Raw genomic sequence first — 69,285 nt, 5'->3', positions numbered from 1 at the left:
AATGGGGAGGTTTTAATGGGGGTGCAGGGTTAGTTGGTATAGTGGGGAGGTTTTAATGGGTGCAGGGTTAGTTGGTATAGTGGGGAGGTTTTAATGGGTGCAGGGTTAGTTGGTATAGTGGGGAGGTTTTAATGGGTGCAGGGTTAGTTGGTATAGTGGGGAGGTTTTAATGGGTGCAGGGTTAGTTGGTATAGTGGGGAGGTTTTAATGGGTGCAGGGTTAGTTGGTATAGTGGGGAGGTTTTAATGGGTGCAGGGTTAGTTGGTATAGTGAAACCCGGTTAGTTGGTAGAGTGGGGAGGTTTTAATGGGTGCAGGGTTAGTTGGTATAGTGGGGAGGTTTTAATGGGTGCAGGGTTAGTTGGTATAGTGGGGAGGTTTTAATGGGTGCAAGTGTAACCAATGTGAAATGGCTAGCTAGTTAGCGGTGGTGCGCGCTAATAGCGTTTCAATCGGTGACGTCACGCGCTCTGAGACCTTGAAGTAGTGGTTCCCCTTGCTCTGCAAGGGCTGCGGCTTTTGGCGATGAGAAAAACTAAGCGCAAGGATGAACCTTATCGTCAGACTGAAGCGCTGGGATAGAATGGCTCCCACGCCTACAACCTCGACAATGAATTGTCTAGTGACGTCAGGAGTAACGAGGATAGGAGCGGACGTAAAACGTTCTTTTAGAAGCGATGGGTAATGGGTAACGATGCTTCGAGGGTGACGGTTGATGTGTGCAGAGGGTCCCTGGTTCGAGCCCAGGTTGGGGCGAGGAGAGGGACGGACTAAAGTTATACTGTTACACAAGGTTAGTTGGTATAGTGGGGAGGTTTTAATGGGTGCAGGGTTAGTTGGTATAGTGGGGAGGTTTTAATGGGTGCAGTGTTAGTTGGTATAGTGGTCAGGTTTTAGTGGGTGCAGGGTTAGTTGGTATTGTGGGGAGGTTTTAATGGGTGCAGGGTTAGTTGGTATAGTGGGGAGGTTTTAGTGGGTGCAGGGTTAGTTGGTATAGTGGGGAAGTTTTAATGGGTGCAGGGTTAGTTGGTATAGTGGGGAGGTTTTAGTGGGTGCAGGGTTAGTTGGTATAGTGGGGAGGTTTTAATGGGTGCAGGGTTAGTTGGTATAGTGGTGAGGTTTTAATGGGTGCAGGGTTAGTTGGTATAGTGGTGAGGTTTTAATGGGTGCAGGGTTAGTTGGTATAGTGGTGAGGTTTTAATGGGTGCAGGGTTAGTTGGTATAGTGGGGAGGTTTTAATGGGTGCAGGGTTAGTTGGCACGTGCTCCGTTGTTTCCATTTTGGTGAAAGGTTACGTCCTGCCTACTGTAGCAGAGGCGAAGAGAGAGAGAGAGAGAGAGAGAGAGAGATGTCTGTATTCTCCAGCAGGCGGTGTCACTCACCAAGCAAGGAGTTGTTGTATGGAGGTGAATGTAAGTGTCAAATTTGGTTAACAAAAACGGTATGGCTTATTTGATCGAATAGAAGTTTCGTAATGCTTAGGGTGTTCACACGCGTACAGCTCTCATTGGCTAGAATGGCCCAACTTGATCTTGCCTCCTCATTGACTGCCTTCCATTTTTGAAGACATTTATTGTTCATTGTTAAGAGTGGCCACTACAGTATCTGGTTAATATAATGGAAAATCTGTGCCTGTATTGTGTGTGTGTGTGTGTGTGTGTGTGTGTGTGTGTGTGTGTGTGTGTGTGTGTGTGTGTGTGTGTGTGTGTGTGTGTGTGTGTGTGTGTGTGTGTGTGTGTGTGTGTGTGTGTGTGTGTGTGTGTGTGTGTGTGTGTGTGAACAAGTATAAAACCAAGGTAGTTAATTTACTGTCACCTGCAGTTATGGAACGTTTCCTCAAGCGCAAAACACCACAGAAGCGGGCGGGCAGAGAGGATGGGAGTGGTAAAACCCCTACAGCTTGAACATCGTTGCGATTCTAGCTTGGCTGGTGGTGCATTTGGTAGCTGACAAGATTTGATAAATAACTGGTACTTCAAATGAACGAATCCCTGTCAGTTATGTGTAGTATCTGCATACTAATACCATCAGTATTAAGCTTTTGTTGAAAAGAATAAAACAAATATATAAACACATATATATATATATATATATATATACAATTTTTAAAATATGGTTGCTTAGCAACTTGGGGAATAATATATACAGTTTTGTACACCCTCAAAAAAAGTCTAACTTTTCAACAGCTTACATTGAAATAAATTGTAAATTTTCACCTCCCTCTCTCTCTTTCAACATTGCCAACTACACCTCCGATGATAGTTCTGGCTTTTGCTTTCACTGTATGCTAGCAGGATAGTCCATATCTCCAATCTGCTTTGCTGGTAAATAGAGAAACGCTCTACTCGAGCAACTTTCTACCTGAGCGCAGCAGCAAGGCCGACAGAGCGTTAGCTGCCCACCCACCGGCTGCAGTTGGGTCATTATCATTCAAAACAATGTATTCTAAAATAAATTGGTATTAGTATGCAGATACTACACATAACTGACAGGGATTCGTTCATTTGAAGTACCAGTTATTTATCAAATCTTGTCAGCTACCAAATGCCACAATATACTGTTGCTAGCCACAATTCTGACGTGTGCTCTGACATCTGCTTCGCTGCTTTCTGCTCTCGTAATATCCTGGGTGTACTGCACGTTAACGTGTGGGTTCACAGCTCCAATACAGATGTTTTGGTCATTACTGAGACGTGGTTAAGGAAGAGTGTTTTGAATACTGATGTTAACCTTTCTGGTTATGACCTTTTTCGGCAAGACAGATATTCCAAAGGTGGTGGAGTGGCAATCTTTACCAAGGAACACCTTCAGGGCTCGGTTGTCTCCACCAAATCTGTCCCCAAACAATTTGATTAGCTGGTTTTAAGCATTAAACTTTCAAATAGCTCTTCGTTGACTGTTGTTGGGTGATATTGTCCTTCATCAGCACCGGCCTGTACCCTGCCCACCCTAATCTCTCTCCTGGCCCCTTACACTAAGTCTGAATTTGTCCTGTTAGGTGACCTAAACTGGGACATGATTAAACCATCTGACCAAGTACTAAAGACTTGCTAAATCTTTCTCAGAGTATTACCAATCCCACAGGGTATGACTCCAAACATCCAGAAAAGGCTACTCTCCTCAACGTTATCCTCACAAATAATCCTGATAGGTACCAGTCTGGTGTTTCCTGTAATGACCTTGGTAGTGGTATTGTTAACGAACACGCCCCCATAAAGAAAAGTATAATTAAAAACCGGTTCAGCCCCTGGTTTGACTGTAATCTTGCAGTTACTCCACCTTAAGAATTGCATTTGGTGAAAGGCTCTGCACACACATACTCAGGCTGACTGGCTCTCGTTCAGGCAAATGAGAAATAAGTGCACTCAGGCTGTCCGGAAGGCTAAAGTTAGTTACTTTAAGGAGCAGTTCTCTCTCTGTGGGTCTAACCCCAAGAAGTTCTGGAAAACGGTGAAATACCTGGATAATAAACTCTCCTCCTCACAGCTGCCCATGTCCCTTAATGTTGATGATGTGGTTGTTACTGACAATCTTTAATCACCACTTCATTAAGTCAGGATTCCTATTTGACTCAGCCATGCCTCCTTGCCCGTCCAACATTTCCTCATCTCCCACCCCTTCTAATGCAACTATCCCAGATGCTTCTCTCTCTTTTTCCCCTGCCCCGCTACAAAGTTTCTCCCTGCAGGCAGTCACAGAGTCCGAGGTGCTAAAGGAGCTCCTTAAACTTGACCTCATAAAAACATCTGGGTCATATGGTTTAAGATCCTCGTGTCATCTTAAGGGTCAAAAATGACCCGCCACTATGTTTAACAGCAGAGAAAACCTCCTAAATGATATTTTTTCAACTTGAAATTGGTTGACTTTTCCTAGAGTGACCCCAACATTATAAAAAGTGAAACATCGCCTTTGTTCCTATTAACATTAAGGTTGTACACCACCAGGGGACAAAGGTTGTCTTAAGGGTAATTTTTGACTCGGCAGTTATACAATAATTTACACACCACATAAACCACAAAGACACACACACACGCAATGAGAAATGTAGATTATGTATGCTACTGATTGAACTCAGCCAGCAGCTCCTGAACAGGAAGATCACCATGGTCGGCACAGTTAGAAAGAACACGCTTGACTTCCCCTGCACTTCTCGCAACAAGGCGAAGAGAGGCCTTCTCATCAATGTTTGCCTTCACCCCCACCACCACTCTAGTTTCTTACCTCTTCTGAGCACACTGCACAAAACGCCTGAGACCAGTGATCGTGAGGACAGGAAGCCAGCCATCATCCTGGTCTACAACCACAACAAAGAAGGGAGAGCCTCCCCCGTAAAGCAGCCTCTGCAGCGCTTGTGAAAGCTGTTCAAGGGGCTGAATCTTGTCCTGAGCCACCTGAGGCTGCAGCTGGGGCAGGCAAGAGGAGGAGATGCTAATTCTGCCCCCCAAAGAAGGACTGTAAAACAAATACTATGTGCTGCACATGCGAGAAATACATCTGCAAAGTCCATGCACACACACTTGCATACTGTCCTTCATGTGCTAATTAGAGTTGATTGATTTATGTTCTTCACATTTTTGTTTTGTATCTGTTATCTTATTTTGTTATTATGTATTGATGTTGTTTATGCACCTTGTTGGTGGGGGCAATGGTTTTAAAAAAATGGGAGAAGACTAGTATTTTGTAGGTAAATTCCTAATTGAACAGTATATAAGAATATATCACTATGTTGACAAAAAAGTTCAATACTGTTATTGTTTCCCTTCATTCAAATACATTCAAACTACTTTCTGCACATTTATTCTACTTTCTTAGGCTACACAAGTGCTATCTCTTGTTTAAAAAATTATGTAATACTTTTTGCAATAATAATAACAATCCTATACTTGATGACAGGTGTATGTAATAAGAACGAGTGGTGACCACTGATTTAAATGCAGTCTTTCTGCATTGTGAGGGAAAACCCAGATATTCACAAAGTTTGTGATGAATGACAGGTTGTTTCTTCATGCAAAATAGATTTGTGGTTTAAAATTTAATTAAGATGCTTTATTGTAGGGGTTTAATGAAGGCGGGTCATTTTTTACTCTTAGGACGAGTATACAGAATGTTAAGACTGCACAAGGGTTAAGGTTGCTGCCCCTATCATCACCAAGCCTATCTCCAACTTTTTTAACATGTTTTACCTGTCTCTCCTTTCTGGAGAGGTTCCCATTGCTTGGAAGGCAGCCACTGTTAGTCCTTTATTGAAAGAGGGAGATCAAGCTGATCCTAACTGTTATAGGCCTATTTCTATTTTGCCCTGTTTATCAAAAGTGTTGGAAAAACTTGTCGCTAGTCAACTGACTGGCTTTCTTGGTGTTTATAATATTTTCTCGGGTATGCATTCTCGTTTCTGCTCAGGTTATGGATGTGTCACTGCAACCTTAAAGGTCCTCAATGATGTCACCTTTGCCCTTGATCCTAAGCAATATTGTGCTGCTATTTTTATTGACTTGGCCAAAGCTTTTGATACTGTAGACCATTCCATTTTTGTGAGCAGGATAAGGAGTATTGGTGTCTCTGAGGGGTCTTTTGGCTGGTTTGCTAACTACCTCGCTCAAAGTGTTGTGTATAAAGTCAGAAAATCTTCTGTCTCAGCCACTGCCTGTCACCAAGGGAGTAACCCAAGGCTCAATCCTAGGCCCCATGCTTTTCTCAATTTACATCAAAAACACTTCACATGTTGCATTGATATTTTAGTTCAGCTCATGAAACATGGGACTAACACTTCACATGTTGCATTGATATTTTAGTTCAGCTCATGAAACATGGGACTAACACTTCACATGTTGCATTGATATTTTAGTTCAGCTCATGAAACATGGGACTAACATTTCACATGTTGCATTTATATTTTTGTTCAGTTGTCTTTTTAACAAACCCATTTGTCCAATGTTCCTAGGTTTCAGCAGTCTGATTCAATAATTCATATTATTGATGGTTTCTTGTTTAATGTCCTCTGGACATAACAAGGCCACTACAGTTATCTATAACATTTGAGAAAAAAAAACACTTATGAATGAGGGCTTTCACACTAACGGGGGCTCATGTAACCTACGAACATGAACCATGACTTGAAAAAAGACCCTGTTCTGCTGCTGATAGCATATCAGTGCTCTACATGGCAGCTGACCGTGCTTAACCCACCCTGGGGTTAAAAAAAAAAAAAACATGACTTTGCCTACACAATCCTGGCCCTGGATTGCATCATCTTTAAAACTTTTTCTACACAATGTTTTGTGTGTGTCTTTTTAAAACGACGGTTATAGATGCATATCTAGTATGTGTTATCATCTTTTTTTGTCTGCTTTAGTGTTTGGCTGTCTTTCTTGTTCCTCTCTTTCCCTCCTCACCTGCTTAGTTTATGGAAAGAGGAAGAGGGAGGAATTCATGATTTCTCAAAATTCCCCTTTTTTTTAAAAACCCGCTCACTGTTGTGTTCACAACAAACCACAGTGCATCAGCAACCTTTTCTTTCTTAATGTATAACATCCCCTTCTGTGTTGTGGAGCCTATATGGCTAAGTCACAAACTGTTTCTTCACGTAATTACCAAAAATATATATTTGTTTTATGTAAATGAGGTACTGGCTTTTCATCAATGAATAAAGTCATTGGGCCAATGTGTGCGTGCCAAATGGCACCCTATTCCCTATATAGTGCTCTACTTTTGACCAGGTCAACCTGTAAGTAGTGCACTATATAGGGAATAGGGTGCCATTCTGGTCAAAAGTAGTGCACTATATAGGGAACAGGGTGCCATTCTGGTCAAAAGTAGTGCACTATATATGGAATAGGGTGCCATTCTGGTCAAAAGTAGTGCACTATATAGGGAATAGGGTGCCATTTGGCACGCACACATTGGCCCAATGACTTTATTCATTGATGAAAAGCCAGTACCTCATTTACATAAAACAAATATATATTTTTGGTAATTATGTGAAGAAACAGTTTTATTGTAATTTTTTCTCAGTTCAGTGCTGTTTTGTATTAGCTAAACGGAGCCGTTGTGCAGAACATCCCACGGGGTGACGGGTGAATGCTACTGCTGCAGATGTATGTAGGAGTCTTCCCCAGGCGTATGGGTGGGACTGTGATAAGGACTTCTGTTCTGGGAAAGTGACAGTTTACTGTTGGGTGACTAAGCTGATACTGTTTGCAGGAAAAAGGCGGGATAAAAATAATGCGTGAGAGAACGAGAAAAGTGAGGCAGTCTTATGAGAGGCCGAAGAGAAGAATGTCAACACGTGAGGTTCTTTTGAAGCTACAGGGGGGTGTAAATGTCCTATCGAAAGCAATTATTTAATGTACATGCATGTCAACAAAGGTACACAGTGCAGTGCATTGTCGCACAAACTCCAACTCAGTACTGTGTTGGACCCCTGGATGGGCTGCTAATCTGCCTGCTCAGTAACATAACATCTTCCAGAAAAATCCCTTAAAAAAAAAAAACTGTTACATTCAGAATGTGTTGCGAAGTGTTTTGTACAGAGCATGACAAGGGGAGACCTCATGGTTTTGCTATGCCTGTGCACCGGCGTTAACTTGCATGTACAATGATGAAATTGTTTAGTAAAACTTCCAAACCCCATGTGCAGTTATAATAGTGGGGGAAAGACACCTAGTGAGAGGTCGTGTGGTGAGGTTGTGGTTTCTCTCCAACATGGCAACCTGTTCTATTGAAAAACAAACCACAGAATCTCTTTCCACTTGTTTCTGAAACAGCTGTGGGCAACTGTCTGGCCAGACCCTCCTCCCAGACTGTCTGGCCAGACCCTTCTCCCAGACTGTATGGCTAGGCCCTCCTTCCAGGTGGATTGTGGTGGACTTTGTCTGTGTCAGCACCAGCAAGGCTTTGGACCCGTGCTTCCTGCCGGGAGAAACATGAGCCAAAGACCACATCCAGAGCAGCAGGAGAGGCCCATGGCAGACTTAACCAAGGTTAACCAAGTGGAGAGAACATCAGCAGCCATTATGAATCATACTGGGAACACCTGGGCTGAGTTTCCCAAATGCAAACTATCGTCTTTAGCTCGAAGATCATTTTAAGTCCATTGATCTTAATGCTGAAGAGGATCTGGATGTGTTTGGGGAAATTCACCCCTGGGAAGATTGAGGTGTTTCATTAAGATAAATGTAGAGCTGGTAAACTGTGTTGGAAATTTCAGGTGTTTCGCAGCTCTAGTTGCAATGTATTGATGTAGTTTCATGTCTTGCATCTTTTTATTTTTCTGGTGGTGGTGGGGGGGGGGGCATTGGTGGAGTCATTTTCAGATGAAGAGGTCAAAGAGCTTTGAACAACTACTTTACTGTGTAAAACAAAGAAGAGTTTAAAAAAACATTTTTTTTTTTAGCTAGGCGAGTCAGTTAAGAAGAAATTCTTATTTACAATGACGGCCTACATCAGCCAAACCCGGACGACCAATCCTGCGCCGCTCTATGGGATTCCCAATTACATCTGGTTGTGATACAGCCTGTATTTGAACCAGGGTGTCTGTAGTTTCATCTCTAGCACTGATAAAAAAAAGTGCTTTAGACCGCTGCGCCACTCGGGAGCCCAACCTGAGGTTTTCAGGTTTCTAAATAAGTCAAATGTACCACCAATGACTATTAGTGTAATCATTGGTTACAGTGCATGGAAAATGTATTGTGTATGTCATTAATGGTGCAGGTGTTTGTTGCTGTACTCGTTTCACTTCCTCAAAGGAAAATTAAGAATTTACTGTTTTGGCTTAGAGAAGATTTAACAAAGGCACAGCCTAAAAATTAACCCTACGCATAAATCTGACAGTTGGAAGCTCTGGCAATTCCATTTCATTTGCAGAAGAATGTACCATCAAACGGGAAGAACAACATCTGTATAGTTTCTGGATTAGAGCCTGGACTTGAATGACAATTTTACTAAATTGATAACCACATTTCATCACTAGTTTGGACTTGATGAATTTACACCCATGCAAAAACAGACACATATAGTATTGGTTTTCCCATGAAGAAGATCAGGACTTCTGAGACATCATTTGAGCAGAAGAGTCGTTGCCAATTAAAGATTAGTGGGGTCTCCCTCGGAAACAAAGGGAATTGATGTTTACGTTCATGTAATGGGGAGTCAAGAAACTACATTTGCTCTGTGATTACCGGTAGTCAGGCACGGAGTCATGGGAATCCTCTGTGCCCATCTGGTGAGAAACATTCAATGTCCCTCGCTCTCTCTCTCTCTCTCTCTCTCTCTCTCTCACGCACGCACGCACGCACGCACGCACGCACGCACGCACGCACGCACGCACGCACGCACGCACACACACACACACACACACACACACACACACACACACACACACACACACACACACACACACACACACACACACACACACACACACACACACACACACACACACACACACACACACACAGTTCCTAGCCTGGCTTTAATGGATGTGTTTATGGGATCTGGATCTGTGGGTGGTGTCTTTGCAGGTGGGGCCCAGGTGGTGTGTATGGACTGCATATTGGTCAAACACCATCATTCCTCCCCAACCTTTCCTAGGAACTTCACATATTAAGGTAAAGTTACTAGGAAAGGTTTGGAAGGAAGGGGGGCGCTTCACTAGTGCAGGGTTGAGACTTGACTAGCAGAGGGGTTCCTAATATGTATTCCGTAGGGTGGGCTTATGCTACATTTCACTGAAATCCTGTGAGGAAAAGAAATAAAGGGATTTTATTATCCCTCCTGTTCTTGAGCATTTAAATAAAAGGAATCTTCCATTGCAGTCATTGTAGGGTACGAGCAGCCTTCCAGTCTGCTAGACTGACCCTGTGTGTGTGTGTGTGTGTGTGTGTGTGTGTGTGTGTGTGTGTGTGTGTGTGTGTGTGTGTGTGTGTGTGTGTGTGTGTGTGTGTGTGTGTGTGTGTGTGTGTGTGTGTGTGTGTGTGTGTGTGTGTGTGTGTGTGTGTGTGTGTGTTTGTGCCCAGATAAAGACCGAAATTGGTTAGCTTTCACAAGATAATTTCTTAGGAAAATATATTTATTTAGGAATATTCTCTTTAACCAAGGCAACCATCCCACATTGTGAGTAGGTGTTTGGTGAATTGCTCTCTTTCAACACCTTTGCCCCTGAGTTAACAACTCAACAAGGTCATTACACATTGCTCGACAGGTTTGACATTATCCGGTGAACACAACAACTAATGATTACACATATAAAAAGAAAGAAACAATGAAGCTTGGCTTGCTAACAGTTGCTGTGGGAGCTTTGCATTCTTGGCCTGAGATACCTAGCAACTACAACAGTGATTTACCCAGAATTAATTCCATCACACTTTCAAAACTCTAAATCCATGTTTATGAGGCCCTGTAGAGAAGTAATGTAAATAACAGTCCCATTATGTAAACTGGTTTGTTACAGCAAGATACATTGTAACTTCCTCTTAGCTTATTAGAGGACAATAACATGCACCTACACTCATTTCGGTTCCAGGTAGAACCTTTTTGGTTCCAGGTACAACCTTTTTGGGTCCCGGTAGAACTCTTTTGGGTTCCATGTAGAATCCGCTGTCGAAAGGGTTCTACATGGAACTCAAAATGGTTCTTCGGCTGTCCCCATAGAATAACCCTTTTTGGTTCCAGGTAGAACCCTTTCCACAGAGGGTTCTACATGGAACCCAAAATAGTTCTACCTGGAACCAAAAAGCTTCTACCTGGAGCCAAAAAGGGTTCTCCTATGGGGAAACCCCGAAGAACCCTTTTGGAACCCTTTTTCTTCTAAAGGTGTACAGTATGAGTTCCCAAGACAAGTCCTGAGACATGCTTTATTCCCTGCGATCTGCCCTTTCTGGAACTGTGAGGAATAGCGGTGTAACCTACGTAGCGACCATGACAAAGACCAAAGCTAAAGGGAGTACCGTTGAGGACAGTGGTAAAGGATCATTTAAATGAATACAAATATTTCTATAAGCAGTTGTTACAACAACAAGAAAATAGCTTCAAGTGTTTTGTCCAACTACTGGTGGAGTCAACTAATAAAAGAATGTATGACCTGACCAGAGAGGTCCAGGACCTGAAGAACAGTTTGCAGTTCTCCCAGGGTCAGCTCGATGAGTTTAAACAGGACAACGGCAAGATGGCAGCAATCTGTAAGTCAGTGAGAGAGGACATCAGTTCTGTATGTGAATCAGTGATAACAACAACGGAGAAATCAGATTATCTCGAGGGACAATCAAGGTGGAACAACGTGGTTGTGGACGGAATTGCGGAATCTCCACGAGACCTGAACGGAGTCTGAGGACACAGTGAGGGAAATGGTCTCGGAAGATCACAGGAAGATTAGCTGTTCTGGAAAGAGCCAAGATCTTGAGAGGAATGTATATCTTCTCTATGAGGACTATCCTGAAGATGTGCACCAGAAGAGGAAAGAACTGATCCCAGCCATGAAAGCTGCCAGAAAGCATGGGGACATTGCTTACATCCACTATGACAGGCTAATTTTACACCCTCCCTCCCAAAAGCCTGGAAGGGATGAGAGAGCCAAGCATATGGGTTCTTGGCCCCGCAGCACACACACACACACACACACACACACACACACACACACACACACACACACACACACACACACACACACACACACACACACACACACACACACACACACACACACACACACACACACACACACACACACACACCAACTGATTTAATGGACTGAATGTATATATTTTTTTATTTTGCTTTGTTTGCTCTTTTCCATATTATATCTACAGTTGAAGTCGGAAGTTAACATACACTTAGATTGGAGTCATTAAAACTTGTTTTTCAACCACTCCACAAATGTCTTGTTAACAAACTATAGTTTTGGCAAGTCGGTTAGGACATCTACTTTGTGCATGACACAAGTAATTCTTTCAACAATTGTCTACAGACAGATTATTTCACTTATAATTCACTGTATCACAATTCCAGTGGGTCATAAATTTACATACACTAAGTTGACTGTGCCTTTAAACAGCTTGGAAAATTACAGAAAATTATGTAATGGCTTAAGAAGCTTTAAGAAGCTTCTGATAGGCTAATTGACATAATTTGAGTCAATTGGAGGTGTACCTATGGATGTATTTCAAGGCCTACCTTCAAACTCAGTGCCTCTTTGCTTGACATCATGGGAAAATACAAGAAATCAACCAAGACCTCAGAAAAAAAATTGTAGACCTCACCAGAAATGCCACCAGGGGTCTTTTCACAGTCCCCAAATCCAGAACAAATTCAAGAAAGCATACAGTATTATGTAGAGCTATTATTGCATGGAACTTCCTTCCATCTCATATTGCAGGGCGGCAGGGTTAGAGCGTTGGACTAGTAACCGGAAGGTTGCAAGTTCAAATCCCTGAGCTGACAAGGTACAAATCGGTCGTTCTGCCCCTGAACAGGCAGTTAAACCCACTGTTCCTAGGCTGTCATTGAAAATAAGAATTTGTTCTTAAACTGGCTTGCTTAGTTAAATAAATGTCAAATAAAATATTGCTCAAATGAACAGCAAACCTGGTTTCAAAAAACAGATAAAGCAACACCTCACGGCACAACGCCTCTCCCCTATTGGGCCTAGATAGTTTGTGTGTCTGTATTGATATGTAGGATACATGTGGCTTTCATTTTTTTAAATGTAGTTCTGTCCTTGAGCTGTTCTTGTCTATTAATGTTCTGTATTTTGTCATATTTCATGTTTTGTGTGGACCCCCAGGAAGAATAGCTGCTGCTTTCGCAACAACTAATGGGGATCCTAATAAAATACCAAATACCCCAACAACAAATATTCACATTGTAGGCCTCAACAGCAGGTATACTCTGCCTAAATATAAAGAGTTGAATCCAAAACGCTATATCCACAAATGTTTCACATTTCTGTTTTTTTTTCATCAGAAATGATTGCTTATGGGTACGTTCATGTATGTGTAAAATATGACTGTTTTTATTATTATTACACATTTTAGATGTGTATATGGTCCTTCTGTAGCTCAGTTGGTAGAGCATGGTGCTTGTAACGCCAGGGTAGTGGGTTCGATTCCCAGGACCACCCATACGTAGAATGTATGCACACATGACTGTAAGTCGCTTTGGATAAAAGCGTCTGCTAAATGGCATATATTATTGCATGAAAATGTTAGTTTTTTTGCTAAATGCTATATATCCATTGTTTAGCTGGAATGGAATGTTTGCATTCTGTATATTTGACTGTGATACGTGGCTGTCTCACCTAGCTATCTTAAGATGAATGCACTAACTGTAAGTCTCTGGATAAGAGCGTCTGCTAAATGACTTAAATGTAAATGTAAATAAGAGCATCTGCTAAATGACTAAAATGTCAAAGTTTTACATACACATCTCATATTAATGTATTGAATTATTATTTTAAACCATTTTTAAATATTGATGTCACAAATGTATAATTTGTACATTTCTTTATATAAAAAATAAGCAGGCCAAGCTTATTGTCAAGAAGTGGTGGCAGGGCCCTTTTGCATTTCACCTGAATCCCTGTGCTGTGATACTTTGAGACACCAGGGCTGATAATCCTCCCCCTTTTAATCACTGTCCACAGTGTACAAAATGAATACGTGACTCACAATACTTGTAGTGGCCAGGATTGGTGCGGAAACTATTTTTTACAATGTCGATGAGAAAGGCAAGCGAATAGTTTTACCTGATGAGACCACCCAAGGAGGGTTGTTTAATTGAAGAGTTGAGCTCTGATATTCCATACACAAAAGAACAACCACAAAATCCTGATTTACCCCTCTTTACACTTTTGGAGGTGATAGATTAACCTACTGACAGTTTAGAATTACATTGAATAACCTTTTTCACTCAGGATATAGAAGCTTATTAAAACATCTCTTTCCAGCGGCCCAAAACAATTCTTTAAACATCTTTAGCTACTAGCTTTGTTTTTAAATAAAAAAGGAACCTTGCATTCTTTCTCATTTGAAACATTCTGTATCAAAACATTCTGTATCAAATGACATTTTATCATATTTTAATGTTGAAAATGTCTCGTCATGGGTCTGCAGACTCAGCATTTCTAAGATTAGGCTAAATCACGCCCTTCTGCCTTCTGGCCTACAATTACAACAAGACCCTGTCTAGCAGATAATATTTCCACAGCTGTAGCAGAAAAATGAGTGTTGCAAAGAAAACTGACTTTTGTTCCCATGAAGTCTGATTTTCCTATTCATGTGTAACTGTAGGCCTGCGTCCGACTGGTTTGGTAGTTTTGGCATAATCTCATGCAGAATTCCGGTCTGTCAAACTGTTTGGCGTAATTACTGTTTAATAAACCATTTTGAATACAGAGAGGTCCTTATTCCTGACCAGTCGGATGAAACAAACTACTTAAAAAATTTTTTGGACACCCTGCAAAATGTGTCACAGTTATGGTTTCATCAGGCATGTATAGTGCGTAAAATCATGTCTGCTGTGTAAACGTTTTTAAAAAATATGTATGTATATATATATATATATACATATATATAGAAATATGTTTTTTTTACAATAATTGTCTGAGACACAAGAAATCTACCCTACCTACAAGTAAAGCCCTTATATCTGACTTAGGCCTACCCTAAACGTTGATTTGGCTATTGCATAGGCAAAAGGCGCCTCGCCTGTACTATATCACTGAAATAGCCTAAAGCCGAATTACATTGATGTCATCTCACGTCTGCGCAAATTGAGTTATCCAAATTATATTTGGACAAAAATCGTTACAAGAACACCCTTCATTTTTATTTTGAGCAACCTGCATATAGTCACATCGCATTCAAACCAATTCATATTTAGGGTAAATCCTATATGTTCAGAGATTACATGTTTATTGACGGAATGGTATATGAAAATGTTGCAATGAATTGTTGGTTGTTCATGGTGTGCAGCCTAGACTATGATGCCGCCAGCCAGTCGTTCACTGGCAAACTCCTGCGCAAAGCGTGAAAGTCGTCACACTGAAAAGCGAAGATACACTTGATTTAGCACGCTAAACAGGCAGTTTTCTCTTTTGGAACCATCCACTAATGCGAAGTGAAGTCCACGGAGCGCGCCGGGTGAGCAAAATCAACTGCGACCACGATTCTACATGTCTGTGTACATGTCAAAATATTTAACCCTCACTAATGTTATGCAAACACCCTATGTCATGTGAATGTGTCAAATTAAATGGTCAAAACACATAGGCCTAGAAACCATTGCCGACGTTGCTTTCTCAAGAGCGCACACCTTCTAGAAGTTCTATACTAGAACACATGGCAAGGCCAGCGCTCCTCGGCTAAGAGGAGACGTGCGACAGGAAGTGACGTTTTCATCTATTAGAACTCGATTTTTTTTTCTATCCATAAAGAGCATGCTCAAGGTTGCTTGTGCCAGTGAAGGAACACAATATAGTGAACGTTGAAAGAAACCTCGGGTCGAGGGAGCATACAATTACCAGACGATTGGCACAATCGAAGAGCGGTAAGGGTGTGATTAGAATCGTATCATAATAAATGCAGCTTTTAAAAAGCCGAAATAGTCTAACAATACAATGGATTGACTAACATGAATGGCCATGATGACAGTAATGTTAACGTAAAGCGTCATATTATTGGCGTCCTTGATTTTAGAGAGCATATGGATATATTAGGCTATATATAACCAATTATGTTTTACTGCCAGCATGTCATAATGACTATTTTTGCCTATCGTTTTATGTAGGCTAGTTGGCAGGTGTCAATGGTTGATTGGATCATGATTGTAGCTCTGTGTGTTATTGAAATCTAGGCTACAATGTAGCCCTTGACCACGACTCTCATCAGTTAATTCCTTTACATTACACAATGTTAAATCATTGGATGAAGGCGTCTTCTGTACGGGGGGGTATGGAAATGCTCAGTCTGAATATTAAACATCGCTTGCAGTATGGGTTTGGAAACCGTATCCTTCATATTAGCTAGAATATTAAACATCGCTTGCAGTATGGGTTTGGAAACCGTATCCTTCATATTAGCTAGAATATTAAACATCGCTTGTAGTATGGGTTTGGAAACCGTATCCTTCATATTAGCTAGATTAGAATATTAAACATCGCTTGCAGTATGGGTTTGGAAACCGTATCCTTCATATTAGCTAGATTAGAATATTAAACATCGCTTGCAGTATGGGTTTGGAAACCGTATCCTTCATATTAGCTAGAATATTAAACATCGCTTGCAGTATGGGTTTGGAAACCGTATCCTTCATATTAGCTAGAATATTAAACATCGCTTGCAGTATGGGTTTGGAACCCGTATCCTTCATATTAGCTAGAAATAATTTTCAAAAAACAAAAGGTTAAATTGATATACACTTTTTATAGGGTTGGTGTTCCCACATCTTTCAAATTTACAGCACACCGGGTGTATTTACGGAAGACCGTGACCACCTGTGCTAATTATTAAACGTGCTTTGAACACCTGTGTGAAACGGAAGTCCGCCCAGAAACGTGTTGTCACTGAAAAATACTATCGGCTGCAACTGTGATACACCCGTTTTAAAACGGGGTACATTAAGTGTATATATATATTTTTTTTGCATTTTGTGGAATTATGTTAACCTGATATGAAAGTAAAGGGCTTTGTTTCTATATCCGTATATGACTTAAATGTAAATGTATAGCTTCACGTTTTTAGATGGAGTATGTTGGTTGTTTTGGCTGCCACAGCAAGTCTACCTCAGAAAATAACAGTCATTTGGACTATAAGGAGAACTCGTAGGCTCTTTAAGAGTACACTTCTGTATGGGAGGTTTGTCATGTTCGGTTGAGCCGAGCGGGCTGTAGTTACTCTCAGCACATGGTGAGTAGCCTATTTTCACGAGGTATGTACACACTTGGTTGACCTGGACTCATCGCTACCTAGAGATAATCGTAGTAAAATTAACCTCGAGTAGGGTTCTTAAATGGGATTGAAGTTAGTAACGTTAGCATTTAAAAAAAACAAATAATAATCTCGTCATGATATTTCATCTGCATGGGTAAACCTTCGCGCCCCACAGTCTAATATCTCATTCTCTATCAGCAAGACCGTGTGAAACAGACATTGTGTTTATATAATCGATTTCTTGCTGGTCATAGAAGCTAAAAGGCCCCGTTAAGCTATAGCCAGGTACAGTAGACTATCTAAACAAATCCAGTTTTTCAACGCTGGTGTGCGTGTAGAAGTCCAACAAAATTCTTTATCTCAACGCAAATCATGTCGAGCAATTATTTTGCATTGAAATAGGCTATGAATGAACTAACCTCGGTTTGCAAATAAATACACAATGCCAATGTGTGCAGAACATTTGACTCAGAATGCTACATTTCTATTTAAAACCATAACGTAGGCTACATTGAAGCCGAAACTGCACCAGGGGAACTTGACAAGCTCAAGTAGCCTACTGCGCATGCCTGCCCTTGACAAGTCCCAGTCACTCCCTGGCGTCCCTATCCTATAATGACCTTGGTGATTACTTGAATGTCTAAACAAAGGTATTGTTATTCACAACCTTTGACACACATGGCTTTGCAACTTAACTATGCACGGCACACATGTTATCATCTCTATGCTGTGTGTGTCAAGTCAATTATATTCTAGAAGTCTCTACTTTGTAAGTAATATCCTTATTCATCCAGGTCGTTGATCTCCGTGTATGAAAATCTCCACAATATTCTAATTGACAACAGACCCCCCAGTGTGTTTGATGTTCACCTCACGGCTGTGGTTGAATGGGTGGCAGGTAGGTAGGTAGACTAGTGTTTAAGGACGTTGGGCCAGTAACAGATTGGTTTCTGTGTTGAATATCTAGGTGAAAAAATATGTTGCTGTGCCCTTGAGCAAGGTGCTTAACCATAATTGCTCCTGTAAGTTGCTCTGGATAAGAACATCTGCTAATTGACGTAAATGTCATGAAGATTCTGTTTTTTGTGGTGACAATATTGGTTAGCCTTTTCATATTCAACACAGTAATCTCAGACTGAATGTGTATGGAGATGCCTCTGTATGGCTCTGTAGCCTGTTCTCCTGGCTGCCCCTCTTTCTCATGAACAACTGGGAACTTTTCCCAATGTGACTCTCACATGATCGGCTACTGCACAATGAAGCAGAAGATATGACTCCCCCCACACCCCCCCCACCTCCTTTCTCACTCCTTATAACAAGGATTAGTGGGCAACAATCCAGATGTCAGCAGCTTATAGAATCAGGATTGGCCATGTTCGGTTTGATGAATGAAGCTTTCATGTAATTGTTGTGTGGGTTTGCGCTAGAATTCTGGACTCTGGCCTCTTTGGCGCTCCAGGCTTGCTCTTTTTGTGTTCATAGCAGGTCTGTTTCTTGGGGCAAAAGTTTGAGTTAAAAACACTAGTCTATACTTGGTAGGATCTGGTTGAATGAATGACATCTGTCATCAGTGAAAAATATTTGAATTTCCCTGAACCTACCAAAGTTTGCAGTTGTCACACCTTTTACATTCGGAAAACCTGAGTTTTTAATTACATTTTTTATTTAATTCCTTTTCAGAACTGAAATAGTTTCAGGAATCTTTTCTTGCTCCTCTTCACTTTAATACGTGCTGTCCATTCTGACTAAAAGTTTCCTATATAACCATTGTGACGAGTCGAAGAACCTTTGTTATACGTCTTCCTATGTGAGTGGTCGAAGAGCTTTAGCCAAGGGCAATGATATAGGCTAGGATCTGTTTCTTTGGTTAGGCTACATATTCAACCAGAAAGCTTAAGCCTCACACTGTGGCATGTAAGCGTCTAATCCTGTTGTGTTCATTCACAACATGTTGCCAGTTCTTGAGACTAAAATAACATCCCATGGCTGTTTGCAGTCAACTCGCAGCTTACGGAGTCAGTCCCCTATATCTGCATTTGTCATGATATTATTGAAGAAATGAATGGTTATGACATACGTTATAGCGTGTTTACAACACTGTAACATCGTCAGCTTTATGGATAAATGCTGTTCCATAGAAATGCATTGTGGTCAACCCGTGGGCTAGTTACAGTAGAAGGCCTTAACTCAGTCACGCTCGTAAAGCTGGGATAAATGGCTGTGTTTCTGACTTAAGGTTACCCGGGTTCTTCTGGGAGACGTGTTGGACAGCACTACCGTGAGTGTCTGCTTGACAATGGGAAAAGAGAAGAGCTATTAGGCTGTTAGAAAAAGCGGGTGAAGATGTGTCTGTTTTTCAAGGAATAACTTGATACGCAAGGCATATTGCTTTAGCCTTGAATTGATGTAACCATGCCCCCCCCCCGGGCCCAGCAGTTTGTCTGGGAACCAAGGGTGAATTCACAGTTCCCATGGTGATAGCACATGCTTTATCTGTCTTGCACACTTTGAAGGCTTCGCAGGTAGAGGCCTACACTCTAGAACAGGGATGGGGCGGTGGGAACTCCAGTCCTCAGGGGCTCGAGAGGTTTCGCACTTTGTCTTCATCCCTAGCAAACACAGCTGATTTTAAACTAATTGCTCCCGAGCTGTGCAGCGGTCTAAGGCACTGCGTCTCTGTGCATGAGGCTTCACTACAGACATCCTGGTTCGATATCCAGGCTGTATCACAACCGGGCAGGTGATTGGGAGTCATATTTGGCCCAGTGTCGTCCAGATTTGGCCAGTGTAGATTTGGCCAGGCTGGGTATGTTTGGCATGTAGGATAAAAGCTTTGATGGCTTACCTTTCAGACGGTGTGATTTTAATGAGAGAACCACTTAACCAACAGTCTTTTCTCAACATATTCCACTGCAAGCAGAGGGGTTGAAGTTACAGCCTACATTATGATATGCCAGCAAGAGGTTACAGCCTACATTATGATATACCAGCAAGAGGTTACAGCCTACATTATGATATACCAGCAAGAGGTTACAGCCTACATTATGATATGCCAGCAAGAGGTTACAGCCTACATTATGATATGTGGATATGAAGTTTACAAAAGGACCGGCCATCATAAAATTAATAATAATAAGTTGAATTTATAATGCATTTTTGTTTGGAAAACAATCTCAGTACTACAGTTAAGTGTATTAAAATAGATGTTAAAACGATACTTAGAGAAAGGATACAGCTAGACAGGGCAACTGCCACGAAGTACACAGCGGACGCTACCAAGGAACACAAGGAATAGTGCTACAGTATCTCCTCCACTGTGACCTTTACTGTAGTCTTGCTAAGTCAGCCTTTACTAGCCGTAGCCCAAAAATATGCAGAGGAAGACACGACTAGTCCATGCCGGACAGACTTAGCCTAACTGAAATTAGCCTATATCTGCTAACCTAATGTAGTGTTAAGATCATAGGCCTATATTTTATTTTATTATTTAGTTAGGCTAGGATTGGAGGTTGCTAAGTAGGGCAGGCCTGTCTCCTGGCATTTGCCCACGGTTCCGCTGTCACGCCATGTCCTTTCTGGAATCTCACCCCATTGGGGCTGAACATGTCGCAAGAGGTCATTCGGGGCTCATTGTCCAGACAGTCGCCACTGTTCTGCCCTGTTAGCGTTACTACAGTAATCATTGTGGCAACTTTCTACTGAGGTGACTTTACAAAAACAAGGACTGACTATCTGCTGATTCATTCAGTTTCTAACACAATCCTAGGATTGATTAGTCTTCTTTTTACACTAGATTGGTCATAAGAGAGCTGTTTAGGTGGTTGAAATACTGGGAGAAAAGGTTGCCGAGCAGTTATTTAGAGTAGCCGTGTTCAGTCTGATCGTGTCCTGCGTGGCTCAGTTGGTAGGAGCGTGGTGATTGCAACGCCAGGTGTGTGGGTACGATTCCCATTGGGGAACAGTGTGAAAAAGACTGTAAATCTATGTGCTCACTTAACTGTAAGGCGCTGTGGATAAATGAGTGAAATGTAAATGAGGGCTCTGCTCACTTGCCTCCAATATTTTTGTGATTGGTTCAGGAGCATTGAGATAATATTGATGCTTGGTGTGATGGGGAAAAGAGGTGAATGAGGTTCATTTAGGTGGGTTCATGCTGATTGGGAACACATTTAGCTAGGCATTTGGTAAGACCTGAACAACATGTGGATTGTTCAGAAAGATTGGGCATGGTTTGAAAGGTTTTTTTGTTTTAGTATCTAGGCCTAGATCCTCCCTTGTCAGAGATGCATTGTTTTGAATGGTAATAAGTGAAACATTGGTTGTGAATTACTGCTTGTCTTTCTCAGTAAAGGAGAAGTGTTATGAGGAATTGCTATCATGACTGCGGTAACTCTGTAGACGAAACAGATGTTAGGAGGGTTCGATAAACTTGACTTAGCATGTTGGCTGGATGCTCTGTTTCCTTTCCTGAATGTGGTTTACTTACTTAACATGTCAAAACACAACTTACCGTAAATAGGCAGTTCTCTGCACTTTGTTCTTTATTCAGTGCGCTAACTTAGTCAGGCTGCCCTATTGTCAAATATAGAGGAGGTGGTTGTTTTCATAGGTATTAAAAAATATATAGATGCGATGGGGATCGTGATTTATCATTTTTAACTGAATAATGAATGGCTCATCTAGTGGCCTCAAGTTGATAACCTCTCAGTGATGTAGGCCATCACAGCTGTGGCAATGATTAGAAGAGCTTTCGATTTCTTTGCCCATTATTTTCAATGACTCTTATATATACATACAATGAATGTATTTACATTTGGATTCAATTCCGATATTAATTTGAGCCATTAGGCCTAGTTGTAGATCACCCTAAGCAAAGCAATTCTTGTGGGACTTTGTCGCCACCTACTGCTCTAAACTGAATACTATTTGTTAACTTCAATGGGACAAAATAATGGATTATTTTATGAATTAATTTAGGCTAATTACAACAATTTACAATTAGGCCAGCATTACATTAATGTTACCAGTAGTGTACAGTAAAAGATCACTTATAGTCTGTCCAGTCAAATAAGCAATGGGGTCTGAAATGACTTAATAACACAGCACATTATCGAAAATGTTTAAAACGGCCTATTCCTTATTCAGAACAATTGTTCATGGGTGCTACTTGACAGCCAGGAAATTATATGGTAGTCTTGTGTTTCTGGTCTCAGGACTCTATTCACACAGAGACATTGCTTTCTTTGGCGAATCCATAAAATCACGTGGGAAGTTTTGTGTTTTTGTAATTATGTTATTTTCCTTCCCCCTTGACTTCACGTGGAGCCAGTGTGATTGTGGCCGGTTCACGCCCTCAACAGTGCTCCTTAGTGCCTGGGAACAGGGCAACACCGTAGGAAGCCTGGTGGATGTTCAGAGAAGTTGTGGGACTTTTCTTCTTTGGTTTCTCCCCACTAGCCAGAAAGAAACTGTTAATGAATACACAAATAAGAAGTGAAAACCTGGGGCTTTGGGACGTGTAGTATTTTCTTTCCCCAAAACTCCGTATTTCTATTCTAGCATGGATCCTGTTCCACACTCATTGTTTTTTTGTTCCCTCTAGACTTCTGAGAAGCGACCATGGACCACGCAAGGTCGACAATATCCAAAATTGTAAGTACTAGGCCTAGACTTTAAAGAAATTACCCTACTAAATGATTGTTTCATTATCCTGTCTAAAAATGGTTGCAAATCAAAACCATTCCTCTTTTGAATGTATTTTTAAATGGTTGCTTTTAGTTTCAGTTGACTGATACCTGCACAACAATTTTCTAAAATGTTAGTGAAATGAGTACATATCGACACTTGCAAATTGGTCTCTTCACTCTAAACTTTAGAGTCTAAAGTGATTCCCGAAGCAAAGGTATAGTGCTGCTACCTCTCATTCCAACCAAGGTGCATGAATAAAGGAGCCAACTGGAAATGTGAAGAATGGTGCTAATCTATTGGAGGTCAATTGATATTTTTTATATATATTTTTTTACTAGGCAAGTCAGTTAAGAACAGATTCTTATTTACAATGACTGCCTAGGAACAGTGGGTTAACTGCCTGTTCAGGGGCAGAACGACAGATTTGTACCTTGTCAGCTCGGGGATATGAACTTGCAACCTTTCGGTTACTAGTCCAACACGCTAACCACTAGGCTACCCTGATGAAGGCTTCAAGCCTAAAAAGCATTGATTTTTATTAAGGCAATGAAACATATATATATATATCTTTTTGTTGACAGAATATCAGAATTAGGCTGCCTGAGTAAACCGTAAACACAGCCAATGTGTTCAAGTGGCACACATTATGCAAATGAGTTGACACATACGTACCATATTACTGCACTATAGTATAACGTGACATAGTACCAGCCTAGTAAGACTATACATTAGGGCTGGGGACTGGACGATACTGATATTATCACGATACTTAGTGCCGAGTCGATATGTATTGCGATTTGATACTGTGATATCACGATACTTAGGGCCGAGTCGATATGTATTGCGATTCGATTTTCCCAAACACATTGCTCACGATATCGCTGCAGAGGGATCAGTCATGGAAATAAAAGTGCTGAAAATAAATTGGCTCACTATTTAAAAAGAAGACGGGGAAGGAAAAATACTAGAGTTTGTTGCAGGTACAGATGACGAAGTAAAATAATATTGCCATATATCGGCAAATAATAATATCCCGAGTTTTAGGGCTGTCAAACAATTTAAAATAATCAATCGCATTACATTCTGTAGTTAATCTCGATTGAATCACTTTTTATTTGGTGCCAAATAAAGATGGTTCCATTAAATAATATATATCTGTATATAGGCATGTAAGGAGTGAAACCCAAGGTAATCTGTATAAGAATGTTCAAAATGTCTTCATTTTGGCTGAATAAAACACACACTAAATCACATGGCATGTGAGGATTTTAACAGCTCTCCTTCCTTCATCAATCTCTGTCTCCACACAGTTCAATGGAGAGCCTCGCTCATACACACGCTTCAACCTGACGCAGAACATGGAGGGTGAGAACAGCCAGGTGGAGATGAAGCTGTCGTCCGACATGGACGAGGAGGTGGGCGGTAATGGCGTGGGGGAGGACCACAACCATGCCAAGGAACCCTATGTGGTACACAGGCCGGCCGGGCGCACGCCCAAGAGCGTCTGCTTCATGGTGGCCACCGTACTCCTCATCTTCATCATCAGTAAGAACAGACATTTAAAAAATTGACAATTGCATGCTGGTGCCTCAGTCACTGTTAGTCACGTATTGGTCATATGCTGTATCAGTAAAAGTCACAAGCTCTGTATTAAAGTACACGTTGAAGGATGGTTGGTTTCTTCACTCTCCAAGTAGTCTATTGGACAGGAGAAACTCTAATTCATTTTTCGGGTTTCTTTAAAAGCCACTATGAAATTATGCTAACTTTAGCCACAGATAGCTAAAACTCAGTGCAAGTTGCCACTGTCGTATGATTTATGGCTGAAACGCTGTTCAGATAAACTGATGACCAGATTAATTAAGGGCCCGTTTTCCAGACAAAGATTAAGCCTTGTCTTGGACAAAAAATATAAGAATTCTCCATCGAGAGCTTTAAAAAAATATATATAATTTTTGTCTGGGGTAAACCGTCTCTTGGTCTGGTTTCTGCCCGGGTGGTTGTGTCTAGCTGCAGCTGACAGTGGTTTCAGCGGTTATTTTACAATTTACTCTCTTCCCCTTTTTTCTGTTTCTCTCTCAGGCTATCTGATTGGCTACCTGTCCCATCGGAAGAAAGAGTTGGCTCCTCCCAGCTGCTCTAGGTCCACCTTTGAAGAATCCATTACCCAGGGTTCCGTTAAGATGGAGGCGGACCTTCCCATGGACTGGAATGACGTGAAGAGACTGCTGGATGAGAAGATGAGTGCCTCCAGCTTCGAGAGCGCCTTCAGGTGACCACTAGTAGCCCAGTGGGGTAAACATTAAAGGGATACTTCAGGATTTTTGCAATGAATCTCTTTATCTACCTCCCCAGAGTCGGATGACTGGATACCATTTAAAAAAAAATATCCATAAGCTCATCACTCTGGGGAAGTAGATAAAGAGATTCATTGCAAAAATCCCAAAGTATCCCTTTTAAGCTTGTCTGCTCTCATTTTTCAACTTTATATTGGAAATAGCACTACAATGTTATACTACTACCAATTATGTTGTGACAGTATGGCAGCTGCATATGAAGCCTGAACAGTTTCTACCCCCAAGCCGTAAGACTGTTATCCAATGGCTATCCCGACTATTTAGCTTTCTGCGTTGACCCTTATTGCACTTTACTCTTGACTCGTATAAGCTGCCATTACTGTTTATCTATCCTGTTGCCTGGTCACTTCATCCCTTTCCTATATGTACATGCAGTATCTACCTCGATTACCTTGTACCCCTGCACATCCACTCTGTACTGGTACCCAGTGTCTATAGCCAAGTTATCGTTACTCATTGTGTATTCTTTGTTATTATTTTTCTGTCTACATTGTTGGGAAGGGCCCGTAAATAACCGTTTCACTGTTAGTTTACATCTGTGAACAAAGCATGTGGCCAATAACATTTGAAGTCTTAATAATTGTCTGCATAATGTTTGGCACATCATTGGGATAAAGGAAGTATATTTATATTTCTCTCCTCTTTCTCTCTCCATCACCCCCCCACCCCCTCTTTCTGTCTGTCACTCTCACAGTGAGTTTGCTAGTGAAAGCCATCAGGCAGGCTCATCTGGAGACACTGTGCTGGCCAAGAAGGTGCTGGGAAGGTTCAAAGAGTACGGCATGTATACGTGGACTGACGAGCACTATGTCAAGCTTGTGGATCCCCCTGCATCTGGCTCCAACAAGGTGACCTTCAAAGGGTCTGATCTTGGAGCACTGAGGGGATATCTGGCCTACAGCAAAACTGGAACAGCAAAGGTAATCATTGAAGAAAAAACAAATCCAGTGTTTTTGTTTCATTTTTATTTTATTTTACATTGAAATTAACAAATTTGGAGCATTTCAGTTGATTTCAAGGTTGACAATAGAGCTGATACTCTGATTGTAATAAAATAATTGACATATTGTATACTATAAAATACTACATGAGTTATCACATTAGTCATTCAGTTTATTGTCAAGCACTTAGCAATTGTGCTAAGTACACCTTGCATACATACCCCTAGTATTCTTCCATAATAGTACCTCCATATTTATGAATTAATTGTTGCAGAGTAATTTGAGCTCAAGACCGGTCTCAATTTCTATTTTTGTTTTTCACAGGGCGCAGTACTTCACGGCAACTACGGTCAGATGGACGACCTGAGGAAACTGCAGGATAAGAACATTGCCTTGGATGGGAGGGTCCTTCTGGTCAGATCTGGGAAAATAAGCTTTGCTGAGAAGGTGTGGGAATTTGCACAAGAAGAAACAAAAACATACTTCCTTGAGATATTTTATAAGCATACGGCTGAATTTTTAATAAGGTCATTGATCGCTCTTCATTTGGAGGTTTAGTGTCAGAGTGATGAGTCTAGTTTGTATTGGTAAATCTATTGGAGCCTATATGAGCATGGCGCTTGTAACGCCAGGGTAGTGGGTTCGATCCCCAGGACCACCCATACGTAGAATGTATGCACACATGACTGTAAGTCGCTTTGGATAAAAGCGTCTGCTAAATGGCATTTATTATTATTTATTATTATTATATAGACTTGATTGAATAGCACAAGGTGATGTGTCATTGCTAAGCGTAAAAGGGTTCTGTTCTCGTGCTTTTTCATTCCATGCTCCCTCCTTTCTTCCTTGCGTAGGTGGCCAACGCAGCCAAGCTGAATGCCTCTGCTGTTCTCATCTACCCTGCTGACGACAGAAGGATCGGAGGGTCCACTCAGCTCTTTGGCCATGTGAGTGAGGCGGACATTTTCCTCTATGAAATGTACATGTAGACAGACTTATATTATTTGCATTCCCAGCCATGACTGAAGTTCACTGGATACACACATTGTTGGGTATATCTGCACTATCTACTACTTATGGGCTCCCGAGTGGCGCAGCGGTCTAAGGTGCACTGCATCTCAGTGCTTGAGGCGTCACTACAGAGACCCTGGTTCAAATACAGGCTGTATCACAACCGGCTGTGATTTGGAGTCACATAAGGGCGGCCCACAATTGGCCCAGCGTTGTCCGGGTTTGGCCGGTGTAGGCCGTCATTGTAAATAAGAATTTGTTCTTAACTGACTTGCCTAGTTAAATAAAATAAAAAAAATACATTTAAGGTTCCATTTAAAGATACAGTAGTGTATTGTGTACCTCTTGTTGCCTCATCTTATTCTGTTCCACTTTGTACCCTGATGACACCCTCACTATATTCTAGCCAGGGCAGTGCACCTTCTTGTTCTAGCCGTGGACTAAAACACCTGGGGTGTATTCACTAGGAACCAAAATGGAAAGGAACCGATTTGAATTTTTTTCAACAGAAACTAGGTTTTTTTGGACTAATGATTACACCCCAGATTGAACTTGTCAAGGGTTTGGCAAGTTGAATTGGATATGTTAGTGCAGGGCCAAATCAAAACACAAAGGTCAGGGCTTACCCTGTCATGTGTCTCTGTTTCTCCATATCCAGGTCCATCTTGGCTCTGGTGACCCTTACACCCCCGGGTTCCCCTCCTTCAACCATACCCAGTTTCCCCCTGTCCAGTCCTCAGGCCTCCCCAGCATCCTGGCCCAGACCATCACAGTCCGCATGGCCACCACTATCATGAGGTAGGTTTCCATCAACTGGTCGTAGTGTAGTAGAAGTTGGGCCTTACACACAGATCTAGGAACATCATACCATTCCTATCCTAACCATGACCATTTTTAAGGGTTAAAACCTTGAAACTGACCTTAGATCAGTGCCTAACATTTTCCCACCAAATCTTTGTCTGGAAACTCAGGGAAATGGAAGGGAAAAGCGCCCCTACAGGTTGGGAAGGGGTAGGAAAACTGGGAGATTATGCCGATATGGTCACGGTGGAGGTCAACAACGTCCTGGCTGAGAAGTTGATCGTCAACGTGTTTGGAGTCATCAAAGGCTTTGTGGACCCAGGTATGGTTGACCTAAGGCCCTGTGGAAAGAAACAGGAGTCCCTAGTATTGTGTAGTTCTTAGGTCATTTTACGGTAGCTTTGGGGTCAGTTACATTTCAACTGTAGGCAAGTCAGTAGATTTAATTTAAATTCAATGTGTGAATTGATGCATAGTCCAGATCTGAAAGAATGAACCATTTTCATTTAATGTACATTTCCTTTAAGATAAATTAAATGGGATTTACCCTAATTTGAGAGGCTAACTGCTATCTAATAGATCAACTGTCTTAATCCTTTACACAATTTAAATATGCTATGTCTCTGCCTTCCTTGCTGTAGATCGTTTTGTGGTTATGGGTGCTCAGAGGGATGCCTGGGGTCCAGGCTTCGCCAGCTCCACAGTGGGCACCAGTGTGTTGGTGGAGTTGGCCCGCACCATCTCAGACATGGTGAAAAATGGTGGGTGATGATAGATGACAAGCCAGACCATAAATGCCATAGAATAGACAGAATGGTCTCTATTCTACTGTACTGCTGTGGGTTTTCAATCGGCAGGTAGCCTAGCGCTTTAGAGCGTTGGACTAGTAACCAAAAGGTCACTGGTTTGAATCCCCACAGTGACGAGATGAAATTGTTCCCTTGAGCCAAGAACTTAACCCGACTTGCTCCTTTTAAGTCGCTCTGGATAAAAGCGTCTGCTAAATGACTCAAATGTACATTTATAGACCAAATTTTTATTTACCAAGTACATTTACATGTACCAGGAATTTGACCTGGTGAAGTGGTCCTGACATAGTCTTACAATAAATACACACACACACACACACACACACACACACACACACACACACACACACACACACACACACACACACACACACACACACACACACACACACACACAGTGCCTTCAGAAAGCATTCAGACCCCTAGACTTTTCCCCCACATTTTGTTACAACCTTATTCTAAAATGGATTAGATACAAATAAAAATCCTCAGCAGTCGACACGCAATACCCCATAATGACATCGCAATACCCCATAATGACATCGCAATACCCCATAATGACATCGCAATACCCCATAATGACATCGCAATACCCCATAATGACATCGCAATACCCCATAATGACAAAGTGAAAACGGGTTGTTAGAAATGTTTGCTAATTTATAATAAATTAAAAACATACTGATTTACATAAGTATTCAGACCCTTTGCTATGAGACTTGACATTGAGCTCATGTGCATCCTTTTTCCATTGACCATCCTTGAGATGTTTCTTCAACTTGATTGGAGTCCACCTGTGGTAAACTCAATTGATTGGACATGATTTGGAAAGTCACACACACACCTGTCTATGTAAGTTCCCACAGTCGAAGGAATTGTCCGTAAAGCTCCAAGAAAGGATTGTGTCGAGGCACAGATATGGGGAATGGTACCAACAAATGTCTGCAGCATTTGAAGGTCCCCAAGAACACAGTGGCCTCCATCATTCTTAAATGGAAGAAGTTTGGATACCCTAAGACTCTTCCTAGGCTGGGCATGCAGCTCTAACTGAGCAATCATGGGAGAGGGGCCTTGGTCAGGGAGGTGACCAAGAATCCGAGGGTCACTCTGACAGCTCTAGAGTTGCTCGGTGGAAATGGGAGAACCTTCCAAAAGGACAACCATTTCTGTAGCACTCCACCAATCAGGCCTTTATGGTAGAGTGGCCAGAAGGAAGCTACTCCTCAGTAAAATACACATGACAACACGCTTGGAGTTTGACAAAAAGCACCTAAAAGACTCTCAGACCATGAGAAACATTCTCTGGTCTGATGAAACCAAGATTCAACTCTTTGTCCTGAATGCCAAGGATCACGTCTGGCAGAAACCTGGCACCATCCCTACGGTGAAGCATGGTGGTGGTAGCAATATGCTGTGGGGGTGTTTTTCAGTGGGACTGGGAGACTAGTCAGGATCGAGGCAAAGATGAACGGAGCAAAGTACAGAGATCCTTGATAAAAACCTGCTCAGGACCTCAGACTGGGGCGACGATTCACCTTCCACCAGGACAACGATCCCTAAGCATACAGCCAAGACAACACAGGAGTGGTTTCAGGACAAGTCTCTGAATGTCAATTAATGGCCCAGCCAGAGCCCGGACTTGAACCTGATCTAACATCTCTGGAGAGACCTGAAAATGGCTGTGTAGCAACACTCCCAATCCAACCTGACGACGCTTGAGAGGATCTGCAGAGAAATGGGGAAACTCCCCAACTATAGGTGTGCCAAGCTCGTAGCGTCATACCCAAGAAGACTCGAGGCTGTAATTTCTGCAAAAGGTGCTTCAACAAAGTACTGAGCAAAGGGTCTGAATACTTATGCAAATGTGATTATTATAATTGTGTTTTAAAATAAGTAAGCAAAATAAATGTAGCATGTTTTTACTTTTGTCATTATGGGGTATTGTGTGTAGATTGATTAAATAGTTTTTCCCCCTTATCAATTTTAGAATAAGGCTGTAACGTATCAAAATGTGGAAAAAAGTCAAGGGGTCTGAATACTTTCCAAATGCACTGTATTCTACATGCATGACTTACAGTACAGAAATAGTGGAGGGGACAATGGAACAATTACACAATACAAAAGAAATATCCCCATAGCCTGTAGCCTGTAAGGAGGCAACCAACTGTGAATGATGGCGATAATGATGTTCATCCTCATGGTTCCTGTCTCTCTCCCCCCCCTGACAGATGGCTTCAAGCCCAGGAGGAGCATCGTTTTTGCCAGCTGGAGTGCTGGAGAGTATGGGAGTGTTGGCGCCACCGAGTGGTTGGAGGTAAGAACTGCACTTGATACCAATTCAAACCTTAGCACAGTTGTTTTTTACTTGAGTATGTGTCTCAACCAATGATTTATATACAGTGCCTTTTAAATAGTATTTACTTTTCCCACATTGTGTTGTGTTACAGCCTGAATTTAAAATGTATTACATTTATATTTGTCTCAGGCCTACACACAATACTCCATAATGTCAAAGTGGAATTAGGTTTTTAGATAATTATTATTTTATTTTTTTACAAATTAATAAAAAGTTTAAATGTTATTTATCCAATCCCTTTATGGCAAGCCTAAAGTTCAGGAGTTTTACAAGGCACATAATAAGTTACAATAATAGAGTTTAACATGATTTCTTTTAATGACTGCCTCATCTCTTTAACCCACACATACGATCTGTAAGGTCCCTCAGTCTAGCAGTTAATTTCAAACACAGGAAAGGAAGCCTGTACATAATAAACATATTAATTATTTTTGCAACAAGGCAGTAAAGTAGTACTGCAAAATATTTTTGTCCTGAATACAAAGTGTTATGTTTGGAGCAAATACAACACATTACTGAGTACCACTCTTCATATTTTCATGCATGGTGGTGGCTGCATCATGCTATGGTTATGCTTGTAATTGTTAAGGACTGGGGAGTTTTTCAGGATAATAAAGAAAAATGGAATGGCACTTAACACAGGCAAAATCCTAGAGGAAAATCTGGTTGTCTGCTTTCCACCTGACACTGAGAGATGAATTCACCTTTCAGCAGGACAATAGCCTAAAACACAAGACCAAATCTACACTGGAGTTGCTTACTGTGAAGACAGTGAATGTTCCTGAGTGGCTTAGTTACAGTTTTGACTTAAATCAACTTGAAAATCTATGGCAAGACTTAAATGGTTGTCTAGCAAAGATCAACAACCAATTTGACAGAGCTTGAAGAAATTTAAAAAGAATAACTGGCAAATATTGTACAATCCAGGTGTACAAAGCTCTTAGACTTATCCAGAAAGACTCACAGCTGTAATCACTGCCAAAGGGGATTATAACATGTATTGCCTCAGGGGTGCGTCTACTTATGTAAATAAGATATATATATATAACACACACACACACACCTCAGCAAAGAAACATCCTCTCACTGTCAACTGCGTTTATTTTCAGCAAGCTTAATGTGTAAATATTTTTCTCACCCATCTACACACATCCCATAATGACAATATGAAAATGGGAAGGAAAAAAACAGTAAAAAAAAAAATCGGACCTGTTTCAGGACCCTGTCTTTCAAAGATAATTTGTAGAAATCCAAACAACTTCACAGCTCTTCATTGTAAAGGGTTTAAACACTGTTTCCCATGCTTGTTCAATGAACCATAAACCATTAATGAAAATGCACCTATGGAATGGTCATTAAGACACTAACAGCTTAGATGGTAGGCAATTAAGGTCACAGTTATGAAAACTTAGGACACTAAAAAGGCCTTTCTACTGACTCAAAAACACCGAAAGAAAGATGCCCAGGGTCCCTGCTCATCTGCGTTAGCATGCCTTATGAATGCTGCAAGGAGGCATGAGGACTGCAGATGTGGCCAGGGAAATAAATTGTACTGTGAGACGCCTGAGACAGGATGGACAGCCGATCGTCCTCGCAGTAGCAGACCACGTGTAACACCTACACAGGATCGGTACATCTGAACATCACACCTGCGGGACAGGTACAGGATGGCAGCAACCACTGCCAGAGTTACACCAGGAAAGCACAATCCCTCCATCAGTGCTCAGACTGTCCGCAATAGGCTGAGAGAGGCAGGACTGACGGCTTGTAGAACTGTTGTAAGGCAGGTCCTCACCAGACATCACCGGCAACAACGTCACCTATGGACACAAACCCACCGTCGCTGGACCAGACTGGACTGGTGAAAAGTGGTCTTCACTGACGAGTCGCGGTTTTGTCTCACCAGGGGTGATGTTCGGATTTGCGTTTATCCTCAAAGGAATGAGCATTACACCGAGGCCTGTACTTTAGAGTGGGGTCGATTTTTGAGGTGGAGGGTCTGTCTTGGTCTGGGGCGGTGCGTCATCGAACTGAGCTTGTCATTGCAGGCAATCTCAACGCTGTGTGTTACAGGGAAGACATCCTCTCATGTGGTACCCTTCCTGCAGGCTCATCCTGACATGACCTGACAATGCCACCAGCCATACTGCTCATCTGTGCGTGATTTCCTGCAAGACAGGAATGTCAGTGTTCTGCCATGGCCATCAAAGAGCCCGGATCTCAATCCCATTGAGCACCTCTGGGACCTATTGGATCGGAGGGTGAGGGCTAGGGCCCTTCCCCCCCAGAAATGTCCAGGAACTTGCAGGTGCCTTGGTGGAAGAGTGGAGTAACATCTCACAGCAAGAACTGGCAAACCTGGTGCTGTCCATGAGAAGGAGATGCACTGCAGTACTTAATGCAGCTGGTGGCCACACGAGATACTGACTGTTACTTTTGATTTTGACACCCCCCTTTGTTCAGGGACACATTCAATTTCTGTGGAACTTGTTCAGCTTATGTCTTAGTTGTTGAATCTTATGTTCATACAAATATCGAAAAAAATATTAAATATTCATAAGGTATTAAATATTTTAAGCAGGCTATAACACCTGCTTATTGACAACGTGCCTCACACCTACAATACAATTTACGGAATCCTAGTATTTAAAAAAACTATATGTATCTGAGGAGAAGTGGGTAAAGACATATACTCGTTGACGCCAAATACAACACAACTTAAATTATTAATATTTTTTTTTACTGTTGCTATCACTCATTACTGGAGCCTATGCTATTTAAACTGTAGTATCAATCCACAATGGACTAGGACAAGAATATTCTGAGCCCCCAGCTGAATTGCACTTGATAATGCAGACTGACATTAACCTACTGAACTGAAGACCAACAAATTGTAGTATTAAGCCATGGAACGCCTTGATTGGTCAGGTAGTGACCAGACACTCGTCGCACCGAGTGTCATTAAAACCCAGCCCTTTCGCGCCACCGCTAGCTATTTGCGCTCATAATAACGGCTGTGAAAATAATCACTAAAATATTTTGGATTCACTTAATAGCGCTACCGTCAGCGCCTAGATTGACCATTTGCGTTAGTTAAAATAGAGCCCGTAATGTTAATGTCCATCCTACAACAACAAAAATACTTTAAATTAATGCCATTTTTTTCCCCCTAAGAAACATTTTAATTGAAATGCTGTAGAATTCCATTTATTCCCATGGAAACTGGTCTTCTCGGAAATGCCAATATGGCCGACTGGTGGTTTCAAAGCCTCTCATTGGCCAATACATGGCATCAGTAATCCAGGGTTTATATACCTAATTGGTCTCAACTCGTTTCTGTTTTCAGGGTTATTTGTCTTCTCTGAACATGAAAGCCTTCTCTTACATCAACCTGGATGGAGTTGTAACAGGCATGTATAGTGTATTTGATTTCTGTACACAGAATGCATTGTTTGGGTTTGTGACAGTTTACAGTTGCAAAGGTTATACATTGAAAACCTAAAGTAATAAGGTGAAATAGTTTCCTCTTGAATTGTACAATGTCTCTCTCCCCAGGTTTCCCAACATTCAAAGCCTCGGCCAGCCCTTTAATGAACACGCTCATCCAGAGAACGCTACGGGAGGTTAGTTTCACGTAGCAGCAGATCATCTGACAGGATTTCTCTTTTCATTATTAAGCAGTGTCCTCTGTTTTGAAACCTGTGCTGCTCTTCTCTACAGGTGAACACTCCCAGTGACTCCGGTACACTCTACTCTGCAGTCCCCGGGCTCAACTGGGAGGCAGCAGTGTAAGTGGGACTTTGGGAAGATCATAACAGTGTGTGTGGCTCAACGTGTCAAATGTTTTATTCTAAAGCAGATCCCACATTGAAGTTAATTGAATCGCTTATAGAATTGGGGAACATTTTTTTTCACCACCATATTTGTATGATTGTGTAGTCATGTATTTTGTGTTATTTATGTTTTAACAGCATGGAGCCTCTGAGGCTAAATGATCCCGCTTATCCCTTCATCACCTTCTCCGGCATCCCATCCGTCTCATTCCGTTTCACCACAGAGGTCAGTTTGTGAAAAGTGCCTTTACAAGGCCTACATAATGGTCTCAGCAGTACATCACGATACACATAGAAATAGTCATTTTAGAACCCTTATACTCAACTGGCAGACCGCAGTACGGAACCGGACCCACAACAGGGTCAATATGGGCCGGGACCCTGGTATCATAAGCGGACAAATGTGTTGAATTGCAGGTCATTTAACTTTAAAACGGCAACATTTTCAGTCTCAGGAACAGGGGTGTGAACAGTTTACATGGGTTGCAAGGTGGGTGGGTGGGGTTTGTTACTACTCTGATGAATGACAATATCCAGCCGGACCTTTCGGCATCTAGGAAATTAGTGTAACCAGACCTTCTCAAATAGTACTTGCGCACCCCTGTTATCGAAGGTCCTCCTCAGACCTGGAGAATCAGGTCCTGTCAGGGAAGCTTTCCAAAACCTCTGATCCAAGATGGCCCCTGGGAACCATAACAATTAGGTCCTTGATCCCATTCCTGTCAGATTCCACTGTTTGTTCCATCAGGCTTTGCATTTTAAAATATCTTGTGTAATATGACCGATAACTCTCTCTTTCTATGACAATATAACAAATGTTTTTGCTACTACCTCTCGTTTATTTTATGAACCCATTTTTCCCTCCACATTTTGAGTAATACCAGTCATTGTTTAGCATTCGGTTTCTACCTGTAATTTTTGACATTCTTTCTCCTTTAACCACCATGTGTCTCAGGGTGAGGAATACCCATTCCTCGGGACACTGGATGATACACGCGACAAGCTGTATGGTGCCACGTCCAACCAGGTAGCCAAGCTGGCGGTGTCCGCAGGGCAGTTCGCCGGGAGAATAGCCCTGCGGCTGGTCCACGACCACCTGCTGCGCCTGGATGTGGAGAAATACACCCGCCAGATCCGCACCCACGTGTTCGCCATTAACTCCAAGATCAAAGCCGTGCAGAGTGTAAGTCGAGTGGGGAAAAGGACATGTTCACTGTCTGGTAATGTGAACTTGATGGCAGAATTATAATTTTAAGTTTAGTTTTCATGTCTTGTTTTCCTTTCTCCATGTCTTGTGCGTTGTTTAATCTGTCTCAAATTGACCTCTATTTGATCCCGGTGCTTGTTTTGTCTATGTTCTCATATCTCCTTTGATCTTAATTTTGTTATCTCCAGATGCAGCCCCAGCTGTTGCCTAAGTCGCTGTCTGTCCAGTGGCTGATGTCTGCGACGGGCTCCTACAGCCGAGCCGCCAGTAGCCTGGCCACTGAAATCGATAATAGTAACCTGGAGGACGCAGAGCTGTGCCGGAACATCAACGACCGCATCATGAGTGTGCGTGCTTTTAAGTGTTGCCGTTTGAGATTATTTTGTTGTTGGAATTGGACTGCGTACGGCTAGGTTACGGTGCCTTCATTGGGTGTGAACACTTTCTGACTTTTTTCCCACATCTTGTTACAAAGTGGGATTAATTATTATTTTTTTTTGAGCAGCAGTACAGAAGCATCGCTAGCCCGGCACATTAGACTGCACATTCCTCACTCTCCAGATGCGCAACTAAATTAGTTTGTTTTCTTCTAATAATATAATAATAATAATAATAATAATATATGCTATTTAGCAGACGCTTTTATCCAAAGCGACTTACAGTCATGTGTGCATACATTCTATGTATGGGTGGTCCCGGGGGATCGAACCCACTACCCTGGCGTTACAAGCGCCATGCTCTACCAACTGAGCTACAGAAGGACTTAGTATTCTGTGATTTAAGCATTTGAAATGGACTCAGAACATCAAATTTAGTAGTTTCTCTTTTGAACAACTTGAAATTTTGAAAAAAATTAAAACATTATTTGGGAAAATATAAAATTGAATTTTGGGAGGGCCCACCTTAGTGCACTACTGTATCGTGTAAGGACATGGGGAAGAATTTGAGAGGAGAAAAACTCAAAGAAAAGTGTTTCAATTTTATTTTAAAGTCTCTCTAGAAAAGGTTTAGACCCCTGCTGTAACACAACAAATGTGGGGGGGGGGGGGGGGGGGATCAAGGGGTGTGAATACTTTCTGAAGGCACGGTGGATGTCGTGTACATCGGGATTGGGGTCCATTTTAAATTCCAGTCAATTCAGAGGGTAAACCTGATTCCACTGAAGAATATGTCAATTGAAATGTGTGTACTTCCTGAATTGCCTGGAACTGAAATGGAATTGACCAATCCTGATGTACACATGTTCCTTTTGAAAGTATTTTGAATAATGATGACACCAATAGGGAGACTGGAATACAGCCTAATTACATTTAATTGCCTCCACACATGGTTCATCCAAAAAGTTTTGGGACACTAAAGTCCCAGCTGCCCACTGCACTGAGAATAGGAAACACTGAGAAATCAACGATAATCAAATTTCAATAAGAATGTATCTACGGCTGCCCATGCTTTCCACCTGGCTTCCAGCTCTGCAGCAACTGGCCCAAGCCCCCCCCACCCCCCTCGCTTCTCCTTCCCCCAAATCCAGACAGCTGATGTTCTGAAAGAGATGCAAGATCTGGATTTCCTACAAATCAGCTGGGGTAGACAATCTGGACCCTCTCTTCCTAAAATTATCCGCCGCCATTGTTGCAACTCCTATTACTAGCCTGTTCAACCTCTTTCGTATAGTCTAAGATTCCTAAAGATTGTAAAGCTGCTGCGGTCATCGCCCTCTCCGAAGGGGGAGACACTCTAGACCCAAACTGTTATAGACCTATATCTGTCCTGCCCTGCCTTTCTAAAGTCTTTGAAAGCCAAGTGAACAAACAGATCACTGACCATTTTGAATCCCACCGTACCTTCTCAGTGTGTCAAATCGGAGGGCCTGTTGTCCGGACCTCTGGCAGTCTCTAATGGGGGTGCTAGAGGGTTCAATTCTCGGGCCAACTATGTCGCTCTTTCTGCGGGTGATTCTTTGATCCACCTCTATGCAGACGACACCATTCTGTATACATCTGGCCCTTGGACACTGTTAACAAACCTCCAAATGAGCGTCAACTCCATACAACACTCCTTCCGTGGCCTCCAACTGCTCTTAAATGCATGCTCTTCAACCGATTGCTGCCCGCCCGACTGGCATCACTGCTCTGGACGGTTCTGATTTAGAATATTCTGACAACTCTAAATACCTAGGTGTCTGGTTAGACTGTAAACTCTCCTTCCAGACTCGCATTAAGCATCTCCAATCAAAGTTAAACCTAGAATCGAGCTTCCTATTTCGCAACAGTCTCCTTCACTCATGCTGCCAAACATACCCTCGTAAAATGGACTATCCTACCGATCCTTGACTTCGGCAATGTAATTTACAAAATAGCCTCCAACACTCTACTCAGCAAACTGGATGTAGTCTATCACAGTGCCATATGTTTTGTTACCAAAGCCCAATGTACTACCTTCCACTGCGACCTGTATGCTCTCGTTGGCTGGTTCTCACTACATATTCGTCGCCAAACCCAATCGCGCCAGGTCATCTATAAGTCTTTGCTAGCTAAAGCTCCGCCTTATCTCAGCTCACTGGTCTCTATAGCAACACCCACCCGTAGCACGCACTCCAGCAGGTATATTTCACTGGTCATCCCTAAAGCCAACACCTACTTTGGCTGCCTTTCCTTCCAGTTCTCTGCTGCCAATGACTGGAACTAATTGCAAAAACCACTGAAGTTGGAGACTTATCTCTCTCACTAACTTGAAGCGTCAGCTGTCAGAGCAGCTTACCGATCGCTGCAGCTGTACTCAGCCCATCTGTAAATAGCCCATCCAACTACCTACCTCATCCCCATATTTGTTTTAGTTTTTCTGCTCTTCTGCACACCAGTATTTCTACTTGCACATCCTCATCTGTACATATATCACTCGTGTAAATTGTAGTTTGCCTATTTATTGCCTTACCTCCTTACTTCATTTGCATACACTGTATACAGATTTTTTTTGTTACTGACAGTATGTTTGTTTATCCCATGTGTAACTCTTTTTGTGTAACTGTTTTTGTTGCACTGATTTGCTTTATCTTGAACAGGTCGCAGTTTGTGAGAACTTGTGTTCTCAACTGGCCTACCTGGTTAAATAAAGTTGAAATAATACATTTAATTTAAAAAAATAGTGTAACCTAGGACGATACTGACACATTTGAAACACTTATGTTTTATTTACCTTAATTTCCTCTTCCTCCTGTAGGTGGAGAGGGACTTCCTGTCCCCATACGTGTCTCCCAGAGAGACTCCGTTCCGCCACATCCTGGTGGGTTCCGGCTCCCACACCCTGAAGGCTCTGTCGGACCACCTGGACACCCTGCAGATTGACCACTCAGAGGCCAACGCTGATCTGTTCCGGATTCAGTTTGCTTTGGCAACCTGGACCATCCAGGGCTGCGCCAACTCACTGGCGGGGGAAGTCTGGTCCACAGACAACATGATCTAAGCCGGTCTCGACATGTCCTATTAAACAAAACACCCAATATAGCCATCGCTCAAGGCACCCTCAGTTAGGCTCAACCATTCAGGAAAATGAAATGGAAGTGTTCTGTGTCTATCAATAACTCAACCTCCTTTTTTTTCCATATGCATTGCAACTCAACAATATGCTGTACTTTACCTTCCAAACAAGACCCCAAAAAATAACACTTAAATTCAACTGCCTTAACTTTCACTTGTTTGTGAAATGAGTGAAAAGCCATTTATCACTCTTGCGAGGAAAAACAAAAAACTGAAATGCATTTCTTAACGCCGTATTTGAATTTATATTGGTGCTAAATACGAATGACTAATGGCCTACAAATGTCACCGTACTTACTAGTATGGCAATAACACAGTTTTGGCCCAATATCCAAGGTCACAAACACCTAAATCGTGTGTGTAAACTCAAGAGGTACTTTGCGATTACAACAAAGGTTATTATGGTACTATTACCACCCATGAACAAAATCACAAAAAAACATTTTTTTACAATCCGAGACCGCTGTTATTTCTACACTGTTACTTTACATTGGATTCAAACCTGGGCTGTTTTTTTTTATAGAGATTAAGGTGCTGAAAACTTTAGAACGAGACCTGGTCTGAGAGCTGTTGCCAAATGGGTTTAAATTTACATTCAGTTCAGAAAGTAACACAGAATAGATCGTTATCAATAAAAGGTCACAATTGGATTTGCCTGCTTGGCGGCGAAGAGACCACCGCTCTGCTAAAACCAGGGGCAACTGCGTGCCCTTTTTTTCAAGGGATAGTTAAATCAATGTTTAACTATTTGGTTGTAATATAATCCCCCTCCTTGAAGAGCTTAGTCAGAACTTACAAATGTATGATTTATTTTCCCCCTTGCAACAAATTGAGCACATTTTAACTGTTTTCATACAGCATGTAACTGCATGCTTTTCATGATCAGTAAATGTAATTTCAGATACGTGAGAGCAAGCCCTCTCAACATCCCTCAATATTGGCCACCATTGATTGGATATTTTAAGTGCAAAAAAAAAAGTTAACCACTCATTCTTGTCATGTTAAGGTTAATTTCCCCATCTTTTGTGAGCTCTGCTTGTCAAGCAGCAGAAGGGTACATTTGCAGATGTAATGTGTACGTTGCAAGCTACCGGTCGGAGGTTTGTACAGTTGGCTAAACGTGTGTGTGTGTATATATGTATGTGTGTTTTAGCTCTTTCCTAAAGCCTAATCTCTGAAGCAAGCTAAATGAGTTTTAGCTAGCTACATGCCAAATGGTTAGGCTACCTTCCCTCACGTATCTTAAACGACATGATACATGGATGTTTACTTACAATGAGAAAGCATGCAGTTACTGCTAAATGTGCAATAATCAGGAATGTGGTGTTCTGACTATGCTCTTCAAGAAGTGATGATATTAAAAACCTAAATAGTTACAATATTGATTTAACAATTCCCTTAAACGGCACATATAGTTGTCAATGGTTTTAGCGACGCTGCAGTCAAATCGAATGCTTCGCCACATTTGACACACTATTGATAACGACCTGTTGACCTGACCCTTCACTGAGCCCTGCCTGCCTTGGTTACTGTTGCCATCGGGAAGCCCAATTCTCTATTCAACCACTGTTGAAATCTCCTCACAATGATCTCAAACTGTGTTTTCGAATACACAATGAAATTAGACAGACTGACTGACTACCCCTTGCTAATCAGGAAGCTCTTGGGTATGTTGTGGTTGCCTGCCATTACAATTGCTTCAGGGGAACCTGGGGAAAAAATTGTTTGTACTTTAGCTAGCCACTGAATGGCTCTGAAATCATTGTCGGCATGCAGTTAAAGCTATAACCACTTTTGGCGCTAACTAGTGCCCTCAAACCATATCCTGATGTCGACAGCAGTGTAAGCTAAAAACCTAGCTAGCTAGCTAAAACAATTTAACTAGCATTAGCAAGCTTGGTGGTCAGCGACAGAGCTAGCTAAACTAGCAAACAAAATTGATATAATTTTGGGATTCTAAAAAATACTCCAACAGGGTCTATTTCAAGAATCACAGTAGCAAGTATTCCTGGTGCATATTTCAAATATTTATCCATTTGAATAAAGTTTGAAAAAATATTTTTTGCCATAGATGGGTTGGCGTGGCTTAGCGAAGGGTCATTTCAACCATGTAAAGTGAGACCATCTAACCTAGTTACTGATGTACAGTTGTCCTGAGACCTAAAGGCTAAAGCCCTTTTGTTTTTTTACACCTCAAGCAACATGTAAATTACACCACGCTTGTGAGCTCTTTTCAAAATGGCCTCCTGCTGACATGAATACAATAGCGAGGACTTTTAAACCTGGGGCGAAAGGGTCTTCACCACATGGCACTGAAAAGGTCTATTTATTTCCTTGTTTATTTATCAGTGACAGGGTTCACTATAAATGGTGTTTTTTTAAACTACTTTTTGAACATGTATAATTATCGGGAGCAGTGTCTTCCATAATTATGACAGTAATACTGTCAATGACAAAGCAGCATCTGCTATGGAAGTGTACCTGTCAGACCGACTAACCCATACTAGAGACCAGCCCTTACTTCAGTCACCTACTTCACAACCGACTGCGAGTTAGCCGTTTAATATATTCCCGAATTACATCTCAAACAGATGTTCAAAATACATTGAAAACGGCACAACCAAAGTTTGTTTCCTAAAAAATTAATAAATAATTGAACCGTTATTTCACTCGGCAATCAGTTAAGAAAAAAGTATTATTCATAATGACGGCCTACCCCGGCCAAACACTAATGACGCTGGGCCAATTGTGCACCACCCTATGGGACTCCCAATGACGGCCTGTTGTGATACAGCCTGGAATCGAACCAGGGTCTGTGACACCTCTAGCACTGAGAAGTAATACCTTAGGCCGCTGCGCCACTCAGGAGCCCAAATTGCCTTTTTACATTAACACAAAACTCAAGGCGGTTTCTAGTACAGGTCTCTTGGTGAATGTACACTTTCTCATCCTGAAACGTTATCGGGAGCAGTGTCTTCCATAATGTGAAGAAGAAGGTAGTTTTTGTCTACCAGCGTGTCCTTATCGGAGGCAGTGACCTCCATATTTCACTGTAGGGTGGATGTGATTTATTATCGGGAACAGTGTTTCCCATAATGTTGTGTATATAATGTCTGCGTCCGCATCTTTTGCGGTGCTTGCCGTTCCCTGTCATGTTGTCGCAACCCCCTATAACCGTGTCACTCTGTAGTCGGCTAGTATTTGATTTCTACCAGGTGCTGTTCTTCCTCTTGACTATCCATAAGGAATTGATAGTGTGAACCTGAAACATCCATTGATTGGGTAAATGTTAAAGCTGAGACTGACCGATTGTCGTCAAAAGGGTTTGTTTTCACAAAAGATTGAGACCTGGCTCTTATTTCCTGTATGATTCTGTTCGTATGACAATATCGGTTACACTTAACATAAAGCCTGCACTGAAGTATAATGCTTTATTACTTATAGGCATGTATGAGCCATTTATAATGTCTTATTATAAGACTTATAGTATGCTTTCTCTTTATGTAGGACTTTTTTTTTGTCCGGATCATTTATGAAAACATTCTTATTCTTACAATGCATTATAACCACAATGCATTATAACCACTGCAGGCTTTTAATAAAGTGTTACCAAGTTATATATTTTTTTCTTATTCTCCCTTTTTTTGGGGTTGCTGTACATTCTGTTCTCGTTAAGGGCTTAGGCTATCTGTGCCTTGTTATGTTGTGAATGGTAATTAATGTAGAGAAATCCTGGCGTAATGAAGTCTTCTCTGTGGTGTATATTGTTTTTGCTTTATCAATACTTTGCAGACATCGTAGTTCTTGATTTAAGATGTGCGAGTATAATTTGGATGCGTTTTTGAAAGTCTCATTTTGTTAGCTTAAAGCTAGAATCCGCTGTTGAAACAATAACAAAGGGTGACATTGTTGTCCTTAAGCCAACTTTGTTTTCCTTTTACTGTGTTAGTAGAAATGCTGGGGGATGGGCCTAGAGAAATGAAACCACTCTCAAATTGACAGAGCTATGGATCCAAGGACTGACTCCAGGACATCTATCAAACTTATTCGGTGGAGGCCCGCGTGTCTGCAGGTTTCCGCTCCACACCTGTACTTGATTGATTGAATTAAGGTCGCTAATTAGTAAAACTCACATCACCTGGTTATCTAGTACTAAATTGAACCGAAAAACCCCGCAGACACTGCCCTCTGTGGAATGAGTTTGACACCCCTGATTCATGATATCAAAATGAGTTTTAACCATGTTTTGAGGCTATACAGTATTTTACATTTTCTTTGTTTTACATTGGAGTAAAACAAGCTTATTTATTGGGTTCAGATGGGGTATGCCAGTTACTAAGCTCATTAATAAGGCATTCATAATTGATATTCTTGAATATACAATAAAAAAAAAAATTTTAAGTCCAAAATGGATGTAGCAACTGCGGATTCCAGCGTTAAGCCCAAAGTCATTGTTTTTGAGAGAAGTCTACCCTATACTATTACACTCGTAGGTTATAAACAGGCTTGATTATGACTGTTGGAAAATAACATTAATATTTGAAAAAATGTCTAGAACAACTTCCTAACTTACACAGCAGACAAAGAATTTCTTAATTTTATTTATTTATTTGTTTACGGGACACAATTTACTGATCATATAAATATTTGACCATCAGACACGTCTGATCGACGGGTAGACCTGAGTTGTCATGTCACATTGGCAGAGTCAAAATTCCATGAACCAAATTGTCAGGGATTACCACACTGAAATGGCTATTTTCCTGCGTTAGTTAGACTTGGCATTTTACATTTAACCACTCTAAACTGGAAAGTATGCTACAGTCAGATTATTCCGTATGTTAATTTAAAGCTAAAGTATTGGCCAAACTGTGATGCCCCACAAAGGTGTAATTGGTGTATTGATTGTTGAGTTATGATAGAAAATGTCCTACAATGAATGTTTTTGAGGATTGGATTAAATCGCTTCCCTTTGGTGGGTACTTAAATAAAACATTTAAAAAGCCTGGAAAAAGATATGTAGCATATTTTGAAAAGAGGACTTATTGGATGTTGGAGTTTCTTTTGTTTAGGACTACGCAAAATTGCTTGTCTCCTGTGTTTGCTGCAATAAATCATTACACAGGTGTTTTGTCGTGTTTTTTTTTTGCTTGTGTAAAATTTCAAGAATGTACCGGTAACACACTACTGTCTGAAAGGGAATGGCTAAAATATAGCTGACGACAGGACGAGGAGACCAATGTCAGTCTAGTAAAAAAATAATTGGAAGAGGGGTTTGATTTTTAAGAAAAAAAAGAAAAAAAAATTGTAGTGTTGCTTTTCATCATGGAAGATGTTTGACCAAATATAATGGCAACTACACTGAACAGAAGTATACATGCAACATGTAAAGTGTTGGTCCCATGTTTCATGAGCTGAAATAAAATATCCCGTAAATGTTCCATATGCACAAAAAGCGTTTGGGTTATGCTATAGGCAGGCATAAGCCACGGACAAAGAACAGAATTGCATTTTATCGATAGCAATTTGAATGCACCAAAATACTGGGACGAGATCCTGAGGCCCATTTTTTTTTTCTTCCCCAAGGTATCTGTGACCAACAGATGCATATCTGTATTCCCAGTTATGTGAAATCCATAGATTAGGGCCTATTGAATTTATATCAATTGACTGATTTGCCCATATCAAATGTCACTCAAATCTATGAAATTGTTGCATGTTGCTTTTATATTTTTGTTCAGTATAATCACATTACTATATTCCCATCTACTCAATGTAGGGCGGAAGTAGTGCAATCCCCCATTCCCCCAGCCTCTACAGCAGAAGCTGCTGGGAGGAGCTATATGAGGACGGGCTCATTGTAATGGTTGGAATGGTGTCAAATATACGGAAACCACATGTTTGGATCCATTCCATGAATTCCAGTCCAGTCATTACAATAAACCCGTCACTAATCCAGCCCTGCGAGCCCATGTGGGACACAGACCACTCTAACATGAACGGACACACACACACACACACACACACACACACACACACACACACACACACACACACACACACACACACACACACACACACACACACACACACACACACACACACACACAGAGGTGTTAACTGGGCAGGAGCAGCCTGTGCATACTATGGTCCTCCAAAACTGGAGATGCCCACTTCAGTCCTTTAGAATGTTCATCTTCATATGGCCTGGCCCTGCAGTTTCATTTACCGTCATTATAGCACCACTTGATGGCGACAGAGAACAATACAACATACAAGGGAAACGACATGCAGCCAAGCAGTGACAGCCATCTCTTCAAAATACGGGAGCCGCAGTACAACCAACACATGCTCTTTCTACACGTTTTATTTACAGTATTACACATCTGTGAAACCCCTACTACAGCTTGCGATGAAGTTGATACTGTCTTTCATATATTAATTTAAAAAAAAACACTGGCTGTGCATGACAGCAAAGTCGGACACCAAATAAAAATGAAATAATTAGCATTCAGCATTGTTTTGTATTTGGAAGTGCAGTCGCAGTCAAATGTATTTTCAGTGGTGCAAGTGTACGTTTAGCTCGGTACTTTACCAAAGTTCAGGTTCAAAACGTGAGTTAGGGCCATGTGCCTTTAAGAGTGGGTTGACGGCATAAACGCGTAGGGAAAAAAGCAGGGTTGAGTGGATGACGTCTGCTCGAGCCGACGCAAGCAACGCTAGAATATAGTCAATTGAGAATAGAAGAATAAAAACAAAATTAGCGACCCATGTTAAGTTTTCATAAGGAACTGGAGAGTTTCAAAGAAAGAGTCAGCAGCCAAACACGCCTCGCCACGGAGCAATGCCGTGAGAGAGAGAGAGAGAGAGAGAGGAACAGAGATCTACAGGTAGTTTAAAGTTTTATTAGTTGTATGTAATGAAGTTGTATGTACAGGATACACATGGTAACGTTATAACGTTATACACCGTCCAACGAAATGCCTTCTCGAAAATGAAACAACAATAAGAAATAATGCAAGATAAAGAATACGAACACAAAGTAAATGTCTCAGTAGAATATAATATATATATTTTTTAGCATAAATATAATACAGGAAGGCACAATTTATAGTTCAATATTTACACCTTTTGGGGATGGGGGGGGGGGATTGGGGTGCAAGTGTTTAAATTGTGCAGAATTTAGCAATAATAAATAAACAGGTGTGTGTGTGTGTGTGTGTGTGTGTGTGTGTGTGTGTGTGTGTGTGTGTGTGTGTGTGTGTGTGTGTGTGTGTGTGTGTGTGTGTGTGTGTGTGTGTGTGTGTGTGAACATGTGTGCTAAGGTGCAGGTGGTCTGTCCAGTTCATGTGTTTATCATTCTGATGGCTTGTAGACAGAAACTGTCTCTGAGCTTGTTGTTATCAGACCTCAGGCTCCGTGTGATACAGTCTGACCGACTGTACGGGAATGAACAGCTCGTAGCTGGGGCTGTGTGGTGTCCTTGCTGATGCAGCGGGACTCCTTCAGGCATCGTTTTGAGTACATGGATGGGTCGGAGGATGGTCCCAGTGATATACCGGGACCAGTGGGCCATCCTTTGTCACCCGCTGGAGGGCCTTGCGGTCGTGGACAGAGCAATTATCGCAAAGGCCTGGATGCAACCTGTCAGGACGCTCTCGATGGTGCAGTGGCGGTAGGCTGTGAGGCGAGCAATGCAGTGTGTGCTCATAACAAAAATGCATATGACAAAACCTGGCAGTGAGTTTAAATAATTATCTACCTGCCATTCTAAGTCTTTGACAATTGACACCACCTTGTCTACTTGATAATTGTCAAGGCAGGAAAAGCGATTTTACATACTGTTGACTGAAGAAAAATATAAACGTAACATGTAACAATTTCAACGATTTTACTGAGTTACAGTTCATATAAGGAAATTAGTTCATTTAAATATATTTATTAGGCCCTAATCTATGGATTTCACATGGGGCAAAGCCAATCATAATTAGTTTTTCCACACAAAAGGGCTTTATTACAGATATAAATACTCCTCAGTTTCATCATCTGTCCAGGTGGCTGGTCTCCAACGATCCCGCAGATGAAGAAACTGGATGTGGAGGTCCTGGGCTGGCGTGGTTATACGTGGTATGCGGTTGTAAGGCCAAATTCTCTAAAACGGTGTTGGAGGTGCCTTATGGTAGAGAAATGAACATACAATTCTCTGGCAACAGCTCTGGTGGACATTCCTGCAGTCAGCATGTCAATTACATGCTCCTTCAAAACCTGAGACATCTGTGGCATTGTGTTGTGTGACAAAATTGCACATTTTAAAATAGCCTTTTTTGTCCCTAGCACAAGGTGAACCTGTGTAATGATCATGCTGTTTTAATCAGCTTCTTGAATGCCACACCTGTCAGGTGGATAGATTATCTTGGCAAAAGAAGAAATGTTCACTGGCAACGATCTAAACATTGAGGCTTGGAAATTGTCAGTGCAGACTTACCCCAGGCACTTGCCTAGTCCTGCATTTAGTCTGGCCTAGTCCTGCATTTAGTCTGGCCTAGTCCTGCATTTAGTCTGTTCTAGTCCTGCATTTAGTCTGGCCTAGTCCTGCATTTAGTCTGGCCTAGTCCTGCATTTAGTCTGGCCTAGTCCTGCATTTAGTCTGTTCTAGTCCTGCATTTAGTCTGGCCTAGTCCTGCATTTAGTCTGGCCTAGTCCTGTATTTAGTCTGGCCTAGTCCTGCATTTAGTCTGTTCTAGTCCTGCATTTAGTCTGTTCTAGTCCTGCATTTAGTCTGTTCTAGTCCTGCATTTAGTCTGGCCTAGTCCTGCATTTAGTCTGGCCTAGTCCTGCATTTAGTCTGTTCTAGTCCTGCATTTAGTCTGGCCTAGTCCTGCATTTAGTCCGGCCTAGTCCTGTATTTAGTCTGGCCTAGTCCTGCATTTAGTCTGTTTTAGTCCTGCATTTAGTCTGTTCTAGTCCTGCATTTAGACTGTTCTAGTCCTGCATTTGGTCTGGCCTAGTCCTGAATTTAGTCTGGCCTAGTCCTGCATTTAGTCTGGCCTAGTCCTTCATTTAGTCTGGCCTAGTCCTTCATTTAGTCTGGCCTAGTCCTTCATTTAGTCTGGCCTAGTCCTGCATTTAGTCTGGCCTAGTCTTGCATTTAGTCTGGCCTAGTCCTGCATTTAGTCTGGTCTAGTCCTGCATTTAGTCTGGCCTAGTCCTGCATTTAGTCTGGCTTAGTCCTTCATTTAGTCTGGTCTAGTCCTGCATTTAGTCTGGCCTTGTCCTGCATTTAGTCTGGCCTAGTCCTTCATTTAGTCTGGCCTAGTCCTGCATTTAGTCTGGCCTAGTCCTTCATTTAGTCTGGCCTAGTCCTACATTTAGTCTGGCTTAGTCCTTCATTTAGTCTGGTCTAGTCCTGCATTTAGTCTGGCCTAGTCCTGCATTTAGTCTGGCCTAGTCCTTCATTTAGTCTGGCCTAGTCCTGCATTTAGTCTGGTCTAGTCCTGCATTTAGTCTGGCCTAGTCCTTCATTTAGTCTGGCCTAGTCCTGCATTTAGTCTGGCTTAGTCCTTCATTTAGTCTGGTCTAGTCCTGCATTTAGTCTGGCCTAGTCCTTCATTTAGTCTGGCCTAGTCCTGCATTTAGTCTGTTCTAGTCCTGCATTTAGTCTGTTCTAGTCCTGATTTTTCATGTTCTGAATCTTTAAGTGGGGTCTTTCTCTAACATATCATTAACATTAATTACATTTACATTTACATTTAAGTCATTTAGCAGACGCTCTTATCCAGAGCGACTTACAAATTGGTGCATTCACCTTATGACATCACATTAACCCCCCCAAAATTGGATTTCGTAACCTAATACATCCGATAATAAGCACCAATCTCTGTTGACAGTGTGCATTCTTACAACAACTTTTGAGGATTTTGCTGCTTGTTTTGTTGTGATGGTCGTCTGTGAATTTGTTTCTGTGTGCCGCAAAAAGCCAAATTAACAAAAACTGAATTAAAAGTAAACTTGGGTATATGGAAATACAGTACAGTGGAATGGTAGAGAGAACGTTCGCCGAGTGCGTCGGTAAACCATGTGTCGATACCGATGGGATCGAAAGAAAAGTAGCACTGCTCTCAGATCAGCTTTCTCCATTCAAATCTTACCTTAATATTAGAATTTTTCCACAATACTGACGACGGATCAGCTCCTAGAGAGATATCATCACCTTATGGCTGCAAATATTGAGGCGACTTATGACGCTTACCCTATAATAATGCAGTAAATCACAGATTGGGAACATGTTGTCACACATCATGAAACACATTGAGCCAGAAAAAGCATATAACTACGTACTTAGCGGTTCTTTTTGTAAAAAAATATGTATTACCCTTTTATTTAAGCTAGGCAAGTCCAGTCAAGAACAAATTCTTATTTACAATGACAGCCTACCCTGGGCCAAACTCGGACGACGCTGGGTCAATTGTGCGCCGCCCTATGGGACTCCCAATCACGGTGGGTTGTGATACAGCCTGGAATCGAACCAGGGTGTCTGTAGTGGTGCCTCAAGCACTGAGATGCAGTGCCTTAGACCGCTGCGCCAATCGGGAACCACATGTCTTGGAAAAAAGACTCGTAGAAGGTACGAGGCAGTCGGTAAATAACAAGCGTTTAGTAATGATGGTTTTGGGGGAAACAGCTTGGCTACTAAAGATACATCGTAGGATGGTTCTAACGATGCTTCTAGATGGTTCTTGATGGTTCTAACGATGATCTTACCGCTACAGAAGGCTATGGAAAAAACGGCTGCAGCACAAAGCAACTGCACTCCAGCCACCACAGTCACAGACAACTTCCCATTATGACTAATGGAAGACTATGTCAACACAGAGCTTCGATCGCAGTAATACAATACAGATCAATCCACTGGTGGGCCCAGACACATCCTGTTCTCTCGCAAAGGGTTTGATTGGACAAAGGCCAGGGCCATTACTGGTCACCACCATTCTGGAGAGACAGTGTCACTACAACTCTCAGGTCAATTGGTCTTGTTTCAATGTATTCCATTTCTTTTTTTTCTTACCCTGTTTTCGTGGTATCCAATTGGTAGTTACAGTTTTGTCTCATCGCTAAAACTCTCATACGGACTCGAGAGAGGTGAAGTTCGAGAGCCGTGCGTCCTCCGTTTCACAACCCAACCAAGCCGCACTGCTTCTTGACCCAGAAGCAAGCCGCACCAATGTGTCGGAGGAAACACTGTACACCTGGCGACTGTGTCAGCATGCGTTGTGCCCGGCCCGCCACAGGAGTCGCTATTCCGGGATGGCACAAGGACATCCCTGCCGGCCAAACCCTCTCCTAACCCGGACGACGCTGGACCAATTGTGCGCCGCTCCATGGGTCTCCCGGTCGCGGCCGGCTGCGACAGAGCCTGGACTCGAACCCAGGATCTCTAGTGGCACAGCTAGCACTGCAATGCAGTGCCTTAGACCACTGCACCATTCTGTAGGCCCGATGTCTTCCATCTCACATCAATTAATGATTCACATGAAAGTCTGAGTTCCGCACGCTTATCTCAACTGGGAATAGGCCCAGCAATGAACTGTACAAAGACCCAACAATCACAAAATAGGCAGCTGTATCAGGAATGGCAAACTTAGAGAATTCTGCTTCACGTAAAGAACAGGATAACTGAGTCAACTAATTCAGTCATAGGAGATGCTACAGCACATCAGGTTTCTCCCTGAGGCAACCAAGTGTTTTTCAGTTTCTGAGGATGGGTTCCGAACGGCTGTGTGAATAAGTGTGAGAACAGGATTCACTGCACTGTCTCATTGTTCCTTAGAGAGAATTGAATTACAAACCCACCCAGTTTTCACCATAATACCATCCACCCCCTCCAGAGTATAGAGAAAACATTGGTCCCTGTAGTACTGTATCAAATGTCCTGCTTTGACCTTTGGACACCTTATGCCTTAGTTTGACTGATGGTCCTATACTGTGAAGGAATATTCTTTACAGTGTCGTCTCTTGAAATACAGTATGGTGTGGATGAAAGTGCGTTCTCAATAGCATGCAAACCTTCATTTTAAAGAAAGTTAAAGAAAACTGTGAATTTTCAATCAGTGGGATCTTACTTGGCCTGTGCTTTATACTACACACTGAGTTTTTAAAATATCCTTGTGGAAGTTAGAGTTGGCTACTAACAACATTCACAATATGGATGACCAAGACCTACAGCATGGCTTGTAACTAGAGGTCGACCGATTATGATTTTTCAACGCCGATACCGATTTATTGGGGGACCAAAAAAAGCCGATACCGATTAATCGGACGATTAAAAAAACAAACAATGTATTTATTTAATTATATTAATGACAATTACAACAATACTGAATGAACACTTTTATTTTACCTTAATATAATACATCAATAAAATCAATTTAGTCTCAAATAAATAATGAAACATGTTCAATTTGGTTTAAATAATGCAAAAACAAAGTGTTGGAGAAGAAACTAAAAGTGCAATATGTGCCATGTAAAAAAGCTAACGTTTCAGTTCCTTGCTCAGAACATGAGAACATATGAAAGCTGGTGGTTCCTTTTTAATATGAGTCTTCAATATTCCCAGGTAAGAAGTTTTAGGTTGTAGTTATTTTTGGACTATTTCTCTCTATACCATTTGTATTTCATATACCTTTGACTATTGGATGTTCTAACAGGTACTTTAGTATTGCCAGCCTAATCTGGGGAGTTGATAGCTTGAAGTCATAAACAGCTCAATGCTTGAAGCATTGTGAAGAGCTGCTGGCAAACGCAGTAAAGTGCTGTTTGAATGAATGCTTACGAGCCTGCTGCTGCCTACCATTGCTCAGTCACACTGCTCTATCAAATCATAGACTTAATTATAATATAATAACACACCGAAATATGAGCCTTTGGTCATTAATATGGTCAAATCCAGAAACTAACATTTCGAAAACAAAACGTTTATTCTTTCAGTGAAATACGGAACTATTCCGTATTGTATCTAACGGGTGGCATCCATAAGTCAAAATATTCCTGTTACATTGCACAACCTTCAATGTTATGTCATAATTACGTAAAATTCTGGCAAATTATTTTGCAACGAGCCAGGCGGCCCAAACGGTTGCATATACCCTGACTCTGCGTGCAATGAATGCAAAAGAAGTGACACAATTTCCCTAGTTTAATATTGCCTGCAAATCTGGATTTCTTTGAACTAAATATGCAGGTTTAAAAATATATACTTCTGTGTATTGATTTTAAGAAAGCCATTGGTGTTTATGGTTAGGTACATTAGTGTTTATAGTTAGGTACATTAGTGTTTATAGTTAGGTACATTGGTGTTTATGGTTAGGTACATTGGTGTTTATAGTTAGGTACATTGGTGTTTAGGGTTAGGTACACATTGGTGTTTATAGTTAGGTACATTGGTGTTTATAGTTAGGTACATTGGTGTTTATAGTTAGGTACATTGGTGTTTATAGTTAGGTACATTGGTGTTTATAGTTAGGTACACATTGGTGTTTAGGGTTAGGTACACATTGGTGTTTAGGGTTAGGTACACATTGGTGTTTATAGTTAGGTACATTGGTGTTTATAGTTAGGTACATTGGTGTTTAGGGTTAGGTACATTGGTGTTTATAGTTAGGTACATTGGTGTTTATAGTTAGGTACATTGGTGTTTATAGTTAGGTACATTGGTGTTTATAGTTAGGTACATTGGTGTTTATGGTTAGGTACATTGTCACTGTTTAGGGTTAAGTAGTCATTGGTGTTTATAGTTAGGTACATTGGTGTTTATAGTTAGCCCTCAGTCACTATTGGTGTTTAGGGTTAGTTACATTGGTGTTTAGGGTTAGGTACATTGGTGTTTATAGTTAGGTACATTGGTGTTTAGGGTTAGGTACATTGGTGTTTATAGTTAGGTACATTGGTGTTTATAGTTAGGTACACATTGGTGTTTATAGTTAGGTACATTGGTGTTTATAGTTAGGTACATTGGTGTTTATAGTTAGGTACATTGGTGTTTATAGTTAGGTACATTGGTGTTTATAGTTAGGTACATTGGTGTTTATGGTTAGGTACATTGGTGTTTAGGGTTAGTCACTACATTACTGTTTAGCACAATGATTGTGCTGTTTTTTCGTCACAAATGTTGCTTTTGTTAAATCATACCATGTTTGTTGAAGTTGTCACTACCTGTCTTTGTTAGAAAGTCAACCATAGTTTATCACTCAGCCCTTCACACCAGCACTTTGCAACATGTTACTGTTACATCACTCAGGTCACTACCATGTTACTGTTTATCACTAAGCCCCAAACTGCTGCTGTTTATCACCCTCAGACTCTACTGTTTATCACTCAGTCACTACCAGTGACACAATTTCCCTAGTTAAAAGAAAATCATGTTAGCAGGCAATATTAACTAAATATGCAGGTTTCACTAAAATATATACTTGAGTATTGGATTTTAAGAAAGGCGTTGATGTTTATCAGCCCTCAGTCACTTATGGTACATTGGTGCAACGACAGTACTTAGTTTTTACTGTTTATCACTGCAGCTTGTTAAATCACCTGTTTGGGGAACCATGTTACTGTTAATTCAATGATAAATTAACAGGTCACTACCATGTTACTGTTTATATCAGTCAACCAGGACAAGCTAGATAAACTAGTAATATCATCAAGTCACATGTGTAGTTAACTAGTGTTATGTTAAGATTGATAGTTTTTTCAAAGTCACTAAGATATGTTTATTGCTAGCTACCAGCAACTTGCCTTGTTACTGTTTCTCAGCCCTCAGCCCTCATGTCACTACCTGTTTAACTCAGGTAGTCAGCCTGCCACAGCCCTCAGTCTCCTCTGTGGAGTGCAATGTAATCGGCCATGATCCGTGTCCAAAAATGCAGATTATAGATTGTTATGAAACCTTGAAATCAGCCCTAATTAATCGGCCATTCCGATTAATCGGTCGACCTCTACTTGTTACATCACTCAGCCCTCAGTCACTACCATGTTACTGTTTATCACTCAGCCCTTAGTCACTACCATGTTACTGTTTATCACTCAGCCCTCAGTCACTACCATGTTACTGTTTATCACTCAGCCCTCAGTCACTACCATGTTACTGTTTATCACTCAGCCCTTAGTCACTACCATGTTACTGTTTATCACTCAGCCCTCAGTCACTACCATGTTACTGTTTATCACTCAGCCCTCAGTCACAACCATGTTACTGTTTATCACTCAGCCCTCAGTCACTACCATGTTACTGTTACATCACTCAGCCCTTAGTCACTACCATGTTACTGTTTATCACTCAGCCCTCAGTCACTACCATGTTACTGTTTATCACTCAGCCCTCAGTCACTACCATGTTACTGTTTATCACTCAGCCCTCAGTCACTACCATGTTACTGTTTATCACTCAGCCCTTAGTCACTACCATGTTACTGTTTATCACTCAGCCCTTAGTCACTACCATGTTACTGTTACATCACTCAGCCCTTAGTCACTACCATGTTACTGTTACATCACTCAGCCCTCAGTCACTACCATGTTACTGTTACATCACTCAGCCCTCAGTCACTACCATTCGTACTGACCTTAAACGTCACCTCGGGACTTGAGGGACAATCGTGCAAAGAAATAATGCCAGTTGTCTGTGTTCAAGTGCTCATGATTAATAAAGATTAGCCATTCAATCGCCCTTGTTTTTCTAACAGTGGTGTGATGATTTCATTATGGCCACATCAATGAAAGGCCTCACTGCTGACCTGTGAATCAGCAGTGACTCGACTGGGTTGACTGGTCCACTTCCATTTCTTCCTCTGTTTGGTTAATGGATCACATTCATTCATCACACTCAATGTGGTTACAAGGAAATCGCCTGTTTTTTAAATATTTTTTAATGACAATTCAGATCCGGTAATGGTAATGACATGTTTTTAAACTGTACAACATTGTGCAAGCAGTGAACATTTACCATCTAAATTAGGCCTAGGCACAAGGACTGATTTGTATCGATGACTGTCCTCCCTAGGTAGACTTTGTTTTCTGAACACTCTACAGATACCGTCTCCTGCCACTGCCCACTGAGTGAATTGCGTAACTATAATTCAATTCGGTATAGTATAGTCGCCTATGTATATAGTGTGTGTCCTTGCATAGGTGTGTGTGTGTGTGTGTGTGTGTGTGTGTGTGTGTGTGTGTGTGTGTGTGTGTGTGTGTGTGTGTGTGTGTGTGTGTGTGTGTGTGCGCGCGCGCGCACGTCCCTCAGATAATTTATGTCTCTTGGTGTGTATATTCCGTTTTCTAGACGCCCGCTCAGAGAAAGATGATCACCTGCCTCTCGCCCAAGCACGCATTCTACGTGTTCTCATAAAAACACCTGATGGTTAGCTCTATAGCATTAATACATGGTATGTTATTGTAGAGTAACTCAGGTGTGATGGTTAGCTCTATAGCATTAATACATGGTATGTTATTGTAGAGTAACTCAGGTGTGATGGTTAGCTCTATAGCATTAATACATGGTATGTTATTGTAGAGTAACTCAGGTGTGATGGTTAGCTCTATAGCATTAATACATGGTATGTTATTGTAGAGTAACTCAGGTGTGATGGTTAGCTCTATAGCATTAATACATGGTATGTTATTGTAGAGTAACTCAGGTGTGATGGTTAGCTCTATAGCATTAATACATGGTATGTTATTGTAGAGTAACTCAGGTGTGATGGTTAGCTCTATAGCATTAATACATGTTATGTTATTGTAGAGTAACTCAGGTGTGATGGTTAGCTCTAGCATTAATACATGGTATGTTATTGTAGAGTAACTCAGGTGTGATGGTTAGCTCTATAGCATTAATACATGGTGTGTTATTGTAGAGTAACTCAGGTGTGATGGTTAGCTCTATAGCATTAATACATGTTATGTTATTGTAGAGTAACTCAGGTGTGATGGTTAGCTCTAGCATTAATACATGGTATGTTATTGTAGAGTAACTCAGGTGTGATGGTTAGCTCTATAGCATTAATACATGGTGTGTTATTGTAGAGTAACTCAGGTGTGATGGTTAGCTCTAGCATTAATACATGGTGTGTTATTGTAGAGTAACTCAGGTGTGATGGTTAGCTCTAGCATTAGTACATGGTGTGTTATTGTAGAGTAACTCAGGTGTGATGGTTAGCTCTAGCATTAGTACATGGTGTGTTATTGTAGAGTAACTCAGGTGTGATGGTTAGCTCTAGCATTAATACATGGTGTGTTATTGTACAGTAACTCAGGTGTGATGGTGAACTCTGAGCATTAAGACATGATTTGTTGAATTGAAGCTGGTAACTGACACTGGTGTGATGGTTAGACTCTGGTGAATTAGACTGACATGGTGTGTTATTGTAGGGTAACTCAGGCGTGATGGTTAGCTCTAGCATTAATACATGGTGTGTTATTGTACAGTAACTCAGGTGTGATGGTTAGCTCTAGCATTAAGACATGATGTGTTATTGTACAGTAACTCAGTAACTGCAGTAGCACTTGACTTTACTGACTGACTGGTGAACTGACTGACTGACTGACTGACTGACTGACTGGTGAACTGACTGACTTACTGACTGGTGAACTGACTGACTTACTGACTGGTGAACTGACTGACTGACTGACTGGCTGTGAACTGACTGACTGACTGGTGAACTGGCTGGTGAACTGACTGACTGGCTGGTGGACTGACTGACTGACTGGTGAACTGACTGACTGACTGGTGAACTGACTGACTGACTGACTGACTGGCTGGTGAACTGACTGACTGACTGGCTGGTGAACTGACTGACTGGCTGGTGAACTGACTGACTGGCTGGTGAACTGACTGACTGACTGGTGAACTGACTGACTGACTGGCTGGTGAACTGACTGACTGGCTGGTGAACTGACTGACTGACTGACTGGTGAACTGACTGACTGACTGGCTGGTGAACTGACTGACTGACTGGTGAACTGACTGACTGACTGGCTGACTGACTGACTGACTGACTGACTGACTGACTGGTAAACTGACTGACTGACTAACTGGTGGACTGACTAACTGGTGGACTGACTGACTGGTGGACTGACTGACTGGCTGGTGAACTGACTGACTGGCTGGTGGACTGACTGACTGGTGGACTGACTGACTGGTGAACTGACTGGCTGGTGGACTGACTGACTGGTGGACTCTTGAGGGCATTCTTAAGCCCCCACTGTCACACATTCCTACTAATGTTCAAAAGCACTTTCAGCACTGCCTTTCACACAGAGGCTATCCTAGCATCTCTGGACGCCATGCATAAAGTAACATCAGAGCACGACCCCCCCCCCTCCTCCCCCATCTTTTACCTCATTAGATATTGATGCTTGTTGAAGTTGGCAGTTGGCCCCCTGTTGAGCTCTCAGTTTAGACCACCTCTGTGTGCTCAGTCTGACCCCATCACTCATCAGGGTGTAATGATCACTGTGGTTTTATGTTTGCATATAAAACAGAGGGTTTTGTTTCCAGTCTTGAAGAGAGCCTATGTTGCAACAACTCACGCTTCCTGCTTTGATCTTAAGCCAAAGTAGGTCGAAAGTTAGTGATGGGGGGGAAAACTCGATACAGTTATATATCACAATATTATTTTGGATGATATTCTATCGATACTTACTATCGATTAGTAAAAACAAATATATTTTTTTGCTACTAAGCATTAGTTAGTGCAGGTCGACTGTACCTGCTCCACAACATATACTTTGCTATCTGTCTTCTTTTTAAATAGTGAGCCAACATGTTTTCAGCACTTTTACTTCCCTGTCTGATCAAACACTGATTTTCTCCTGCTCTCTCTTGTCTCTCTACAGCAGACATATAGTGAGTTATATGTCCGGGAACATCAAATCGCAATAAAATCACAGTATCGAATCACAATACATTGAGAATCACACTACATATAGAGTCATGAGAATCACACTACGTATAGAATCGTGAGAATCACACTACATATCGTATCTGCACCTAATTATCGTGATAATATCGTCCTTGGCAATTCCCAGTCATAGTTAGTATCGATATTGTACAGTATCCTTCATCAAGTAGGAGGAGCCTTCAGTACAACTTCCAGTAAATATAGGTGTAGGTTGACATTCATTGGTATTTTGGTGATTCTGAGGCCTTTCCCCCCCCCCAGGCAGTTTCCAGAAACAGATGTTTTCCATGGACGGGGATGTACGAGACCATGTGACCAGCTGACCTTTCCGCACAACATCGCAGCACCATGATGGACTCCTAGCCAGAGCTGTGCCTCGCCACGGACTGGGGCCTGCCGCCAACCAGTCCGTGGGTGACCTCTGACCTTCCCCCCCATACACAACCAACGACCACTAGACCTCGTCTCTACAGTCCCTGAGAGTAGGCTTGTCCCCAGATAGAGGCCGAGGGTCGACAGACAGAAGGACACCTGCGCTCTGTCTTCCGATAGCAACCCAACAGCTAGCAGGTAAGACTTTGGATGTGTGTGTGTGTGTGTGTGTGTGTGTGTGTGTGTGTGTGTGTGTGTGTGTGTGTGTGTGTGTGTGTGTGTGTGTGTGTGTGTGTGTGTGTGTGTGTGTGTGTGTGTGTGTGTGTGTGTGTGTGTGTGTGTGTGTAGTATGTACACTTTGGTAAATATGTTTATTAGTTAGAACGAATGGGTGTGTCAGGCAAGTTGCTCATCTGGCAAATGGAGTCTGAATGTAGAGTCTGAATGTAGAGTCTGAATGTAGAGTCTGGCAAATGGAGTCTGAATGTAGAGTCTGAATGTAGAGTCTGAATGTAGAGTCTGGCAAATGGAGTCTGAATGTAGAGTCTGAATGTAGAGTCTGGCCAAATGGAGTCTGAATGTAGAGTCTGAATGTAGAGTCTGGCCAAATGGAGTCTGAATGTAGAGTCTGAATGTAGAGTCTGGCCAAATGGAGTCTGAATGTAGAGTCTGAATGTAGAGTCTGAATGTAGAGTCTGGCAAATGGAGTCTGGCAAATGGAGTCTGAATGTAGAGTCTGAATGTAGAGTCTGGCCAAATGGAGTCTGAATTTAGAGTCTGAATGTAGAGTCTGGCCAAAGAGTCTGAATGTAGAGTCTGCAAATGGAGTCTGGCAAATGGAGTCTGAATAGAGTCTGAATGTAGAGTCTGAATGTAGAGTCTGGCAAATGGAGTCTGAATGTAGAGTCTGAATGGAGTCTGAATGTAGAGTCTGAATGTAGAGTCTGGCAAATGGAGTCTGAATGTAGAGTCTGAATGTAGAGTCTGAATGTAGAGTCTGGCAAATGGAGTCTGAATGTAGAGTCTGAATGTAGAGTCTGAGTCTGGCAAATGGAGTCTGAATGTAGAGTCTGAATGTAGAGTCTGAATGTAGAGTCTGGCAAATGGAGTCTGAATGTGGCCAAATGGAGTCTGACAGAGTCTGAAATGTAGAGTTTGAATGTAGAGTCTGAATGAGTCTGGCAAATGGAGTCTGAATGTAGAGTCTGAATGTAGAGTCTGGCCAAATGGAGTCTGAATGTAGAGTCTGAATGTAGAGTCTGGCCAAATGGAGTCTGAATGTAGAGTCTGAATGTAGAGTCTGAATGTAGAGTCTGAATGTAGAGTCTGGCCAAATGGAGTCTGAATGTAGAGTCTGAATGTAGAGTCTGGCCAAATGGAGTCTGAATGTAGAGTCTGGCCAAATGGAGTCTGAATGTAGAGTCTGGCCAAATGGAGTCTGAATGTAGAGTCTGAATGTAGAGTCTGGCCAAATGGAGTCTGAATGTAGAGTCTGAATGTAGAGTCTGGCCAAATGGAGTCTGAATGTAGAGTCTGAATGTAGAGTCTGGCCAAATGGAGTCTGAATGTAGAGTCTGAATGTAGAGTCTGGCCAAATGGAGTCTGAATGTAGAGTCTGAATGTAGAGTCTGTCCAAATGGAGTCTGAATGTAGAGTCTGAATGTCTAGAGTCTGAATGTAGAGTCTGAATGTAGAGTCTGGCCAAATGGAGTCTGAATGTAGAGTCTGAATGTAGAGTCTGGCCAAATGGAGTCTGAATGTAGAGTCTGAAGTCTGGCCAAATGGAGTCTGAATGTAGAGTCTGGCCAAATGGAGTCTGAATGTAGAGTCTGAATGTAGAGTCTGGCCAAATGGAGTCTGAATGTAGAGTCTGAATGTAGAGTCTGGCCAAATGGAGTCTGAATGTAGAGTCTGAATGTAGAGTCTGGCCAAATGGAGTCTGAATGTAGAGTCTGAATGTAGAGTCTGAATGTAGAGTCTGAATGTAGAGTCTGGCCAAATGGAGTCTGAATGTAGAGTCTGAATGTAGAGTCTGAATGTAGAGTCTGAATGTAGAGTCTGGCCAAATGGAGTCTGAATGTAGAGTCTGGCCAAATGGAGTCTGAATGTAGAGTCTGAATGTAGAGTCTGGCCAAATGGAGTCTGAATGTAGAGTCTGAATGTAGAGTCTGTAGAGTCTGAATGCCAAATGAGTCTGCCAAATGGAGTCTGAATGTAGAGTCTGAATGTAGAGTCTGGCCAAATGGAGTCTGAATGTAGAGTCTGAATGTAGAGTCTGGCCAAATGGAGTCCAAATGTAGAGTCTGAATGTAGAGTCTGAATGTAGAGTCTGGCCAAATGGAGTCTGAATGTCTGAAGAGTCTGAATGTAGAGTCTGGCCAAATGGAGTCTGAATGTAGAGTCTAGAGGCCAAATGGAGTCTGAATGTAGAGTCTGGCCAAATGGAGTCTGAATGTAGAGTCTGAATGTAGAGTCTGGCCAAATGGAGTCTGAATGTAGAGTCTGAATGTAGAGTCTGGCCAAATGGAGTCTGAATGTAGAGTCTGAATGTAGAGTCTGGCCAAATGGAGTCTGAATGTAGAGTCTGAATGTAGAGTCTGGCCAAATGGAGTCTGAATGTAGAGTCTGAATGTAGAGTCTGAATGTAGAGTCTGAATGTAGAGTCTGGCCAAATGGAGTCTGAATGTAGAGTCTGAATGTAGAGTCTGGCCAAATGGAGTCTGAATGTAGAGTCTGGCCAAATGGAGTCTGAATGTAGAGTCTGGCCAAATGGAGTCTGAATGTAGAGTCTGAATGTAGAGTCTGGCCAAATGGAGTCTGAATGTAGAGTCTGAATGTAGAGTCTGAATGTAGAGTCTGGCCAAATGGAGTCTGAATGTAGAGTCTGGCCAAATGGAGTCTGAATGTAGAGTCTGAATGTAGAGTCTGGCCAAATGGAGTCTGAATGTAGAGTCTGAATGTAGAGTCTGAATGTAGAGTCTGGCCAAATGGAGTCTGAATGTAGAGTCTGAATGTAGAGTCTGGCCAAATGGAGTCTGAATGTAGAGTCTGAAGTCTGGCCAAATGGAGTCTGAATGTAGAGTCTGGCCAAATGGAGTCTGAATGTAGAGTCTGAATGTAGAGTCTGGCCAAATGGAGTCTGAATGTAGAGTCTGAATGTAGAGTCTGGCCAAATGGAGTTTGAATGTAGAGTCTGAATGTAGAGTCTGAATGTAGAGTCTGGCCAAATGGAGTCTGAATGTAGAGTCTGAATGTAGAGTCTGGCCAAATGGAGTCTGAATGTAGAGTCTGAATGTAGAGTCTGGCCAAATGGAGTCTGAATGTAGAGTCTGGCCAAATGGAGTCTGAATATAGAGTCTGGCCAAATGGAGTCTGAATGTAGAGTCTGAATGTAGAGTCTGGCCAAATGGAGTCTGAATGTAGAGTCTGGCCAAATGGAGTCTGAATGTAGAGTCTGAATGTAGAGTCTGGCCAAATGGAGTCTGAATGTAGAGTCTGAATGTAGAGTCTGGCCAAATGGAGTCTGAATGTAGAGTCTGAATGTAGAGTCTGAATGTAGAGTCTGGCCAAATGGAGTCTGAATGTAGAGTCTGAATGTAGAGTCTGGCCAAATGGAGTCTGAATGTATAGAGTCTGAATGTAGAGTCTGAATGTAGAGTCTGGCCAAATGGAGTCTGAATGTAGAGTCTGAATGTAGAGTCTGGCCAAATGGAGTCTGAATGTAGAGTCTGAATGTAGAGTCTGGCCAAATGGAGTTTGAATGTAGAGTCTGAATGTAGAGTCTGAATGTAGAGTCTGGCCAAATGGAGTCTGAATGTAGAGTCTGAATGTAGAGTCTGGCCAAATGGAGTCTGAATGTAGAGTCTGGAATGTAGAGTCAAATGGAGTCTGAATGTAGAGTCTGGCCAAATGGAGTCTGAATGTAGAGTCTGAATGTAGAGTGGCCAAATGGAGTCTGAATGTAGAGTCTGAATGTAGAGTCTGGCCAAATGGAGGAGTCTGAATGTAGAGTCTGGCCAAATGGAGTCTGAATGTAGAGTCTGAATGTAGAGTCTGGCCAAATGGAGTCTGAATGTAGAGTCTGAATGTAGAGTCTGGCCAAATGGAGTCTGAATGTAGAGTCTGAATGTAGAGTCTGGCCAAATGGAGTCTGAATGAATCTGAATGTAGAGTCTGAATGTAGAGTCTGGCCAAATGGAGTCTGAATGTAGAGTCTGAATGTAGAGTCTGGAATGTAGAGTCTGAATGTAGAGTCAAATGTCTGAATGTAGAGTCTGAATGTAGAGTCTGGCCAAATGGAGTCTGAATGTAGAGTCTGAATGTAGAGTCTGGCCAAATGGAGTCTGAATGTAGAGTCTGGCCAAATGGAGTCTGAATGTAGAGTCTGACCAAATGGAGTCTGAATGTAGAGTCTGAATGTAGAGTCTGGCCAAATGGAGTCTGAATGTAGAGTCTGAATGTAGAGTCTGGCCAAATGGAGTCTGAATGTAGAGTCTGAATGTAGAGTCTGAATGTAGAGTCTGAATGTAGAGTCTGGCCAAATGGAGTCTGAATGTAGAGTCTGAATGTAGAGTCTGGCCAAATGGAGTCTGAATGTAGAGTCTGGCCAAATGGAGTCTGAATGTAGAGTCTGGCCAAATGGAGTCTGAATGTAGAGTCTGAATGTAGAGTCTGGCCAAATGGAGTCTGAATGTAGAGTCTGAATGTAGAGTCTGAATGTAGAGTCTGGCCAAATGGAGTCTGAATGTAGAGTCTGAATGTAGAGTCTGGCCAAATGGAGTCTGAATGTAGAGTCTGGCCAAATGGAGTCTGAATGTAGAGTCTGGCCAAATGGAGTCTGAATGTAGAGTCTGAATGTAGAGTCTGGCCAAATGGAGTCTGAATGTAGAGTCTGAATGTAGAGTCTGGCCAAATGGAGTCTGAATGTAGAGTCTGAATGTAGAGTCTGGCCAAATGGAGTCTGAATGTAGAGTCTGAATGTAGAGTCTGAATGTAGAGTCTGGCAAATGGAGTCTGAATGTAGAGTCTGAATGTAGAGTCTGGCCAAATGGAGTCTGAATGTAGAGTCTGGCCAAAGAGTCTGAATGTAGAGTCTGGCCAAATGGAGTCTGAATGTAGAGTCTGAATGTAGAGTCTGGCCAAATGGAGTCTGAATGTAGAGTCTCTGAATGTAGAGTCTGGCCAAATGGAGTCTGAATGTAGAGTCTGAATGTAGAGTCAAATGGAGAATGTAGAGTCTGAATGTCTGCCAAATAGAGTCTGGCCAAATGGAGTCTGAATGTAGAGTCTGAATGTAGAGTCTGGCCAAATGGAGTCTGAATGTAGAGTCTGGCCAAATGAGTCTGTAGAGTCTGAATGTAGAGTCTGGCCAAATGGAGTCTGAATGTAGAGTCTGGCCAAATGGAGTCTGAATGTAGAGTCTGGCCAAATGGAGTCTGAATGTAGAGTCTGAATGTAGAGTCTGGCCAAATGGAGTCTGAATGTAGAGTCTGAATGTAGAGTCTGGCCAAATGGAGTCTGAATGTAGAGTCTGAATGTAGAGTCTGCCAAATGTGAAGAGTCTGGCCAAATGGAGTCTGAATGTAGAGTCTGAATGTAGAGTCTGGCCAAATGGAGTCTGAATATAGAGTCTGAATGTAGAGTCTGAATGTAGAGTCTGGCCAAATGGAGTCTGAATGTAGAGTCTGAATGTAGAGTCTGGCCAAATGGAGTCTGAATGTAGAGTCTGAATGTAGAGTCTGGCCAAATGGAGTCTGAATGTAGAGTCTGAATGTAGAGTCTGAATGTAGAGTCTGGCCAAATGGAGTCTGAATGTAGAGTCTGAATGTAGAGTCTGTCTGAATGCAAATGGAGTCTGAATGTAGAGTCTGAATGTAGAGTCTGGCCAAATGGAGTCTGAATGTAGAGTCTGAATGTAGAGTCTGAATGTAGAGTCTGGCCAAATGGAGTCTGAATGTAGAGTCTGGCCAAATGGAGTCTGAATGTAGAGTCTGAATGTAGAGTCTGGCCAAATGGAGTCTGAATGTAGAGTCTGAATGTAGAGTCTGGCCAAATGGAGTCTGAATGTAGAGTCTGAATGTAGAGTCTGGCCAAATGGAGTCTGAATGTAGAGTCTGAATGTAGAGTCTGGCCAAATGGAGTCTGAATGTAGAGTCTGAATGTAGAGTCTGAATGTAGAGTCTGAATGTAGAGTCTGGCCAAATGGAGTCTGAATGTAGAGTCTGAATGTAGAGTCTGGCCAAATGGAGTCTGAATGTAGAGTCTGGCCAAATGGAGTCTGAATGTAGAGTCTGGCCAAATGGAGTCTGAATGTAGAGTCTGAATGTAGAGTCTGGCCAAATGGAGTCTGAATGTAGAGTCTGAATGTAGAGTCTGGCCAAATGGAGTCTGAATGTGGCCAAATGGAGTCTGAATGTAGAGTCTGAATGTGGCCAAAGAGTCTGAATGTAGAGTCTGCCAAATGGAGTCTGAATGTAGAGTCTGAATGTAGAGTCTGGCCAAATGGAGTCTGAATGTAGAGTCTGGCCAAATGGAGTCTGAATGTAGAGTCTGGCCAAATGGAGTCTGAATGTAGAGTCTGAATGTAGAGTCTGGCCAAATGGAGTCTGAATGTAGAGTCTGAATGTCTGGCCAAATGGAGTCTGAATGTAGAGTCTGGCCAAATGGAGTCTGAATGTCTAGAGTCTGAATGTAGAGTCTGGCCAAATGGAGTCTGAATGTAGAGTCTGCCAAATGGAGTCTGAATGTAGAGTCTGGCCAAATGGAGTCTGAATGTAGAGTCTGAATGTAGAGTCTGGCCAAATGGAGTCTGAATGTAGAGTCTGAATGTAGAGTCTGGCCTGAATGTAGAAATGGAGTCTGAATGTCTAGAGTCTGAATGTAGAGTCTGAATGTGAATGTAGAGTCTGGCAAAGAGTCTGAATGTAGAGTCTGGCCAAATGGAGTCTGAATGTAGAGTCTGAATGTAGAGTCTGGCCAAATGGAGTCTGAATGTAGAGTCTGAATGTAGAGTCTGGCCAAATGGAGTCTGAATATAGAGTCTGGCCAAATGGAGTCTGAATGTAGAGTCTGAATGTCTGAATGAGTCTGGCCAAATGGAGTCTGAATGTAGAGTCTGGCCAAATGGAGTCTGAATGTAGAGTCTGAATGTAGAGTCTGGCCAAATGGAGTCTGAATGTAGAGTCTGAATGTAGAGTCTGGCCAAATGGAGTCTGAATGTAGAGTCTGAATGTAGAGTCTGAATGTAGAGTCTGGCCAAATGGAGTCTGAATGTAGAGTCTGAATGTAGAGTCTGGCCAAATGGAGTCTGAATATAGAGTCTGAATGTAGAGTCTGAATGTAGAGTCTGGCCAAATGGAGTCTGAATGTAGAGTCTGAATGTAGAGTCTGGCCAAATGGAGTCTGAATGTAGAGTCTGAATGTAGAGTCTGGCCAAATGGAGTCTGAATGTAGAGTCTGAATGTAGAGTCTGAATGTAGAGTCTGGCCAAATGGAGTCTGAATGTAGAGTCTGAATGTAGAGTCTGGCCAAATGGAGTCTGAATGGAGAGTCTGGCCAAATGGAGTCTGAATGTAGAGTCTGAATGTAGAGTCTGAATGTAGAGTCTGGCCAAATAGAGGAGTAGAGTCTGAATAGAGTCTAGAGTCTGAATGTAGAGTCTGAATGTAGAGTCTGGCCAAATGGAGTCTGAATGTAGAGTCTGGCCAAATGGAGTCTGAATGTAGAGTCTGAATGTAGAGTCTGGCCAAATGGAGTCTGAATGTAGAGTCTGAATGTAGAGTCTGGCCAAATGGAGTCTGAATGTAGAGTCTGAATGTAGAGTCTGAATGTAGAGTCTGAATGTAGAGTCTGGCCAAATGGAGTCTGAATGTAGAGTCTGAATGTAGAGTCTGGCCAAATGGAGTCTGAATGTAGAGTCTGAATGTAGAGTCTGGCCAAATGGAGTCTGAATGTAGAGTCTGGCCAAATGGAGTCTGAATGTAGAGTCTGGCCAAATGGAGTCTGAATGTAGAGTCTGAATGTAGAGTCTGGCCAAATGGAGTCTGAATGTAGAGTCTGGCCAAATGGAGTCTGAATGTAGAGTCTGAATGTAGAGTCTGGCCAAATGGAGTCTGAATGTAGAGTCTGAATGTAGAGTCTGGCCAAATGGAGTCTGAATGTAGAGTCTGAATGTAGAGTCTGAATGTAGAGTCTGGCCAAATGGAGTCTGAATGTAGAGTCTGAATGTAGAGTCTGGCCAAATGGAGTCTGAATGTAGAGTCTGGCCAAATGGAGTCTGAATGTAGAGTCTGGCCAAATGGAGTCTGAATGTAGAGTCTGAATGTAGAGTCTGGCCAAATGGAGTCTGAATGTAGAGTCTGAATGTAGAGTCTGGCCAAATGGAGTCTGAATGTAGAGTCTGAATGTAGAGTCTGAATGTAGAGTCTGGCAAATGGAGTCTGAATGTAGAGTCTGAATGTAGAGTCTGAATGTAGAGTCTGGCCAAATGGAGTCTGAATGTAGAGTCTGGCCAAATGGAGTCTGAATGTAGAGTCTGAATGTAGAGTCTGAATGTAGAGTCTGGCCAAATGGAGTCTGAATGTAGAGTCTGAATGTAGAGTCTGAATGTAGAGTCTGGCCAAATGGAGTCTGAATGTAGAGTCTGGCCAAATGGAGTCTGAATGTAGAGTCTGGCCAAATGGAGTCTGAATGTAGAGTCTGAATGTAGAGTCTGGCCAAATGGAGTCTGAATGTAAAGTCTGGCCAAATGGAGTCTGAATGTAGAGTCTGAATGTAGAGTCTGAATGTAGAGTCTGGCCAAATGGAGTCTGAATGTAGAGTCTGAATGTAGAGTCTGAATGTAGAGTCTGGCCAAATGGAGTCTGAATGTAGAGTCTGAATGTAGAGTCTGGCCAAATGGAGTCTGAATGTAGAGTCTGAATGTAGAGTCTGGCCAAATGGAGTCTGAATGTAGAGTCTGAATGTAGAGTCTTGCCAAATGGAGTCTGAATGTAGAGTCTGAATGTAGAGTCTGGCCAAATGGAGTCTAAATGTAGAGTCTGGCCAAATGGAGTCTGAATGTAGAGTCTGGCCAAATGGAGTCTAAATGTAGAGTCTGGCCAAATGGAGTCTGAATGTAGAGTCTGGCCAAATGGAGTCTGAATGTAGAGTCTGGCCAAATGGAGTCTAAATGTAGAGTCTGGCCAAATGGAGTCTGAATGTAGAGTCTGGCCAAATGGAGTCTAAATGTAGAGTCTGGCCAAATGGAGTCTGAATGTAGAGTCTGGCCAAATGGAGTCTGAATGTAGAGTCTGAATGTAGAGCCTGAATGTAGAGTCTGAATGTAGAGTCTGAATGTAGAGTCTGGCCAAATGGAGTCTGAATGTAGAGTCTGGCCAAATGGAGTCTGAATGTAAAGTCTGAATGTAGAGTCTGGCCAAATGGAGTCTGAATGTAGTTTGACATGGCTTTTGTGGTTTCTTAGCAGTAAGACCAAAACAAAGTTGGACACACAGTGCACTTTCTACTGTTTCTACACAGCCACCCAACCACATACTCCTATGCACACACACACACACACACACACACACACACACACACACACACACACACACACACACACACACACACACACACACACACACACACACACACACACACACACACACACACACACACACACACACTGGTTGACCATTTCTTTGCGAAAACAGGCTTGTGACCGCAAAGCCCAGAATATCTGTGATCTGCTAATGTTTATTTTGTCTCTTTTGGTGAGACATCTACATGACAGGGGTGGATCCAGAGCCAGGTGAGTTGATGAGGTAAGAGTCAGTCAGCCATTCAGGCAAACTGTCAGTCAGCCATTCAGGCAGCCATTTAGGCAATCAGTCAGTCAGTCAGCCATTCAGGCAGCCCGCGAGTCAGTGAGTCAGGCAGTCAGTCAGCCATTTAGGCAGCCAGCGAGTCAGGCAGTCAGTAAGTCAGTGAGTCAGGGCCTGCTTGGTTACACAGGAGGTCCTCTGTTCCTCCCCCTCTGTCTCCCTCAGTACCCACAGACAGGATACAGGCCAACCAGCCAGCCAGGTGTCTGCTGCTCACTGTTGCTGTTCAGAGACTGACTGACTGGCTGACTGGCTGGTGGGCACCATAGGAGGTGTGTGTGGGTGAGAAGGAGACTGGCAGTGTGTGTGGGATGTGGGTGTGTTCATACATTTGCAGTTTATGCTCAGACTTTGTTCATGTGTGTGCGTGTCTGTGTGCGCACTAGCATCGTGTGTGTGTGTGTATGTCTGCGCACTGGCGCGCTGAGGTCCATGTGAGTTGTAGTTTGTTTATCCAAAATGTATCCTATTGTGGTATCCTAGTTTGTAACATCCTAATAAACTATAATTGTTCTGACAATTATGGTCTTATCTCTGTGCTAGACCAACAGCTTATGATTAATTGGTCACTCCCCTGTGTCCATTACCAGGGCTGTTACAGGGGTCAATCCAGGCCTGGTTTACTGGACAGTACATTACTAAGGACTGAGTG

The 69,285-nt window shown here is 42.1% G+C and overlaps 1 protein-coding gene across 2 annotated transcripts; it reads left to right on the top strand.

Moving 5' to 3' along the window:
- The first annotated feature begins 15,394 nt into the window (after positions 1 to 15,394).
- LOC124042145 (transferrin receptor protein 1-like) lies at positions 15,395 to 44,581 on the top strand. 2 transcript variants are annotated; one of them, XM_046360520.1, is made up of 18 exons: positions 15,395 to 15,536; positions 22,521 to 22,570; positions 23,917 to 24,151; positions 24,689 to 24,878; positions 25,658 to 25,883; positions 26,229 to 26,351; positions 26,759 to 26,851; positions 27,574 to 27,713; positions 27,887 to 28,038; positions 28,358 to 28,477; positions 30,754 to 30,839; positions 34,228 to 34,291; positions 34,437 to 34,504; positions 34,602 to 34,669; positions 34,853 to 34,940; positions 35,670 to 35,897; positions 36,110 to 36,268; positions 39,138 to 44,581. In XM_046360520.1, the coding sequence occupies exons 2-18, from the start codon at positions 22,538 to 22,540 to the stop codon at positions 39,378 to 39,380; spliced, it is 2,316 nt and encodes a 771-aa protein (XP_046216476.1). In that variant the 5' UTR covers positions 15,395 to 15,536; positions 22,521 to 22,537; the 3' UTR covers positions 39,381 to 44,581. The 2 variants fall into 2 exon arrangements, with proteins under 2 accessions (XP_046216476.1, XP_046216477.1); XM_046360521.1 differs by lacking the exon at positions 15,395 to 15,536 and adding an exon at positions 16,783 to 16,894.
- The last annotated feature ends 24,704 nt before the right edge of the window (positions 44,582 to 69,285 follow it).

This window comes from Oncorhynchus gorbuscha, linkage group LG08 (assembly GCF_021184085.1).
Source record: "Oncorhynchus gorbuscha isolate QuinsamMale2020 ecotype Even-year linkage group LG08, OgorEven_v1.0, whole genome shotgun sequence".
Taxonomy (NCBI): Eukaryota; Metazoa; Chordata; class Actinopteri; order Salmoniformes; family Salmonidae; genus Oncorhynchus; species Oncorhynchus gorbuscha.
The sequence above is the reverse complement of the archived record's forward strand: the minus strand, read 5'-3'. Positions and strand labels throughout refer to the sequence as shown.

Bases quoted from the DNA above. Each gene is read 5' to 3' on its own strand.
- LOC124042145 (XM_046360520.1), top strand. From the start codon at position 22,538: ATGGACCACGCAAGGTCGACAATATCCAAAATT. The intron at 28,039-28,357 runs GTATGGTTGACC...TCCTTGCTGTAG, and splicing joins CAAAGGCTTTGTGGACCCAG to ATCGTTTTGTGGTTATGGGT. The intron at 34,670-34,852 runs GTAAGTGGGACT...ATGTTTTAACAG, and splicing joins CTCAACTGGGAGGCAGCAGT to CATGGAGCCTCTGAGGCTAA.